Source organism: Heloderma suspectum, chromosome 6 (genome assembly GCF_057233095.1).
Source record: "Heloderma suspectum isolate Gila_16-S chromosome 6, 16-S_ref, whole genome shotgun sequence".
Lineage (NCBI taxonomy): Eukaryota > Metazoa > Chordata > Lepidosauria > Squamata > Helodermatidae > Heloderma > Heloderma suspectum.
Genome location: NC_139463.1, coordinates 29,752,149 through 29,824,237, shown reverse-complemented (window position 1 = coordinate 29,824,237; position 72,089 = coordinate 29,752,149).

Below are 72,089 nucleotides of genomic sequence, written 5' to 3'. Positions count from 1 at the left end.
ACCACAGATCCTGGCTGGCTGAAATGACTAGAATGTATACTCAACCATTGCCCAAGCAGAAAACTCTTTTCTCTTGGGCAGGTTCTTTAAAGTCTTCCAATGCAGGTTTTCAAAGCAACTTTACCCTTAATTAAAGACTCCTGGTTTAGCTGAATAAGTTTTACTAGTATCTTGGGAGGACGCTTAAGATGTCGGAATGCTACCCTTTTAAGAAAATGTATAGAGAACTTAAAATAAAACATCTCTTGTCTTCAGAGAGTGCTGCTGATATACACATCATTTTATCTTTCTCCCTTAAGGAAAACAACAACAACAACAACAACCACAACCACAAGAACTTCAGTTGCTCCATTAATAGATATTCTCAGCTTTCACTATACTACCTCCTGGGCTTCTTAGAGAACTTAACTTTGTAGGTGTGTGAGCATGTGTTCGTCTGCTGCTTTCTATGATCTTGTCTCTCAGAATATTGCATAGCATAGTATATTCAATTTTTTGTTGTTGCTGTTAGATCTTTCTGCTTGTTTCATGTTAATGGCTTTCATGCTACTTGAAATGATTTTTGTCCCATTTAAACCTTAGAATCATAGGGTTGGATCCAGTCGTGCTTAGCGTAGACCTATTGAAATAAATGGGATGTAAGTAAATCATGACTAAATTAATTCTTTTCGACTTCAGTGGGTCTACTCTAATCATGACAAAGTCTGCATCCAACCCATAGACTTCTAGAATCTGAAGGAATCTTGGAGGTCATTTAATCCAGCTCCCTGCTCAGTTCAGGATATACCATGTTCTTGTAAGCTTTTCAAGAACTCCCTTATATATTATAGGGATGGCGGAGAAATCCACCACGGACTCCAGTGAGTCCATGGTGGAACAGACTACCCCCCCGCCACCCCACGGAATCTCCCCCCAGTCAGACCCTACCTGGTTGACGGCCATCCGGTCCATCCTCAGTTGCCTCATCCGCGTCTGCAGATGCAAATGGAAGCTGGTGTAGCAGCTGCCATTTTGTCCCTGCCTTAGGCCGTGATAGGCTACATATGTAAGATAAGTATGATAAGGTAAGTATGGCGGCTGGCATAGCAGGCGCCATTTGCGTCCCTGCTTTTTGCCGTGATAGGCTATGTAAATACTTACGTAGCCTATCATGGCCTAAGGCAGGGATGCAAGTGGCGGCCACTACGCTAGCCACCATTTGCAGCCGCAGCCTAGCAGCAGCCAGAAGTCTGGCTACGGCCAGCCCCAGCCAGTAGCTCCACAGCCTTGCCACAGAGCAGAGCCAGCTGGGGAGGATTCTGGGAGGGGAGGGATGGATCACCTCCCCCTCCAAGCGGACGCCCCCGGTGGATTGGTGAGTGGGGTATGTAAACCCCTAATATATTCTATCTTGAAATAATTTCTATCATCTTTGCAAAATGTGGGAGTAACTTAAGTTTTTCTGCTTTTATTTTCCAAAGTAGTGTGTGTTCAAATAATTATGAAATCCAGAGGTTTACAGCAAGTGTTTTAGAAAGTACATTTGTGAAATCTGGATTTCAATTTACCAAGGACCACTCAGTTGATTAGGCTGAGAGGTTTGGGATCTTATGAGGAGGAGGAGAACACGCACACAACCAATGTAGATGAAAGAAAAAAAGAGATTTATTGAAAATAAAGGAAATAAGCAAAAGTAGAACCTCCCCAGAGAGTTGCACGCTCTCTGAGGCCGAAGAGGTTACACACCTCTCAGGCACAAACTTGATTACAAATAAATCTCAGAGTTTCAGGTTCTCTATCCACAGGTGAAGGGTAAAAACCAGAATATAAAGCACAGAGTCCTTAAATAACTGTACAGTTTCTGCAGACTTCATTATTCCTAGCTAGCATGCTGTCTTGCACTGCTAAACATTCCTTCTCAGTATTCCAAGATTCACCCTGCATCACTAAGTGTCACTCCAATGGTCAGCTCCAAATTACTGCAAGGAAGTTGCACTTCTCATTTCATGCAGAGGGGAAAGCTCCATCAGAGTTTTAGATGGGCTCAAAACTTATTTGGAATGAAAGGCCTTGTGAGAAATCTATAATGAGAAAGCTCTGATAGTTTAATGTGTTTCTGCAAAGCATTATAATTTTCTAGAAAAAATTGATGGGATAATATCACTCTTGAAATCAAGTAGAGGGCAACATGTTCCATGTCTGACTCAATGGCTGTTACTCAGAGGTACACAATTAGAGGCAGATGAGGTTGGAAACTGAAGTTCAAATTCAGTGAGGAGCTTCTGGGCAAAATCCAAAATTCTCAGGGGTTTCCCAACATTGGTATAACTTTACTGCTCATCTATGGCTTTAAGCCAAACTGGTTTTGTTGAAAGACATTTCATTTTCCTCAGCTCAGGAAGAATTCTGGCAAACAAGTGAAGTTCATCACATGGCTACTTCTTTTCATGAATGCTGATGAGAATACTTTTGAGTTTTGAAACAAGACAAGGAAATGGTAAGATCATCCTATCCTGTAAATTAATTCCAGGACGTGTTTTCAGTTACCATTCTCTTTCTGTGTCAAATCACAACATTCCACATGAACAAAGAAACAAACAAAAACACACTGAGAAGACTTCAAAACCATAACCATTTATCTAAACCAAGGGTGGGCAACCTATTTGTCTCTGGGAGCTGAATCCCCCCTCCCACCCTCTGGACCAAGCTGGCAGGTCAGAGTAAGTCATGGGTGTGTGGCCCAACCATGGTAGGGATGTACGAAATTCACTTACCTTTTCGTGGAATTGATTCGCGGTGGGGAGGGAGGTGCTCCGTCCCTCCCCCAGGAATCCTCGATGTGGGGAGATGATCTGGCCCTCCCCCCCGGAATCCTGGCAGCCGGCTCCGCTCCACGGCAGCTCTGCGGAGCAGCCGGCCAGGGCCGTCCGCAGCCAGACTTCTGGCCGCGGACGGGCTGCTGCGGATGCAAATAAATAAATATTTATGTAGGGTAAAATGGCAAAAAAAGAGGAATGCAAATAGTGCCCACTACGCTATTTGCGTTCCCCTTTTTTTCACCATAATAGCCTACGTAAATATTTATGTAGGATAAAATGGCGAAAAATATGGAATGCAAATGGTGGCCGCCATAGCCGCTGCCATCTGCGTACACCATTTTGTTTTTGTTTTGCTTGGCTTGCCATGATAGGCTACATAAATACTTATGTAGCCTATCACAGCAAAGACCAGGATGCAAATGGAGGCTGTGGCAGCCGGTCGAAGGACCAGCTGCCAGAGCCGGAGCCGCTGCCGGAGCTGCCACTGTCCGGAACATCTGCCCCAGGTAAGCTTCGTACCGGGGGGAATCCCCGGGGGGGGGGTGGCAGGCCGTTCCACCATGGATTTTGCCAGTGCATTCGGCCTCACTGAAATCTGTGGCAGAATTCTCTGCCATCCCTAAACCATGGACATCCTTGGACCTCACTAACTTCTTTTTCTTCTGCACCTGTCTCTGCATGAAGAAAGCTACTTGACCACATGGTTCTCATGCCACTCACATCCCAATCAGAGTGTATCATGGGCAGAAGCTCAACTGCAGCTTGCAGAATTGTGTCCTGCAAATCATGGATAGTCAGGTGCCTCCTTCCCACTTGGGGCATGAATGTTGTGTTAAGGGACTTGGCAAGGGTTTCCAGGACCCAGTCCTGCAAGCCTTGGCCAAGTCAGTCTCTTCTCTTGCATGCCACTTGCATCCCAGTTGGGGTGCCAGCAGCACAGGGAAGGACTTGGCCAGGGTTTGCAGCCCTGCAAGCCCCAGCCAAGTGCAGCAGAATCTCTTGCTGTCCTTGAGTTAACCTTGAGTTCAGAGTTAACATGGGAATTCCCCTTCATACCACTTACTTTCCCATTGGGAGGGCACATGGTGCATGGGGAAATCCCCTTGTTATCTCTGATAAGACATCAGAGATAATTTTGGGGTTCCTCTCCCTTGGTCAGGGGATGGGGCTTGGGGAGGGATATGACAGGCATCACCTTCTACAAGCCAGACTGGGCAACCACCCAGGCCAGATTAGGTCTGCAGGCCAAAGGTTGCCCTCCCTGATCTAACCCAACCCTCATTTTGGGTCTGAATTGTTATCTTGTTAGTTCAAAACTATATTTTGGAACACTGTCTCAAGAAGATTAACTATTCCAGTTATTGTCTCCTCTTCAAGGTACGAATGATCATATAATAGAATTGGTTAATTTAAATTACAAGTTACTCAGAAAGGGACATTGTGAATTGGGTAACCCATAGGTAATGGATCCTGAAGGTCAACATAATCAATTGGAACATAGGGACCTGCCTTATACTGAGTCAGATCACTGACTCAGGTCCATCTAGTCCATCAGTGGAATATCTAGTCCAGGTCCATCTAGTCCATCATTCAGGTCTATCTAGTCCATCATGCAGGTCCATCTAGTCCTTTGCATCTAGTTCATCATTCAGGTGCATCTATTCAGGTTCATCTAATCCATCATTGACTCAGGTCCATCTGAGTCAGGTCCATCTAGATCACTGAATCAGGTCCATCTAGCTCAGTATTCTATATATTGGTTGCCAGCAACTTTCCAGGACTGTAGGCAGGCTCCCCCCCCCCAATCCCTATCTAGAGATGCCAGACAATGAACCTGGGACATTTTGAATCCAAAGCATGAACTCTAGCATTGAACTATAGCCTTCCCCTTAGCTTCTTAGTATGGTTTTCTCCATGTCTCAATGATATCTGCAGAATAAGCTTCCCCCAGTTTTGTGCACACTGGCCTTCTCTCACTATTGAGACATCTAGAGCTGGGACTCACCTGTACATAAGATTGGTAGAGCCATGACTGAATCGTTTGTTACTTAGAAAAAAGAATGTAGGGAGCTGCCTTATAATGAACCAAACCATCGCTTCATCTAGCACAGCCAACTATCTAGTGCACAAAAAACTACATTTCAGAACACTGAAATATGCACTGCGATTGTTGTTGTTCACTTGTTAAGTCATGTCCGACTCTTTGCAACCCCATGGAACATAGCACGCCATGCCTTCCTGTCCTCTGCTCTCTCCCAGAGCATGCTCAAGTTCATATTAGGAATGTCAGAGAATTTTGCAACGAATCTCGGGGAGGCCGAATGCCAGTGCATTCGGCCCCCCAAAACCGTTGGCGAAACAGTCTGCTCCCCTGCCCCCTCCGGGATGGGACTCACCTTGGACGAATCCTCCTGGCGGCGGTAGCTTCGGCGGCTTTTCGACGGCGGTGGCTGCGGCAGCTGGTCTTCCGACCAGCTGCCACCACCGCCATTTCCAGTAAAGAAAAAAAAAACGTGGTAGGCTATGTAAAGATTTATGTAGCCTATCACGGCTAGATTTTTAAAAAATACCGTGATAGGCTACGTAAATGTTTACATAGCCTATCACAGCTGAGTAAAACAAAAAACAAAAAATGCACATATGCAAATGGCGGCGCCCATGGGTGCCTCCATTTGCATTCCTTATTTTGGCACGTCTAGTTTACGTAAACATTTAAGTAGACTATGGTGAAAATAAAGGGAACGCAAATAATGTAGCATCTTCGCTATTTGCGTTCCCCTTATTTTCGCCATAGTCTACGTAAATGTTTATGTAGACTAGACATGCCAAAATAAGGAACGCAAATGGCGGTGCCCATGGGCGCTGCCATTTGCGTACGCGCGTTTTTTTGTTTTTGTTTTACTCAGCCGTGATAGGCTATGTAAACATTTACGTAGCCTATAACGTCCGACTGCAGGGACGCAAACGACGGCAGCTACAGCCGCCATTTGCGGACCCAGCCGGCCAGGATTCGGGAGGGGAGGGACGGAGCACCTCCCCCCCACCTTGAATCACATTTCGTTAAAAGGTAAGTGACTTTCGTACATCCCTAGTTCATATTCATTGCATCAGTGATGCTAACTAGCTATCTCATCCTCTGCCATCCCCTTCTCCTTTTGCCTTCCATCTTTCCCAGCATCAGGGTCTTTTCCAGGGAGTTTTCTCTTTGTATTAGGTGGCCAAAATATTTCAGCTTCAGTTTCAGTATCTGTCCTTCCAATAAGCAGTCAGGGTTGATTTCCTTTAGGATGGACTGATTTGACCTCCTTGCAGTCCAGGGGACTCGTAAGAGTCTTCTCCAGCACCACAGTTCGAAAGCATCAAGTATTCGGTGCTCAGCCTTCCTTATAGTCCAGCTCTCACAGCCATACATTACTACTGGGAAAACCATAGCTTTGATTATATGAATCTTTGTCGGCAAGGTGATGTCTCTGCTTCTTACTATGCTGTCTAGGTTGGCCATAGCTTTCCTCCCAAGTAGCAAGCGTCTTTTACTTTCATGGCTACAGTCACCGTTTGCGGTGATCTTGGAACCCAAGAAAATAAAATCTGTCACTGCTTCCATTTCTTCCCCTTCTATATGCCAGGAAGTGATGGGGCCAGATACCATGATCTTCGTTTTTTTTAATGTTGACTTTCAAACCAGCTTTTGCACTCTCCTCTTTCAGCCTCAACAAGAGGCTCTTCAGATCCTCTTCGCTTTCTGCCATTAGGGTGGTATCGTCTGAGGTATCTGAGGTTGTTGATAATTCTCCCGGCAATCTTAATTCCGACCTGTGATTCATCCAACCCGGTGTTTCTCATGATGTACTCTGCATATAAGTTAAATAAGCAGGGCGACAATATTGCAGCCTTGTCATACTCCTTTCCCAATTTTGAACCAATCAGTTGTTCCATGTCTGGTTCTTACTGTTACTTCTTGATCCTTGTACAGGTTTCTCAGGAGACAGGTAAGGTGGTCTGGTACTCCCATCTCTTTAAGAATTTGCCAGAGTTTGTTGTGATCCACACAATCAAAGGCTTTAGTGTAGTCAATGAAGCAGAAATAGACTTTTTCTGGAATTCTCAAAAGTTTCAAAACAAGAAACTTCTTGATTTACAGCAAAGTCAGGCACTCACACTGGCCTGCCATAGAATACAAGTGAAATGTGCAACAAAATCTTGTAGTGTAGAGTGCTTCCTTTACAGGATACTAGCTACTCCATTCCATTCTCCCTCTCTCCTGGCTTTCTCTGCCCCCCCACCTCCCCCACTACACACACTCACACACAACAGGCTGCTTTGTCTCTCCTCTCCCCCCCCGCTCACCTTAGATTTCTACAAACTATGGGTTCCTCCAAGCCTGGTGAATCGTCCTTTCTGGTCATGGACAGTGCTGTTTTGGCTACATAAGCCAAACAACAAAAATAGCCTAAACAACAAAAAAGGGAGGGAATCATAACTATATTCAATGATTAAAAAACAAAACCAAACCTGACAGTTTAAGACCAAAGTTGAGGCTATCTCAATGTTGCCTCAAGCTCCAAAAAGCCAGGAAATTGGAGGATGATGCCTTAACTGGTGTGCCCTGTGATCTGCAGTGAAGTGGCCCATTGTCACAAATGGTGCTTACACAACTTACGCTCCATGCACCCACACTTTCCCTTGGTCTTTCAGGCCCAAAACCAGATGGGGAAGATGGAGTTGGGCAATGTCACAAATGATGCTTACACAACTTATGTTCCATGCATGCACACTTTTTCTTGGTCTTTCAGGCCGAAAACCAGATGGGGAGGATGGACTTCTTGGGTCTGTTAAAGTTTAGGGATGTATGAATCCCTTACCTTGTTCCAGTCCGCGGCGTCCACGGTGGGGGGGAGGCGATCCGTTCCTCCCCCCAGAATCCTCCCTGGCCAGCTCCACTCCACGGCAAGTCCACAGAGCCACCGGCCAGGGCCGCCCGCAGCCGGACCTCCATCTGCTGCCGGGCTGTGGCTGCAAATGGTGGCTGCCATAGCAGCCGCCATTTGCATCCCTGTGTTAGCCATGATAGGCTACGTATATATGTACGTGGCCTATGACGAAAACAGCAGGGACGCAAATGGCGTAGCAGATGCTTTTTTGCGTCCCTGCTCTTTGCCGTGATAGGCTACGTAAATACGTACGTAGCCTATCACGGCTAAAGTAGGGAGGGAAATGGTGGCTGCAGACCAGGGCAGCCATTTGCAGCTGCAGACCAGGGGCAGCAAATGGACTGGATGGCCGACACAAGGTAAGATCCATCCCGGAGAAATTTTGTGGGGTGGCATGGGGAGATTGCTCCATTCCACCACGGAGTCTGGGGGGGCGGGATTCTAAAGAATCCAGCCTCACTTGGAGTCCGTGGTGGAATTCTCTAACATCCCTAGTAAAGGTGCCTCACTTTGCCTGGTCTTGTCTTGCCTTATGAAGCATCTGAGCCTTACTGTATTGCAAGAGGAATCATCCTGTGACTGGACCCATGCCTGTTTGTTGCTTATAACAGGAGGCAAAGGGATATTGCCAGATCTACACTCCTCCAGTTATTCGCAAAGAGTAATCCTGTGTTGGATGTCACTAGTAGGCTGTGGAAGCCACTTGAAGAACCAGACAATGTGAAGGAGAAGCTGAGTGGGAATTTAGAAAATAAAAATAAAATAAAGACCAGCATGATTGTTATTTGTAGGACATGTTACCTCTGTGAGATGTTTTAGAAAATGACTGCAAAAAGGAAAACAAAAAGAATAAAAATTGGGAATATATTGAAGTGATCTATTTAAAGCTAACATGAAAATATAACATGAACACACCAAACCATAGGGAAGAGTAGGCAGGTGAAAATATAGAATGTCTGGTGTGTGTGGGTGGGGGGGGGAGGCAAGGCAGCCATAGGTGAGGTTAATGCATCTTTAGGATTAATGGGGCCATAATGTGATGCTATGAAGCAGGAGTTGGCCATAAATTGCCTCAAGGGAAAAGGATGACAATGGGGAGTCTGGTTGAAGCTCCTGATTTAATAGTATCGGAGCATCTGCCGTGCAATATGGTTTGAACTTTGAAGAGCCCTGCTGTATAATTCACTTGTCAGACAGGTTGAGGAAGAGATGACACATCTGCTGGGAAGGAGGGGGGAGATTTTTTTTTTAATTTATTGTGTGTGTGGTTTTTTTTAATAAGATAGAGTTAAGAAACCAGCTGCTCTTGCTGTGATGCTTTGTTCGCCACTTAGCAATGTATTGTGATTTGATTCAATATGCAAACCTACGCCTGACAGGCACATCCTTATCACGGCAGGGCAAGTCACAGATGATGGAAAGAGAGGGATAGGGATGGCGCAGATACCCAACTGGGTCTGGGGATCTGTTGGGTTCCCCTCACACAAGCACTCCTGGACTGCACCTGCCCAGCCCCTGGCCTCGCTTGCCCCCACTCGCCCCTCCTGGACGCTCCCCACACTCACCTGGACCCATCCGTGAGCACCTGCCATTTTGCGGAGGCCCTTTTTACAAAAAAAGTAGCTAATTAAAAATGTGTGCATTTAAATATGTACACATTCAGGCTGGGAAAGCTTGATCTATGCAATATTAGAGGCATTAAATATGTGCATTTTTAATTAACTCCCTTTTTTGTTAAACAACAACAACTTGGCAAAATGGTGGGCTCTTGCGGTCGGGACCCGGGTGACTGCAGGTGGCTTGCTGAGCTCACAGGGGTTCGAGTACGGGTCCAGGGCATAGGGCTCAAACAGGGGAGGTGCTTTCTTAGCAACCACTGATCCCAGACAGGGGAGAGTTTGCAGATCGCTAGGGAGGGATGCTCCCTTGAACGTAACCCTCCCTCAGGTCTGTCTCTGCTTTGGGACAGGTGTCCTCACTATCCTACAAGCTTCAGCCCCTAAATTCACCAGGTAAAATAGACTCCCAATATGCCTAATTGGTTCCTTTTTTCCAACCAGGAGAAGTACCCAGAAAATATGAACACGATTGGTAGCGCAGAAAGATGAACACGATGTGGGATTGTGTAATTTAAAAACAAATAAATAACAGCTTACTTAATACAGGAGATGTTATTTCTTATAATTAATCACTCTGCCTACTCCACCCCTTCTAACTCGTATTCCCACAACCCCATTTTCTAGATGTAGCTTCATCAAACCTTAAGGCTCTGTCTCCCTTATCTCCAAACCCTATCTAACTGTCTGATCCTGCCCTTTATAAAGTTAGTCTCCTTACACACACACAAACACACACACACCTTACCTTTCACTTCATCTATACCAAACAATTAATCCTAACTTACCTGGCTCCTTAGAGCCTTGTGTGGCACAGAGTGGTAGGCGGCAGTATTGCAACCGAAACTCTCCCCACGACCTGAGTTTGATCCCAGTGGAAGCTGGGTCCCAGGTAGCCGGCTCAGGTCAACTCAGCCTTCCATCCTTCCGAGGTTGGTAAAATGAGTACCCAGCTTGCTGGGGGAAGGGTAGTCATGACTGGGGAAGGCAATGGCAAACCACCCCGCTATCGTCTGCCATGAAAATGCCAGCAAAAGCGGCGTCCCTCTAGGAGTCAGCAATGACTCGGTGCTTGCATAGGAGGAAACTTTCCTTTCCACATGGGAAGCATTTTAATTAGGGATGGCAGAGAATTCCACCACGGATCTCGGTGAGGCCGAATGCCACTGCATTCAGCCCCCTGAACTCTGTGGTGGAATGGCCTGCCACCACCCCGCCCCCTGCAGATCCCCCCCGGGATGAGACTTACGTGGGGCGGATCTTCCGGGCAGCAGTGGCTCCGGCCGCAGCTTCAGCCGCGGCGGTAGCTGGTCTTCCGACAGGCTGCCGCCGCCACCATTTCCAGTCTTGGGGAAAAAAAAAAAAAGACATGATAAGCTACGTAAAGATTTACGTAGCCTATCATGGCTAGGTTTTTTTTTTTTTTTAAAAAAACAAAAAACGACGTGATAGGCTACGTAAATCTTTACGTAGCCAATCACATCTGACTTAAAAAAAACCAAAAATGTGCGTACGCAAATGGTGGTGGCTACGGCCGCCACCATTTACGTTCCTTATTTTGGTCCGTCTTAGTCTACGTAAATATTTATGTAGATTAAGATGGGCCAAAATAAGCAACGCAAATGGTGGTGGCTGTAGCCATCACCATTTGTGTACACGCGTTTTGTTTTTAAAGTCAGACGTGATAGGCTATGTAAAGATTTTTGTAGCCTATCATGGCTGACTACAGGGACGCAAATGGCAGCGGCTATGTCCGCTGCCATTGGCATCCCTGCTAGCCAGCGGCCAGATGTCAGGCTGCTGGTGGAGCCGGCCGGCAGCTCCACAGAATCCCTGTGGAGTGGAGCCAGCCGGCCAGGATTCTGGGGGGGGGGGCGTGGAGCACCTCCCCCCCAGTGAGGATTCCAGGGGGAGGGATGGAGTGCCTCCCCCCCCCAGCAGAACCCGGTGGAGCCAGGTAAGGCCAATTTCGTACATCCCTAATTTTAATTTTGCCACACTCCACTTGGAATGCTGTGAGTCCAGAACATAGGAGACCTCTATTCAGTCCCTCACCTAGCCTTAGAGCTAGTCATTCATTCAGGTATCATGGCTCTCAGTGGGGTGGGGTGGGGTTGTAGAATCCAAAAAATCCAAAGAAGAAGTACCTCCAGGACTTAGGGATGGACGAAAGTCACTTACCTGGTCCCGCAGCTTGCTTTGCGGTGGGGTGGAGGCGCCCCATCCCTCCCCGCCGAAATTCTGGCTGGGGGGGAGCGCCCCGCCTCCCCGGCCACAAAAGTTCTTCTCCTGCCGGAACGCAAATGGCGACGGCCGTACCTGCCGCCGTTTGCGTCCCTGGCCTGCACTCAGCCATGATAGGCTACGTAAATCTTTATGTAGCCTATCATGACAGACTTTGAAAAAAACAACGTGTACGCAAATGGTTGCGCCCATGGGCGCCGCCATTTGCGTTCCTTATTTTGGCCCGGGTAGCCTACGTAAATATTTATTTAATAAGGGCAAAATAAGCCCTTAAATAAGATAATAAATAATATTAGAGATTTGCTATCGACTACGGCGAAAATAAGGGCAACGGAAATGGCGGGGGCCGGAGCCGCTGCCGCCAGGAAGATCCTCCTAAGATAAGTCCCATCCTGGGGGTGGGGGGGGCGGGGGGCCGTTCCGCCACCGATTTCGGGGGTCCAAATGCACTGGCATTCGGCCTCCCCGAGATCCATGGCGGAACTTTTGTATATCCCTACTACATAAGTCTTTACGTAGCCTATTAGAAATTGGGGTGGGGGAAACAGACTGCAAATGGCAGTGGCAGCGGCAGCCGTTCGGAAGACCAGCTGCTGCTGCCGCTGCTGCTGAAGCCACCGAAGCTGCCACTGGAGCTGCCACCGTCCGGAACATCTGCCCCAGGTAAGTCTCGTCCCGTGGGGGGGATCCGCGGGGGGCGGCAGGCCATTCCACCACGGAGTTCACGGGGTCACATGCACTGGCATTCGGCCTCACCGAGATCCATGGCAGAATTCTGACATCCCTATTTATCTCCAATCCACACCGGCCAATATTGCCATACCCCAGGATTTTAAACAATTTTTAAGAACTAAGAACTTAAGAGGCTCTCCCTGGATGGACAAACCTGTTAGTTTAATGCTTTCCCCCACTTTTGTTTTATATATATGAAGCTCTTTCTTTCTCATGTGTGAAGAGATTTGTGAATTTTGGAAAGTTTTTATCAAAAGATAAAGTGGATAATATTCTCATGCATCTCCAGATAAATCACATTCTTGAATGCTTCCATGATCTCAAAAACTTAGGGATGTACGAAAGTCACTTACCTGGTCCCGCAGCTTGCTTCGCAGTGGGGGGGAGGCACTTCGGCTCTCCCCCCGAAGTTCAGGCCAGGGTTCCCGCCTCGCCCGGACGAAATTCAGGCCAGGGAGAAGCGCCCCGTCTCCCCAGCCGCAAAATAAAAAAGTGAATTAAAAAAAAATCACACCCGTGATAGGCTACGTAACGATTTACGTAGCCTATCACGGCTGACTTTGGAAATCTAGCTGTGATAGGCTACATAAATCGTTACGTAGCCTATCACGGGTGTGTGGGTTTTTTTTTAATTCACTTTGTAATGGCAGCAGCAGCAGCTGGTCGGAAGACCGGCCGCCGCCCCCGCTGAACCGCCGCCGAACCGCTGCCGGGACCCGCTGCCAAGAGGGACATTCGAGGGAGGTAAGTCCCATCCCGGTGGGGGGCGGGGGGGCGGAGAATTTTACCGCCAATTTTGGGGGGCTGAATGCATTGGCATTTGGCCTCCCTGAGATTCGTGGAGAAATTATCCGCCATCCCTACAAAAACTCACTGTGTAGGGAAGACTAACTTGTTAAGCAAATTCTAACCTAGACCACTTTTGTGATGTGCTAATTCTCTATATTAACAATGCAATCCTAAGTATAGTCACTCAGAAGTAAGTCACTCTGAGTTCAGTGGGTCAAACTGTCTAGTAACTGAGTTTAAGATTGCAGCCCAAGGGAGCTCGGGGGGAGGGGCATTTCAACAGTCAGAGTACTGAAAAAAATGGAAACATATTTATCCTAAATGTACAGAAGGGAGGTGAACTGTTTCATATACTTGAGTGATGTCAAAAGAGATCTCTTTCTAGGGTTGTGTAAAATAGGGATGCTTGAAGAATTTATTAATTTTGAATTCATTAATTTCGAATTCCAGCAGGAACCTACCTGATCTCACCTTTTGGACTAAGCTTAAAACATGGCCAACCTTCAGATCTCAGACTTCCCCAAATTTTGTGATGAAGTTCTCAGCTCAAACTTTTTACCAATATGTAATGTATATAAAATGCATAATTTGTCATCAAATACTTTGAAAGAAAATAGGTTTAGAAAAGCACACATTGAAAAACATGTAGTTAAATACGAATTTGGAGATGTGCAAATATGGGTTTTGATCACAAACTGAGCAAATGTCTCAATTCAACCCTAACCTTGAGTTCCAGTATGAAATAATAGAAATGGGTATGCACACTAACTTCCATTTAGGGATGGCGGAGAATTTCTCCCCGAAACATCGGAGGGCCGAGCGCCAACGTGTTCGGCCCCCCGAACAAGTTTCGGGGAGAAATCCTCCGCCCCCCCCGCCCCCCCCGGGACGGGACTTACCTTCCCTGAATGTCCCTCCCGGCGGCGGGTCCGGCTGGCGGTTCATCCGGTGTTCGAGCGGGGCGGGAGCGGCAGCCGGTCTTTCGACCGGCTGCCGCCCCTGCCATTGCAATCAAAGAAAAAAACAAACAAACGTCCCCTGATAGGCTACGTGACGATTCACGTAGCCTATCACGGCTAGATTTGCAAAGTCAGCCATGATAGGCTACATGAATCGTCACGTAGCCTATCACGGGTGACTTAAAAAAAAAAAAAAGTGTGTACGGATAATGGCGGCCCCCATAGGGAGCCGCCATTCCCGTTCCTTATTTGGTGGCTGTAGTCTACGTAAATGTTTACGTAGACTACGGCGAAAATAAGGGCAACGCTATTTGCATTGCCCTTACTTTCGCCGTAGTCTACGTAAACATTTACGTAGACTACAGCAACTAAATAAGGAACGCGAATGGTGGCTCCCTATGGGGGCCGCCATTCGTGTACATGCTTTTTTTTTTTAAAGTCACCCGTGATAGGCTACGTGACGATTCACGTAGCCTATTATGGCTGACTTTCCAGATCTAGCCATGATAGGCTACGTGAACCGTCACGTAGCCTATCAGGGGACATTTTTTTTTTTTTTTAACTTTCGTGTTCGCGCCCGGGCGAGGCGGGAAGTATTCTCCCCGGCCTGAATTTCGGCCGGGCAAGGCGGGAAGCCTCCCTCCCGGCCTGAATTTTGGCCGGGCGAGGCGGAAAGCCTCCCCCCCCGGCCTGAACTTCGCGGGGGGAGCAGCGAAGCGCTCCCCCCCACCGCGAACAAGCTGCGAGAAAAGGTAAGTGACTTTCGTCCACCCCTACTTCCATTCTGATAAATCGGAGCTGAACTAGGTGAAGAGTTTAATGCATCTTAGCATTTAATTTCCACATTAAAAATAAAAAATAAAAATGCAAATACCAACCTCTGTGGGAGGCAGGGACTGATAATTGTTGGGATTACAGCAGGTTGGGAAAATAGTTTAACCTTTCCCTTACCTGCTGCAGGTGGAAAACAGTGACAGGAGTCCTGCACCTTTAATAATTGTGCAGAAGATGGAATTTCAGCTAGAGCTGATATTTATCAGCGCACTTTTCTGAGAAAATTTCTGAGATTTTTCTTTTCCACACCCCTTCCCCCAGAAAGAGAAGGCCTCTTTGCAGAAGTTTCTCTGAATATTCTCCACCAATGAGAGCTTTCTTTCCAAAGCAAATAGCAGGGGAGGAGAAAGTTAAACTTCCCCCCTGCCTGATTGCAGTGACCCCATTAATTATCAGCTTCCACAGCTGCCATTCCCCTCCCCGCCAACAATGAGGCTGAATAAGGTTGGATCCAGGGCATTGTGGAGAATACAAAATGGTGGCTTCTAACACTTCCAGTGGCAGCAAAAAAACCCCCTACCTTTTGGGAAAAAGAAAGAATCTGTGCTACTGCCAATGGCAAACCCCACCACTGAGAAACATATGCATCCTCCCCCTAGAGATATTTGGTGAACTGGTTCCCCCAACTTCTCTATGCAAAAATAACACATAGATTTCAGTGAGGCAATCTGCACACAAAGCTAATTGTAGGTGTAGCTTTCATGGCAAGCTACAGCTGCTGAAATTCCCTCTTTTACACAACTACCAAAAATGCAGAAGCCCCTGCCCTCTTTTTAGGGATGGCGGAGAATTTCTCCCCGAATCTTCGGGGGGCCAAGCACCAACGCATTCGGCCCCCCAAAATCGGTGGTGAAATTCTCCGCCCCCCGCCCCCCCCGGGATGGGACTTACCTTTGGCGAATGTCCCTCCTGGCAGCGGGTCCCGGCGGCGGTTCGGCGGCTATTTGCGTTGCCCTTATTTTCGCCATAGTCTACGTAAATCTTTACGTAGACTAGATGTGCTAAAATAAGGAACGCAAATGGCGGCGCCCATAGGCCGCTGCCATTTGCATATGCGCTTTTTTTTTTTTCGAAGTGACCCGTGGTAGGCTACGTGACGATTTACGTAGCCTATCACAGCTGACTTTGGAAATCTATCCATAATAGACTACGTAAATCGTTACGTAGCCTATCACGGGGTCTTTTTTTTTTTTACTTTTTGTTTCGCAGCCGAGGAGACGGGGCGCTTCTCCCCGGCCTCAATTTCAGCCGGGCGAGGCGGGAAGCCTCCCCCCCGGCCTGAATTTCGGCCGGGCGAGGCGGGAAGCCTCCCCCCCGGCCTGAATTTCGGCCGGGCGAGGCGGGAAGCCTTCCCTCCTTCGCCTGAACTTCGGGGGGGAAAGCGAAGTGCCTCCCCCCCACCGCGAAGCCAAGCTGCGAAAAGATAAGTGACTTTCGTACATCCCTACCTCTTTTGCATCTGACCACCCTTTGTGGTCCCAAGGACAATCGCTCCTTTAAAAGGCTCCACCAACAGGAGCTTTCCTTCCAATGCAAATAGTAGGGGAGGGGAGGGTTAAACTCTCTCTCTCTGACTCCAGTGGTCCAATAATTAACAGTTTCCCTCTAGCTGCATTTAAAGAAACTCTGCATGTTAAGTGCAAAGACATGTTATGCACCTTCTCATCATGCAAAGACATACTCTCTCATCAGGTTTGGTCCACAGTCCTCAAAGGGGTGACAGCAGATGGCCCCTGATTATACACTGCTCATGTGAAATACTCCAGTTGCCAAAATATGCCACTTTGGCAAATCTTTTCCACCCTAAGTGCTGAACATCAGCTTACGTCTTTCTTCCCCTTTGCTGCTAGTTTAGCAGACTCTTCTGGTCTTACACTCATGGCTTATGATGGAAAAATACATGGAAAATGTTATCCACTGAACAGATTCCTTCCTTCTAATCAAATACGCTGTCAGAAAATTGAACATTAGTGCACTGTTTAGAATTCCATTTAGTGTTAAATACAGGTAGGGATGGCAGAGAATTCCGACATGGATTTCAGTGAGGTCGAATGCACTGGCATGCAGCCCCCCGAAACCCATGGCGGAATGGCCTCCCACCCCCCACCCCCCACGGAATACCCCCCCGGGACAAAGCTTACCTGGGGCGGATGTTCCGGCGGCAGCAGCTCTGGCGGCCGGTCTTTCAACCGGCTGCTGCGGCCGCCATTTCCGTCTGCTGTTTGCCATGATAGGCTACATAAGTATTTACGCAGCCTATCATGGCAAGCAAAAAACAAAACAAAACCACGTATGCAAATGACAGCGGTTACGGTGGCCGCCATTTGCGTTCCTTTTTTTCGCTGTTTTAGCCTATGTAAATATTTATGTAAGCTATTACAGCGAGAGAGAAAAAAGGGTAATGCAAATAGCATAGTGGGAGCTATTTGCATTCCTTTTTTTTTTCGCCATAATAGCTTACGTAAATATTTACGTAGGATACAACAGCGGAAAAAAAAGGAATGCAGTGCATATTCAAATTCAAAATGGCCTTCCAGCTGAGTTAACTTTTCCCCTCCGAGCAGGAGGTCAAATGAGGATAGAGTCTCAGAAGCAATGCAACCCAAATCCACAAGAAGAGGCACCCAGGACCTTAACAGAGGCATTGCTTGAACCAGTGGCAAAAGGGAAAGACAATTCTATTTGTCACAGACTGCAGTTAAAGTCAGAGCCGGGGGCCCAGTGGTGTATGTGATCTGCATGTGAACAACAGCAGTACAAACACATCAGCAGTAATACAAAGACATCAAACCACCACGACCACACCACCAACAGTGAAGTTCTAGCATGGACATCCATGCTGGTTTGGAACCTAAGAATTAGGGGTGGTGGTGGTCTTAAATCCTGGGAGAAATCTAAGAAACTGCATCATACTGAGTCAGACCATTAACCCTTTTAGCTTAGTCTTGCCTGTTCCAACCAGCAGTTGTTCTGCAGAGTTTCAGAATGGGGATGTAGAAGAATTTTGTTTCAGTTTGAAAATCACTTGAGAATGCCCTATTCGCGATACCAAACATGAATGGGAGCACATTTTCTCCAAACGTGTTCTCAGTTGCCTGAACTTGCCTTCACATTTGCAAAATGTCTACTTGAAAAAATGTGTGACTTTCCCTAAATGTGCAACTTTTAAATAGCCCACATTTTAGTGTGTATAGGAAATTTGCAGAGATGTGGGCATTCTTTGTGCAAATCTCATGTTCAATACATGTTTGCTTTGAGCCATTTTCCCATTCATGCAAAACGGACACTGGTTACAAATCCAAGCACAAATTGAAAAGAGATGAGCAGCGAGCTGATGTTTGGAGAATTGGCTTCTTTCCAATTTCTTGAATTTCTGCAAATTCACACTTGCACAAATTTGCACTTGCGCAAATGTGCACACACACCCCAATGTGCAAATCCCCACAAAATCCCCATTTTTGTGTTTTATCCTATGGGGGAAATGCACATTTTTGGCTGGTGTTGTTTTTTAAAATTATTATTATTTTATGTATTTTTCTATGACTACATTTAGGGATGTACGAAAGTCACTTACCTTTTCGCAGGGGCGCTACGCGGTGGGCGGGAGGCGCTTCGCTTCTCCCCCCGAAGTTCAAGCGAGGGGGGGAGGTGTCCTGCCTCGCCCGGCCGAAATTCAGGCTGGGGGGGGGAGGCGCCCTGCCTCGCCCGGCCGAAATTCAGGCTGGAGAGAAGCGCCCCATCTCCCCGGCCGCGAAACAAAGTGTAAAAAAAAACCCTGTGATAGGCTACGTAACGATTAACGTAGCCTATCACGGCTAGATTTCCAAAGTCAGCCATGATAGGCAACGTAAATCATTACGTAGCCTATCACGGGTGACTTTGAAAAAAAAAAAGCACGTACGCAAATGGCGGCGCCCTATGGGCGCCGCCATTTGCGTTCCTTATTTGGTCCTGGTAGTCTACGTAAAGATTTACGTAGACTATGGCGTCGTCTACGTAAATCTTTACGTAGACTACCAGGACCAAATAAGGAACGCAAATGGCGGCGCCCATAGGGCGCCACCATTTGCGTACGTGCTTTTATTTTTTCTTTCCAAAGTCACCCATGATAGGCTACGTAACGATTAACGTAGCCTATCATGGCTGACTTTGGAAATCTAGCCATGATAGGCTACGTTAATCGTTACGTAGCCTATCATGGGGTGTTTCTTTTTTTTTTACACGTTGTAATGGCGGCAGCGGCAGCCAGTCGGAAGACTGGCTGCCGCCCCTGCCCCCGCCGAAAGGCTGACGAACCACCACCGGGACCCGCCGCCGGGAGGGACATTCGCCAAAGGTAAGTCCCATCCCGGGGGGGTGGCAGGGGGGTGGCAGGAGGTGGCCGAGAATTTCACTGCTGATTTCGGGGGGCCGAATGCGTTGGCGCTCGGCCCTCCAAAGATTCGGGGAGAAATTCTCCGCCATCCCTAACTACATTTGTGTAAAATTCCAGTAAAAAACCCGGCCCACAAGTCCGTGGAATCTGTGTGACTTGGGAAAAGCCAATCCACTGCAGAATCTGAAGGTTGGATTCATAGAAATCCAAACTCATTTGATTCCATTGCAGATTTCGCTGACATCCCTAATCATGATTAGGGGTAGATTCCATTGATTTCAATAGTTCTCCTCTAAGCATGATTGAGTCTGTATCCAACCCATTATTGTCCTTTATTGGGGCTCTTTAATCCAACCTGAAAGTAGGACTACACACACACACACACACACACACACACACACCACAAAGCACATAGTCACAGCTAGCAAGGTTCTTCAAGTCTGCCTAGCTTCTCTCCTGTAGCATAAGAGCAGAACAGACGGATCAGACCAAAGGCACATCTAGACCTGTTTCTCACATTAGCCAACCAGACAACTCCAGGAAGCCCAGAAGCAGGGCAAGCCTCTTGTTGCCCCTAGCAACAGTTATTCAAAGATGTGCCACATCTGGATAGGGAAGATCCATTTAGTCATTATAGCTAAAGGTGGGCAGATGTAAAAGAAGAAGACAGGGCTCTTGGACCTATAATAGTTGTGTAGAAGTTGTGCTACACTTCCTGAAATGTTCTATTCTACATCATAAAGCAGAGATGTTGAACCTTTATCAGTCTGAGGGCCAGATTCCAGTTTGGAGAGGCTCTTGGAGGCCCCCTTCTAGGGATGTCATGGTAATCTGAGAAGTCCACAGAATCTGTGTGACTTGAGAAAAGCTGGTCCGCTGCAGAATCCACAAGTCAAATTCATAGAAATCAGAGCTTATTTGATTCCACTGCAGATTTTTCCAACATCTAATCATGATTAAGGTTATGTTTCATTGACTTCAATATCTACTATAAGCATGACTAAGTCTGTAGCCAACCCATTGTTGTGATTTATTGTCAATTATGTAGAATCCGAGAATCCTCCCAGACCCCGTTCACCAAGCTGCTGCCACTTACCAGATCCACTCGCTGAGTGCCTGCACAATCCGTGAGTGCCCAGCAGCCACTCATCCCCTTAGCAAGCCTCCATTTTGCATAACAATGGTGGCTTGGGATTTTCTGGATAGCTGGTGTTGTGTACGTGGCCCCTTTATCGCTGCCTCTAATGTAATATATCTGGAAAACCTTGACCCACCATTTTTATGCAAAATGGTGACTCGTTAAGAGGATGGATGGCTCCACAGTGCTTGCTGGGCACTCGTTGGACACTCCAGTGACTCACAATGTGAGGCAAACAGGGGTGGGTGGTGGCAGCTCAGCAAGCGCTTGGCAAAACCAGAAGGAGGAGAGTCCATCCATCCCTACCCTGTTCCAGTGGCGGCTGATGAATAAGGCAAAAGGAACATGGCCAAAATGCCAAAAATACCAGCATATTTCGGCTTGAAGTTCTTACTGGTAGTAGTAATTAAGCTTTAGGAAAGGCATTTCATACTTCTAGAATGGGGGGAAATGCACAAAACCCAGGAAACCACCAAACAACTGCTGGTTGAAGGAAAGGGGGGTGGGATGAGTGGAAGGGAGAGTTTGCACCTGTAGAACCCTGGATGGCCAGATTGAGACACCAGGTGGGTCAGATTTGGCCTCCATCCTAAAGTTCCCCATACCTTTATTAAGGATGCAGGAGCACAGTCTTTTTTTGCATCTGCCTACCCTGATAGACATTGGCTAACAATTCATGATTTAGTTCTAGGCAAACAAGCTTGTCAGTCCACACTGCTCAAGGCTCCTTCTAAAACATCAATAACTGCAGGCAAATGTGTGGGTTGATAAAACTGCAGAAGTGGGGTTGTTCATTTATTATTATAATCTATAAAATAGGACTTGTTCCCCTCATTGACCCTCTGAAAGAGGAAAGAAAGTGTTAGCAATGGTTGGCAATTGCAAGCAACACTGCTTAAAAACACCATGGGTTTTCCAACTTTTTTAGTAGCTGATGAGTTTTCAATACATTCTTTTAATTATTCTGTCATGCTATTACTGTGTAGATTGATACAGCACAGTCAACAGAAGTGCTAATTTGAGCACTTTGAGCTGTCTCCTATGGCCTACATATATCCACCCTCCAATGTCTATTTAGTAGGTGTGCAAGCCAAATACAGCATACTCTGGAGTAACTGTTCACCACAATCTAGCCACTCCTAGGGATGTTGGAGAACTCTGCATTGGATTCAAATGAGTTTGGATTTCTATGCATCTGACCTGCTGATTCCTCTGCAGACCAGCTTTTTCTGAGTGACGTGGATTCCACAGATTTGAAAACCAGTAAGTTTTTTTAAAATTTGGGGGAGGTGCACAAATTCACACTTGTGATAATGTGCATTAATGTTAATGTGCATTAACAGTAATGCACACTTGCACTAATGTACATTTGCACAAGTAGAACAAAATTCTCGCACATACCTAAAAAAGGAAAATCAAATTCTGTTAATGAGGGGATGACAGGATGAAAGACATGTGACAAGCTATGAAACATAAACAGAATGGATTTTACAAAATCTGTACATCCCTGGACTCTCCCAAAGTAACATGAAACACTAGGGAAAAGGGAAGATCAAATGAGTTGGACTGCCTGTAGTGTTCTCCATGTGGTTTAGTAATTATGCATTTATTCAGCAATACCTCCAGAGCTGCTCCTTTTGTTGCTGCCATTAAAAGGAATGCAATTTAGTATTTATAGAACACATTTTGCTGTCATTCTTTTCATTGAGCCTCTCAATAGGCTAGTAAAGTTAAAATGAATTCAACAGAAAAAAAAATGGCTTGCTTTCCATGAATGGAAAACCTTCTTCAGTTCACAGACAGGAATGAGATCCAGCAGAGGATTCCACTGGCAGTAGGAGATGAGGCATCTTTTTCCAATTCCCCCTCCTCTGCTGTTCCCTCACACTGTTCCAGAGGGCCCTCCAGACCAGACATTTTTTTCCAAGTTCACGTGAAAACTTCATCTTTGCATTGTTGTGTGCATTTGGCTTTTTAAAGTTAAAACAACAATAACAACAAGTCCATGGACCACCTCATAAACAACTTGAAGTACTACATGCATACCATCTGAAAGTGCTCAAACGTCACGTCATCCTTGGCCACATATAGCAAGGTACAAATCAACTCCCCAACAAGTTCATTTTCTTGAAGCCAAAGCAGTTCACCTGGAGAAGCTGAGAAAGATATGAAGAGGAGAACCTCTGGGGACATGGTAGAGGCCTCTCTTCCCTACATGGTTCAGCAAGAGCTTGAGAACCAAAGATTTTGATTGCTGAAAATCAAGGAATAATTTACAGCAATATCTCTGATAGTTTAAAGGTTATTCATCTCTTATGAGTAATAGCCATTTCTTCCCTATTATCTATTTCCTCCCACCCTGAAAGAGTGGAGAGGTTTCATTAACCAAAGTTAAGACTAGACCTGGAAAATAATTAAACTGGTTAATAGATTCTAGCATTTTCACTTGTACTGCTAGTAATTAATCATTATCCCCTTCCATGGTTTTTAATGATACTAAAGTTCTGATTCACTGTTATTATATTCCCCTTTCGGTCCTTAGTTTGACTTTGTTCTGGCAACAGAGCTTCTTGAGACAACATCAGAAGGTCATACACTGATGCACAGATTAACCCTCATTTGCACAATGTAAGAGCATGTAAGGAAATGTCATCGCCTCCCTGCATAATTACCCATCATTACTCAATGGTAGTTTGTGCATGTTTGTAGCGCTTTAAAGAAAGGCTCCATAAGGATCATGAACTGGTCATTGTTACCAGGCCTAAATATACATGACCATTAATTTTGGATTTCATTTTTTTATCTCTCTCACTTGTCTGCTCTCCCTCACCACAACTTCCTGAGCAATCATGTTGTTGTCGAAGTTCATCATAATTATGTGGTTCAGAATACAAATCTATCTTGCTTGTGATGCTCAGTTGTATTACAAATTGAACATCCTCGCTCCAGAAAGTTATTTTCTGGATTGGAATGTAAAATAAGCTCATAGATCATCAGTGAACTCTCAACTGCCATTGAAAAATTTGTTGCTGCTGTTGTTGTTGTTGTCTGAACTCAAATTAGGGATGTACGAACCCACCCCTGTCTGGGTTCTCCGGGTGCCTGCCCAGCCCCTGCCCCCACCTGCCAGTCCTCAGAACATGCTCAAGCCTCTCCCAAGCTTGGTGAGCAGCCCGCACTCACCCCAGCAGCCCCATTGAGCTCCATGGTTGGCATTTTTTGAAAAATAAAATGGTGATTGCGAAAATGCACATAGTTGTGTATGCACAAATTGGGGGTGCAGGCAGGGGGGGTCCACTGGATTCCCAGATGGAATCAGGCATCCATGCCATCCCTATTCAATGTACTACTAATCCAGAAGTTGAACTATGTAGAAGTTACCAAAGGCTTTCTCCCCTCCCCTTTTTTTTCTTTTTTAAAGATCCAGCAAACTGTGCAAATTAATCCAAGGGGATTTAATCTGTCATTATCCTTGATTATCCATGTGTCAATATGGAACAACTGGAGGCTTTGGGGTGCTTGGGATGATTTTTTGGAATGCAGGCAGAATTTATCAGAGTTCTTCAAAGCTCTGTCCAGCTCTATCTGTCCACTTTTTTCATGGCCACCACGATTTCCCCCACAATGCCCACTGGAATGGGGTATACTGGGAAACCTGAAATGGTGGCTACCAGCCAGCCAGAGCTGTGAAGAGCTCCAGTAATTCTCACCCCCAAGTTCAAACTTGCTCTAACAACTGCTCATACCCCCACAGAGAACCTTAAAGATGGTAATTTCAACTGGAAGAGGAAGCTGTTCTTCTGCCTTGCAGAAACTGGCTTCAGGTTCAAGATCCTTTTCTGCCCCCTTGTTGTCTTCCTCTCTTTTGCTAGTCTGAATGCATGCTCAAAGATACTCCCATCAGACATCATCACAAATTGGTCAGTCAGGCTGCATCAGGCTTACTGATTTGTTAAACTAAGGGGTAATCCAAAAGCAAATCAATAAACAGACAATGGTCAAAAGACACATTTACCAGACAAGAGGGAGAGTTCTAAAAGAGAGGCCTGAAGAGCAATCAAGGTCTAAACACAGATAGGCAGTTAGATACAAGGCACAGTCCAAGAGGCAGAGTCAAGCAGGAGTCCAAGGTCAGTAGCACAAAGGTTACATCACAGAGCAAAGTCACAGAGGTACAACTAGGGGTGGACGAAAGTCACTTACCTTTTCTCGCAGCTTGTTCGCGGTGGGAGGGAGCGCTTCGCTGCTCCCCCCGTGAAGTTCAGGCCGGGGGGGGAGGCTTCCCGCCTCGCCCGGCCGAAATTCAGGCCAGGGGGGAGGCTTCCCGCCTCGCCCGGCCGAAATTCAGGCCGGGGAGGAGGCGCCTCGCCTCGCCCGGCCGCCAACGCGAATGTAAAAAAAAAAAAAAAAATTCCCCTGATAGGCTACATGACGATTCACGTAGCCTATCACGGCTAGATCTGCAAAGTCAGCCGTGATAGGCTACGTGAATTGTCATGTAGCCTATCACAGGTGACTTAAAAAAAAAAAAAAAAGCGCGTACGCGAATGGCGGCCCCCATAGGGAGCCGCCATTCGCGTTCCTTATTTAGTTGCTGTAGTCTACGTAAATGTTTACGTAGACTACGGCGAAAATAAGGGCAACGCAAATAGCGTTGCCCTTATTTTCGCTGTAGTCTACGTAAACATTTACGTAGACTACAGCCACCAAATAAGGAATGGGAATGGTGGCTCCCTATGGGGGCCGCCATTATCCGTACACACTTTTTTTTTTTTTTTAAGTCACCCGTGATAGGCTACATGACAATTCACGTAGCCTATCACGGCTGACTTTGCAAATCTAGCCGTGATAGGCTACGTGAATCGTCACGTAGCCTATCAGGGGACATTTTCTTTTCTTTTATTGCAATGGCGGGGGCGGCAGCCGGTCGAAAGACCGGCTGCTGCTCCCGCCCCGCTCGAACACCCGCCGAACCGCCAGCCGGACCCGCCTCCGGGAGGGACATTCAGGGAAGGTAAGTCCCGTCCCGGGGGGGGGGTGCGGGGGGTGGGGGGTGCGGAGGATTTCTCCCCGAAACTTGTTCGGGGGGCCGAACACGTTGGCGCTCGGCCCCCCGAAGTTTCGGGGAGAAATTCTCCGCCATCCCTAGGTACAACACACTAAAGCTGTAGAAGACATTGTTTCCAGGAATGGCTAGATTGATACTGCAGGCTTATATTGCAAGAGCTTGCTGAGCCCCACCCAAGCCTCAGCTACAGTTCATTACAGGCCTTGATCCCAAGGAATCTCTTTCTTTTGAGGAGTTCTTCTTTCTATTTGAGCACTCCTTCTTAAACAAGCCCCACTGTCCTGCCTCTTGAGGTGGAAAGACTCTCAGAGACTAGGTGGTCACCCAACCTCTGCCTCAGAGGCAGAACTCCCCTTCTCCTGTGGGAATGGAACCATGGTCATCTTCTCTGATGGCCCAGGCTTTCCTAGGTCTCTTGCCATGGGTAGTTCTTTGGTATGGGGCATCTCTTGGAGCTCTCTAGCTCTTCCTCAGAGGAGGATTTCTCTACCAGAGGCATGACACAGATTGGAAATAAAATGGGGTTATGGGCTAAGTGTTGTCAGTAGGACAACATCAGATGAACATCCCTAATTTGTGAAGGATTTAGTCCAGGGGGCAGAATCCCTGGCCTGTGTGCCTAACAAGGCCCACAAGGCTGCTGAATCCATCCCTCAAGCCTCCTGGGATTCCTCCATGAGGCAGGGCTTGGCCTACAAGCCAATCCCTGTAGCAATCCCCCAGAAGGAATGCCTGTTTTATCCCCCTCCCATCTGAGATTGAAGATAACAGCAGGTATGTGGACTGGCAGGATCTTGGCCAGCACTAAAATGTGTCCACAGGGACTCTGGGTACTATGTGAAACAGCCATTCTTCCTGGTGCTGGCTGACTTGCTTCATGCTGTGCTGCCATAGGGATGCCACACATAACATGAAGCCAGGGACTTGGCTGGAACTGGAAGGAGCATCATCTCCTCCCAATGCTGACCAAGTTCCTTCCTCCATGCTGAGAGAAAGGTATGTAGAAAGGCTAAAATTCTGCAGGGTCGGGGGGATGACGTTGGTGGGAGTAGCCATGGAGGAACTAGTGGGAGGTAATCCCCCCATATTGTTTTACACTCCTGGCTTTGTCCAACTCATATGGAAGTCAGGAGCTATACCAGAGTTCTAGGGCATCTCTAGTGGGTTACATCTACGGCTGAGCAAAAATGCCCCTCCACACTTTTGCAGCTCCATTGTGGGGGCAGAGAGTTTTGCCACCCCCCCCAATAATTCCAATGCTACATGTGATTTAGTGTTATTCAAGGGCATTATAGGCAATTGAACCTGGTCAGTAGCAGCAAGGCTGAAGACAGCAAATCTTTTAAATTTACCCCTCAAAATATGCCACGCACCACATACATCCAATATTCAGACTGAATGACTGCAATTGTGAACAGTTGGCCCAACACTAGTTACACCTTTACTGATGTCTCATGTTTCACCTTCCATGTTTTCTGGTTCTTACACATGTTTCCATCTGTAGAATTACAGTTTGTGCATACTGTCGAATCTGATATTAGTTCCTTTCCTTTTCAAACCTTTTGTTTTCCTAATTGATTTAGTGTAGTAAAAGGTTGTTCCTGAGAACATGAGAATCCTAGGGCTGATTTATCTCCATAGTTGAAATGACATGACATGGAAATATACATGGAATGCTGGGGCAGGGGGATGGAGGTGGAGGAAGAATGTATAATTCATTGCAGCTTGACACAACTGTCTGCTGTTTCAACCTCACTTTTTGGCTGGTAGGAGATAATGAAGGATCCAGGAAGCTATTAGAGAGGTGTTTTTGACAGCCCAGAGACTAATTCAATGGATGAGAGGGGGAGAACATGCAAGAGGTTACTGGTAAGCTGGATCTTTTGAGATCATTCCTTGATGCTTCCCACCTTTCAGAGGTGTACTGGATGAAATTCTTACATACTTCACCTCTTTCTCTGATGGAGATAGCCAAAAGAGATTTAACAGATGAGCAGGAAAGAGGAGGCTTGTCTTTGTTCCACAGGCATTCTCTATCTTATCATGAACACAGGATTCTACAGGATAAATTTCTTCTCTTTCCTATGGATCTACCTTCAGAGTTGCCACTGAACTCCAGAATTACTGGTGCAGATGTGAGCAGATGCAGAGATTCCAATGGTTTGTAACATGCAGACTATTTTTTTCTTCTTCTCTCCCAGCTGCCCAGTTTGATACATGACCTCCATCATTTTATCAATGTCAATAGGGATTACAGATGTACAAATATTGTTAAATCCATTCTGTCTGTGTTTTGTGGATTGTTTTGTTTTTTGTCCTGTTGTTCACTCATGGATGGAATCAGATTTTTTGAATGAGAATTCTGTTCCTGTTTGCAAATGTGCATTTGCACAAATCCCCCCAAAAGGTTAAAAAAACCTGGTCCACAAGACTGTGGAATTGGTGTGGTTTGGAAAAAGTTGGTCCACTGCAGAATCTGCAGATCGGGTTCACAGAAATCTGAACTCATTTGAATCTGTTGTGAATTTCTCCAACATTGCTAGTAGGGACACACTTGTAACACCCTTATTCCCACCATATCGAAGATCCCTCCTCTGATCTCTTGGAAGCTGCATTCATTTACTGTGTAATAATAGCCTGCCATCTGCTGATTTAAAGCCAAGAGGATATTTTGGTTAAAGAAATATTAGAAAAAAATGTAATTGTCTGAATGTGCTATCACAGTTCAAGTTATCCGCATCTGCAATGAGTGAGTGGCAGACGGTGCACCGTATGGTGATTTAGCATTCATGCACATGCATTTAGAGGCATGTGCACTACAGACAGGATGCATCCTTTGAGATATAATTTCTAGAGACTCTAAAGAGGAGGGTAAACCCTGGAGAACAACAACTCTAGCAAGATCAATATTTGAAACTGAATAGGCATATACAAAAGGAAAAAAAATAGGGACAATATAGGTCAGAAAATTGCATGCACCATGCATTCCTTGAATTATAGAATTTTAGACGTGACTGGTCCTTGCCGGTCATCTGGTCCAACCCCCTACTCAGTGCAGGAATGTTGCAATGACAGCATCCCTGACAAATGACAATTCAGTTTCTGTTTAAATACCTTCAGACAAGAAAGGCCCACCACCTTCCAAGAAAGTCTATTCCACTTTTGAACAGCTTTTACCATTAAGAAAGTTCTTCCATGTTTAACCAAAATCTGCTATCTTGCAATTTCCACCCATTGGTTCTAGTTCTCCCCTATGGAGAAACAGAAGTGAAGTTCCATCTTTAAACCCAAAGTCTTGACCTAGGGATGGGGGAGAATTTCTCCCCGAAACTTTGGGGGGCCGAGTGCCGACATGTTTGGCCCCCCGAAGTAGTTTCGGGGAGAAATTCTCTGCACCCCCCCCACACCCCGCACCCCGCACCCCCCCCGGGACGGGACTTACCTTTCCCGAATGTCCCTCCCGGCGGTGGGTCCCGGCAGCGGTTCGTCAGGTCTTCGACAGGGGAAGAGGAGGCAGCCGGTCTTTCGACCGGCTGCCGCCGCCGCCATTACAAGAAAAGTAAAAAAAAAAAAAAACGCCCCCGTGATAGGCTACGTGATGATTAACATAGCCTATCACGGCTAGATTTGCAAAGTCAGCTGTGATAGGCTACGTAAATCATCACGTAGCCTATCACGGGTGACTTAAAAAAAAAAAAGCACGTACGGCTAATGGTGGCCCCCATAGGGAGCCGCCATTCACGTTCCTTATTTGGTCGCTGTAGTCTACGTAAAGATTACGTAGACTACGGCGAAAATAAGAGCAACGCTATTTGCGTTGCCCTTATTTTCGCCATAGTCTACGTAAAGATTTACGTAGACTACAGAGACCAAATAAGGAACGTGAATGGCAGCTCCCTATGGGGGCCACCATTAGCCATACGCGCTTTTTTTTTTTTTAAAGTCACCCGTGATAAGCTACGTGACGATTAACGTAGCCTATCACTGCTGACTTTGCAGATCTAGCCGTGACAGGCTACGTTAATCGTCACGTAGCCTATCACGGGGGCATGGTTTTTTTTTAACTTTTTATTTCGCGGCCAGGCGAGGCGAGGCGCCTCCTCCCCGGCCTGAATTTCGGCCAGGCGAGGCAGGAAGCCTCCCCCCCCCAGCCTGAATTTCAGCCAGGCGAGGCAGGAAGCCTCCCCCCCCCGGCCTGAACTTCGGGGGGAGCAGCGAAGCGCCTCCCCCCCACCGCGAAGCAAGCTGCGAGACCAGGTAAGTGGCTTTCGTGCACCCCTACCTTGACCCAAAGCCCTTCAGATATTTGGAGACAGCTATCCTGGACTCCCCTAAAGCTCTTCTCCAGACTAAATATCCCCAACTCTTTCAATCATTCCTCAATTAGGGATGGACGAGCACCCCCCCCATCCAGGTTCTCCAGGTGCCCGGCCAGACCCTGCCCCCGCTAGCTGGCCCTCCAGGCTGCACTTGATCCCCCCTCCATGCTCAATAAGCAGCCCAGAACTTACATGGGCCCATCCGTCTCTGTCCCAATTGCCATGTTTTTAAAAAACACGGCAATTGACAGCCCGTATATCACCCATATACTCTAGATTCACAGCACTATTTTGTGTATAGGTCTATGGGCATGGGCTGCCAATCACCATGTTTTTTAAAAACATTTTTTAAAAACATGGTGATAGGGACAGAAGTGGATGGGCCCAGGTAAGTTCCGGGCTGCTTACTGAATGCAGGAGGGCAGTCAAGGGACCAGCAAGTGAAGGGGAGGGCTCGGTGGGCGCAGCTCAGTAGGGATGTATGAAAGTCACTTACCTTTTCGAAGGGTGACATTCGTGGGGGGGGGAGGCACTCCGTCCCTCCCCCTGAAATTCTCTCTGGCTGGCCCCGCTCTGTGGAGATTCCGCAGAGCCACCGGCTGGGGCCTCCCACAGATGGACATCTGGCTGCTGGGCAGCCTGCAGGGACGCAAATGGCGGCTGCCATAGCCACCACCATTTGCGTCCCTGTATTTTGCTGTGACAGGCTACGTAAATATTTATGTAGCCTATCACAGCCAAAAACACACACACAACAACAGCAGATGCAAATGGAGGCAGCTACGGCGGCCGCCATTTGCGTTCCCTTTCCCCCCCTGTCGTAATAGCCTACGTAAATATCTACATAGGCTATTACTGCAAAAAGAAAAAAGGGAATGCAAATGGCAGCCACCATAGCTGCTGCCGTTTGCATCCGTTGTTGTTTTTGTTGTTGTTGTTGTTTTTGCCATGATAGGCTATGTAAATACTTACGTAGCCTATCACGGCCTCCGCAGGGATGCAAATGGCATCCCCACATTAGCTGTGATAGGCTATGTAATTATTTACATAGCCTATCACAGCTATAATGAGGAAGCGAATGGCGGCCACAGACGCGGCCACCATTCGCAAGTCAGTGCGGACGGCAGCAGGTAAGTGTTCCATTTTGCGCGCCTTTCTTTGGGTGGGGGGGCGGGGGGCTTCGTTCCACCATGGATTTCGGGGGGCCGAATGCACTAGCATTAGGCCTCACCGAGATCCGTGGCGAAATTCTCTGACATCCCTACAGCTCAGGGTGCACGGGCACCAACAGTCCAACAGATTTGCTGACCGAAACGGGTGCCCATGCCATCCCTATCCTCAATAGAAGTTGGAGTTTACTGTAACCAGGTTCACCTACAACTTCCCTCCTACAACTAGGGTCCTATGGATTTTGTTACATCCATTCCATCTGTGTTTCATAGATCGTGCATCTTTCATTGCGTCATCCAGGCATTGATAGAATCAGATTTTCTTCATCAAATTCCATTCTACTTGTGCTAATCTGCATTAGTTAATGCAAGTTAGCCCTAATGTGAATTAGCACAAATCCCCCTCCAAGTGAAAAACTGCTCTGCATGTTTATGGAATCCATGTATCTTGGGCTAGATCTACCCTAGTGCTTTTATATAGGTACTGAAGTGCACTGATAAGTGGTGGGGCACGTTATGCATTCCCTATACCATTTTTCTAGCATTATTTCCTGCTTTTTATTCTGTATTATCCAAAATACTGGAACAGATGTCATTTTATGTGCTACGTAGGGGTGGCATGGGTGCCCGATTCAGTCCGGGAATCCAGTGGACCTGCTCCTGCCTGCACCCCCAAGCTCCACTCACCGAGCCCCTGCTCCTGCTCACCCCCTGCCCGCACTCGGCAAATAGCCTAGACTCACCCTAGCAGCATTATCGAGCTTCACGGTTGCCATTTTCTGAGAAATAAAACGGTGATCGCAAAAATTAGCATTTTACGGAAAATGCACATTTTCATACACACAGTAATGTGTGCCTTCACAAAAATGCACATTTCACACATGAGAATATGTGCATTTGCAATGATGCACATTTTCATGCATCCAAAACATGCGTGTTTTTGTGACCGCCATTTTTTTCTTTTTAGAAATGGTGACTGTGGAGCTCGACGAGGCCACTAGGGAGAATATGGGCTGTTCGCCCAGAATGGGAGGGGCTCGAGCACAGTCCGGCGACCGATGAGTGGGGGCAAAGGCTGGGCAGGAGTCCGGAGAACCAAGATGGGGGTCAATTCACACATCCCTAGTGCTATGAAGTATAAATGTGCAACAGAGATATAGCATCACCAAGATGGGATTGTATCGATGATTCGATATGATACAAGTTTAGGGATGTTGCAGGCATCTGGTTAGGGTTTGAGGCTAGGCAATTTCTTGCCAGCTCAGCCCCCGGATGCCAGTCCGCATAACCCCACACTTGCCTGACTTGGTGCATGCTGAGTTGGGCAAGCGCAGCAGTCCCTGCTGCTCTGCTGAGCCTCCATTTTGCAGAAATGGTGGCTCATCCTTTTTATGCAATGGGCCTTTTTGCACAAATGGCAGCCACAAATATGCCTATGTTTGCAAAATTACAGTCGTAAATGGTCTAAATAGGCCTGTAACTGTGTAAATGGGCCTATTTATGGCTGCCATTTTCACAAAAGGGCCCTTTATATAAAAGGACAAGCTGCCATTTTCCACAAAATGGTGGCTTGGCAGAACAGAGGGATGCTGTGCACTGCCTGCTGGGTACCTGCAGACCACATGGCAGCAAATTACATATAGTGAACACGGTTGGTCAGCCAGCAGGGGTCTGGTGTGCAGCACATGGTGAGTTCGGCTATCCCTACACAAGGTGTAAATTGGGCTTTGGAAAAAGCCAGTCTACTGCAGAATCCACAGATTGGATTAATTGAAATCCAAACTCATTTGAATCTGTTTCAGATTTCTCTGGCATCTGACATCCCTACCTACAACTACCATCATGCAAAACATGGATGTGGGCACACACAGCCAATCACACAGCAGGCAGACTGATATTACGTAAGATGATGATGACGATGATGATGATGTCACTTCAGGATACAAGGCTAAGATGGTTATATATATATATATATATATATATATGAATGATATGCATTTTCTAAAGCAACCATACGTGATGGGCAAACTCTTCTCAGCTCATCTGGGAAATGGTTTGGTAATCATGAGGATTTTTTTCCTTTCTTCCTGCAAGCATTTGGAAAATAAATGCTGATTTGTTTTATCCCAGGTCTTAACATTGGCACATCCATGCTGATGGTATTGCATATATATGCTTTAGCATACTCATTTCTAGAGATTGTTCTAGCTACAGACACCAATCACACTTGGAATTGGAATAGAGACACTTGGAAATTCATCCCCACCACCACTCCACACTCACACCCACACACAAACACAAGAGAAGGTTCTTGATCTGGATGGGGGATGCAAACTATTCAATCCCTCCCCTTCCCCCATTACTTCTGGTGCTCAAATTGTGTTTCGGAAGGCTCATTAGTAGGGATGTACGAAAGTCACTTACTTTTTTGAAGGCTGACATTCGCGGTGGGGGGGAGGTGCTCCGTCCCTCCCCCCGAAATTCTCTCCGGCCAGTTCCACTCTGCGGAGATTCCACGGAGCCGCTGACCAGGGCCACCCGCAGCTGGACATCCGGCTGCTGGGCAGCCTGCAGGGACGCAAATGGTGGCTGCCGTAGCTGCCGCCATTTGTGTCCCTGTATTTTTCCATGATAGGCTACGTAAATCTTTATGTAGCCTATCACGGCAAAAAAACAAAACAAACAGCGAACACAAATGGTGGTGGCTACAGTGGCTGCCATTTGTGCTCCCTTTTTTTTTGGCCGTGATAGGCTACGTAAATATTTACGTAGCCTATAACAGCAAAAGAGATGGGCGCAAATGGCGGCCACTATGCCATTTGCGCCCCTCTCTTTTGCCGTAATAGCCTACATAAATATTTACGTAGGCTATCACGCCCCAAAAAATAAAGGAACGCAAATGGCAGCCACTGTAGCCACCGCCATTTGCGTTCCCTTAGTTTTGCCGTGATAAGGCTACGTAAATACTTACGCAGCCTACCAAGGCTTCTGCAGGGATGCAAATGGCGTCCCTGCGTTAGCCATGATAGGCTATGTAAGTATTTACGTAACCTATCACAGCTATAGTGAAGAAGCGAATGGTGGCCGTGGCCACCATTTGCAAAGCAGCGCAAACAGCAGCAAGTAGGTGTCCCGTTTTGCGCGCCTTTTGTGGGGCGGGGGGGCAGGGGGTCTTCATTCTGCCACAGATTTCGGGGGGCTGAATGCACTGGCATTCGGCCTCACTGAGATCCATGGCAGAATTCTCTGACATCCCTACTCATTAGCACAAAGTTTGACAGTCCATATTTGAACATATAACTGAACCAACACACCCAGCTTTGTAAACCTCGGGTTTTAAATGCTGTGAAAGCTCACTCACATGCTAAATCTCCATGCCATGCATCATGCAACAAATCCAAATGCAATCTTCTAGCCAATACAAAAGTCTTTCCAGAGAAGAATGTTAGACAGAGCATTGCGCCGATTTTTCAAAGCTTTCTGAGCAACAATAACAAAACGCTCTTCATGATATTTGACTTGGCATTTCCCCTCAATCCAAGAAACTGCATGTTACTTCACAGGAAATATACCAGTGAGATAGGAATGGTGCATTTGTTAGAATTAATAATAATAAATATCCCCCTAAATCCCGCTTTAGACTTGGCATGAAGACATTATCTTGTGCAAAGAAATCACAGATTAATACCCTAACCCCGGCGCCAGCTTGTCTGGCAAAAGGGGGGGGACATTGCGGGTGGGTGGGGTGAGAAGAGGTGGCTGCTGCCTATTGGGTGCCCCCCCATGGCACCACCAAGCAGGGGAGGAGTCGGCAGAGCCCTCTTAAGCTCTGCGCCCCCTCCAAACCAGCTCCCTCGCTCTCACGGCTCCCTCCCACCCTCCCTTAAGCAGTGTGGGTTTATGCCGGTTGCCCTTTTGGGAGCCATGTAGGAATTTTTGGCTCACAGTTAAAATTGGCCTTTTACTGTGTGTCTTTTTGCCTACTTCACACTGTTATTGGGGCTAGGGTGTGTCCAGTAGGTGAATACAGTCTAATCTCTCATAGGTCACATTTTAGTGGCGGCTAGGACGGGCAAAAACAGAAAGGGATTAGGGATGGTGTGCATGCAGAGGCACTTTATGGTGACAGGTGACGCCTGAGGCCCCCCGAACGGGTTGTGTGGCTCGGCGGGGGGATAAGGGTTGCCTGGGAGACCAACCCTACTCACTCACCCAGGTGTTGTGCGGCACCGGGTTAGGGGTGACACCGGAAGGTCTACCTCCCCCAGAAGGGGCAGTCCGGAGGGGCGGCGAGATCGACGCCACCCCTCAGGCTGGGTGTGCTTTTGCCCGAGAAGTGCCAGCTAGTCGCTGGCACAGTCAGATGCCCGTCCTAGGTTCCCCTTTGCAGCTATTTCAATAAATGTGGCCCAATTTTCAACCCAAGCCTCATTGTCTGACTCTTCTTTGACCCATCTCCGCTCGCAATACCTGCTCTTTAAAACCAGTGTTCTCTATTCTTTGTTGATACTGAGGCTGGGATTTGAACTAGTGATGGGTGACCTCCTCTGCAATGGATTTGGAATAGGTTCCACTGAAATGAGTTAATTTCGGGCTTAATTCAAATAGGGCTCAATATAACCCATTTAAGCTGAGCCCCAATTAGAGATGCCAGTGAAGTTCTTCTGAATGAGTGTCAGAAAAGAACTTTGGGGGCTCTTTTAAACCCCACCTGAAAGGAAAGGTGAGCAAGAGAGAGAGAGAGAGAGAGAGAGAGAGAGAGAAGCTCAGTTCCTCAACCTCTCAATTTCCACCTACTTAATGCAACATAACTCCATTATATTCAATAAGGGGAAATTAAGACACTTCAGGGAAAAAACAAACAAAAACAAACCTATGTCCTGAAAGGAAGCTCCTTTCTGCAGAGAACACATGGGGGTAGGAAGACTCATACGCACATAGATTTTGCCTTTGAGGGGCTCCTTCATGGGAGGTGATCTTCCCTTTATTACATTTTGCCCCCTACAGCATATTTTTCCCACCCCCATTCCCACTAATGGAGCAGAGCCATTAGTTTACAGCTGGGTAGAATGAGACACCAGCTTCCTCATATTTGGGGGTAATGTTTCTAAGCTTTTGGGGGTGGGGGAATACCTGAGTTCTTCTGAGAGGAAGCTTTGGAAAGTTCTCTCTATGCTCACTCAGTGTCCACTCAATGAACCTGATGCCTCCACTGCCATCAGCTAGCATGGGCCAAGTGGAGCCACCCCCCACCCCCACCCCATGTGGTCAGGTTCCAGGTCCACAGGGGGCTGGTTGTCTGTGAAGGTCAAGAGCCAAGTATAAATGCTTCCAGCATGGGTTGGGAAGTTGCTTGGGAACAATTGTACTCATTGGCACTTGCCTGGGAGTGTCTTGTGGGCCAGCTCCGACAGACACCACAAAATGATATAACAAGTGCTGTCCATTGAAGAATGGTTGTTGCTGTTGTTGTTGCTGTTGCTGTTGCTGTCACTCTTGTTGTTGCTGCTGCTGCTGCTGTTTTACATGGAGAACACATTGGGCTCCTTTCAATAAACCCTTCCCCATCAATCCCAATAAATAAGTCCTCATTATGTGCCTTTTACTGCTGCATTTTTTTAAAGTTACTTGTGAAGTTAAGGTCAGCCCGGATGGGATTAACATCCCGTTGAGATAAGAGCATTAGGAATGTATGATGTGTGCACTGAAATAGTTATAGGGGTACCCTAAAGTGCAGCCAATGCTAGATGCAAAGTAACACAGGAAGCTGCATTATACTGAGTCAGACCACCGGGCTGTCCAGCCCAGTAATGTGCTCTGTCACTGAGCCACAGTCCTTCCCAGATATTCTCACCAGGTCTGAGGCCCTATGAAGTAGCCCTCACATGTAGAGCAAATCCATGGAGCATGGAGCAGTGCCAAGCCTCCTGGCTCCACCCCACTGTCCCTTGCCACACCGGTCCCAATCCTGACATTTGTGGGTTGGCCACACATGTCTGCCATGGGAACCCATATATGTGTATAACTCTACATGTATAGAATTCCACTTTGCCGACACCTGTGTTGGGGGAGGGGAGGGTGTGCAACATGAGTCGAGGAGGTGTGGCCCTGGCCAGTCTTCCATATGTTCAACTTATGTGTGGCTGAATGTCTGTGTTGGGCAAGTACCAAGGCTGCACATTCCCTCAACTGTAAGGGCTGGTTCACACAACATCACCCTGCATGTGCTTGCATCAGGACAATGTGGTGCTGTTCACAGCTGATATGCTGACTGTGTACACCAGCATCTTGGCCCCCATTCAGGAGCTGAGTACAGAAGTGCTGCAATTCCTATAAGCATTGAGGACCAGGGCCAACTGGTGTTGGCACCTCCCACTGCCCCCCCTGTGTTTGGGAGCTCAGTCTGGGAAGCTAGCATTTTAAAGTTCCCGTAATACCATACAATGACTGTGAAGGTTTGAGGCCTACAGAGGCAAGGGAGGGGGGGAAGGTCAGGTTTAGAGGCCTGGTGTTTTCTGGTGGGGTGGGGTGGGGGTAACGCTGAGAAGAGTAGTTTCATTTCTTGGGTGAAGTTTCTGTTTCAATTCCCCAGTTGTTTCATTTCTTCAAGGTTGAAACAGTACTTTCAGTTTTGAGGGAGGAGGGTATATATAAAGAGAATGAGAGAACCAGTCAGAGAGACAGCCAGAGGCTGAGCCTGAAGTGAAAGCAGAGTCTGAAGAGTGAGCAGGAAGAAGCAACCTAGAATAGTCTAAGGACAGGGTGTTTGTGTTTTGCAAGTTTTCTTTTCTGTTAATGCCTTTTGTATCACTAAGTTCGATTGTGTATATACCTTAACTTGTGATTTGCTAGTTTTAAATTTACCAGGGAATTGTTGTGGTTGCATCCTGTATCTAGAGTGTAAGTCACCCACGTCTACAGCCTAAACCCCACAGTACTGGGAAGGGTAAGTTTAAAAGAAGGAAGGTGGGACTCTTAAGGATGCAATAGATCCTTAAGGAATTGCTCAGGGGTTTCAGGTCATAAGGGGAACCTTGACAGTGACAGTATAGTGGGTGCTCTGGGGTATTTTGGGTAGGGATGGACAAACTTGCTTGTACCTGCTGAGTGTGGGCACTCACATAGTCCCTGCTGCCATCTGCCCCCACGAGCGCTCAGCGAGCAGTCCAGGAATGTCCCACAGCTAGGAATGCTGCAGAAATTTGAGATGGATTAAAATGAGCTCGGATCTCCAAGAATCCGACCTGCGGAATCCACTGCAGAGCCCCCCCTCCCCCCCAGGCCATGCAGAGTCCATGGACTTTTGGATTTTTTTATTTTTTTTTTTACTTTTCTGAAATGTATGCATATAAATCCGTAGAAAATTACTTAAGTTTCTGCTGAGGAAACATTGAATGGAATGGGGGACAATACACTAAATGTTACTTACTGCAGTGAATTATGTAAATACTTATGTAAATATTTACGCAATTATTTCCATGTTTTTCTTCATGATGAAAAAAATATCCACATCCATCTGTGGGTGGATGATGTCACCTGACAATCCGCAGAAAACAGACGGAGCGGATTTTACACAGTCCATGCGTTCCTACCCACAGCTCCCACTCCTTGATGCAAACTGCAAGATGGTGGCCCGCATCAAGGCATGGGCAGCTGCAGGGGTGTCCTGCTTCCACCACTGTAGCAGTGGGGGGAGGGGAGGATAGCTGCTCCCTTCTTCTCCCCCCACCCCTGCCACAGCAGTAGCAGTGGCGGTGAGGGACAGGCTGGTCATTTCATGTAAGTGTAAGAGACTTATGTAAAACAACCAGCCTGTCCCTCGCTGCTGCCTCCACCATCATCACTGTAGCAGGGGTAGGGGGAGAAGAGGATAGGCGCCTCTTTCTTCTCTCACCCCCAACCTGCTACAGTGGTGGCAGCGAGAGACAGGCTGGTTGTTTTATGTAAGTCTCTTACACTTACATAAAATGGCCACCCTGTCCCTCTCCACTGCTGATGCTGCTGTAGCAGAGACAAGAAGGGAAGAAGGCAACACCTCTCACCCCCCCCCACTACAACAGCAGCAGCGAGGGACAGGCTGGTTGTTTTATGTGAGTGTAAGAGACATACATAAAATGAACAGTCTTGTCCCATGCCACTGCTGCTGTAGAGGAGAGGTGCTCCTTCCTTTCCCTCTCAGCAACAGGTGGCTCCCTGAGGGACCAGGCACCCAAATGCTTGCCAAACTCAGCACACAGTGAGTCAGGCAGGAGCTTGGGTCCATGAACTGGTGTCTGGGGGGCTGAATCTGTGATTTCTTGCCAGGCTTCAAGCCCCAACTGGATGCCCGCACCATCCCCAATTGTAGGAAATATAAAATACTAGCTCCACAGTTGCCGCCAAGTAAGACAGGCTGGGGCACTCATGTAGGAGATCTACAAATCTGTCAAATTCATTTCAGCTCAGTTCCTCATTTTTTCAACATTAATTTGTTCTGTTCCATTCCCCCATATATTTGTGATCCTTTCAAAGTCTACGTTTTTATTCACATTTATACGCATTTCCCTAATATATACATTGGGGGGGGGATCCAATGGGGTGCTTACACAGATTCCTTTCCACCACACTGATTCCATTCTGTAAACAGTGGATCCTGCCAACTGCTTAGCGCAAGTGGGACCCACCATTTATGCAATGGAGATTTAGCACTTCTTAGGGGAAGACCCCAAACAAGCAGAAATGCTCGTTTCTGGAAGGAGGCAGGTCAGCAGAGCTCCCATATGGGACCTCTGCTGACCTGCCTCCTTCCAGAAATGAGAAATTCTGCTCATTTGGGGTTGCCATGGAAAAATTAAATCACCGTTGTACAAGTGGTGGAGGCTGCTTGTGCAATGGAATTGGTTGGGTGTAAGAGAATCAGTGGAGGCATAAGCACCCCCTTGGATTCTGCCCTTTGTATTTACATTTGTATGCACTTTTCCTAATATAGAAAAAAAATGTAAGCCAGTTCCCCAAATATAATGACTTTGTGTGTGCAAGCTTCCCTAATATACACATCTTTATGCACACAGTTCCCTAATATACACATCTTTCTGCACACAATTCCCTATTATACACATTTTGTGTGCATTTTTATTTGCGATCTGCATCACAAAAAAATGGAAAATGCAGATATCACCTCATAACTACGTTCTGGTTCATGTTCGTATTCAGAATGTGTAAATTTGGTAAGTTTGCAAATTTGGTAATGTGCAAACTGAATACTTACGATTCACTTAGTCTTACGAGTCCCCTGGACTGCAAGGAGGTCAAATCAGTCAGTCCTAAAGGAAATCAACCCTGAGTGCTCATTGGAAGGACAGATACTGAAGCTGAAGCTGAAATATTTTGGCCACCTAATGCGAAGAGAAAACTCTCTGGAAAAGACCCTGATGCTGGGAAAGACTGAAGGCAAAAGGAGAAGGGGACGGCAGAGGATGAGATGGCTAGATAGCATCACCAATGCAATGAATATGAACTTGAGCACGCTCCGGGAGAGAGCGCAGGACAGGAAGGCCTGGCGTGCTATGGTCCATGGGGTCACGAAGAGTCGGACACGACTGAATGACTGAACAACAACAACAACAAACTGAATACATTTCTCACCCCTCTGAAGAGCACACACCACTTTTACCCAAGCCCCTGTTAATCCTAGTGATTAGGGATGGTGGAGAATTCCACCATGGACTCCAGTGAGGCCGAATTCCAGGGAATTCGGCCTCCGGAGTCTGTGGCGGAATGTTCCCACTCATCTCTGCCTCCCGTTGGATCATCGCAGAGCCAAATCCTTCTCGCTGGCAGTTCCATTCTGCAAGCGATATGGCCGTCATTGCTGTCCGTATCGCTGCGGATGAGAAACAGGAAGTGATCCAGACGCAAATGGCATCCGCCATGCCATTTGCGTCCCTGTTTCTTCTTGCAATAGGCTACATGTCTGTATTTATGTAGGGATGTACAAATTGTGTACCTTCCATGCCACTTGACTCCCGCAGTTTGCGGCCAGTGCTCCATACCATCGTTTGCAAGCCCCCGGAATTCTCCTTTTTTTTCTGCTCCAAGAATTACGAAGATAAATCCATACCGACAGCCGTAATTGTGCATAACTTCCATAAGAAAGGCTATTTTTTGTAGATACTTACGAATATTTTCCCCTGCCCTGAGACATGCAGTAATTACTTTCAGCCAAAACACTTCCTCCTCCTAGGGGCTTCCCAAAACAAGGCTGCCCTAAGTGTGCCTGAGCGATGCACTCTTTGTTTAAAGCAACGCTGTTTGAAAGAAACAAAAAACCTTTTAAAATGACCATGCCGGTCTGGAGCCCTGCACAAGGAATTATCCCCCCTGTTAGGCTTTCTATTTCCACATCCAGCCTTCTTGGTGACGTTGCGAGGCTAAAATGGAGAGGAGAACCAACTCTGTGCATGTCTACTCAGAAGTAAGTCTTACTGAGTTCAATGCAACTTACTCCTACACATGTCAGCACCCCACTTGCCCCCAGCTCAGCTTTGTATTTCTACTAGGGGTGTCAGAGAATTTCTCGCTGAAAATTCGGGGGGCCGAGTGCCAACGTATTCGGCCCCCCAAAGTAGTTTCAGGGAGAAATTCTCCCCCCCGCCCCCCCCAGGATGGGACTTACTTTTCCCGAATGTCGCTCCCGGTGGCGGGTCGCAGCAGCGGTTCGGCAGGGCTTCGACAGGGGCAGGGGCAGCAGCCAGTCATTCGACCGGCTGCTGCCGCCGCCATTCCAATAAAAGTAAAAAAAAAAAAAAAACGCCCCCGTGATAGGCTACGTGACGATTAACGTAGCCTATCACGGCTAGATTTGCAAAGTCAGCCGTGATAGGCTACGTCAATCGTCACATAGCCTATCACGGGTGACTTTAAAAAAAAAGAAAAAAAATCGCATACGGCTAATGGCGGCCCCCATAGGGAGCCACCATTCGCGTTCCTTATTTGGTCACTGTAGTCTACGTAAAGATTACGTAGACTACAGCGAAAATAAGGGCAACGCTATTTGCGTTGCCCTTATTTTCGCCGTAGTCTACGTAAATCTTTATGTAGACTACAGCGACCAAATACGGAACGCGAATGGCAGCTCCCTATGGGGGCCGCCATTTGCGTACGCGCTTTTTTTTTTTTAAGTCACCCGTGATAGGCTACATGACGATTAACGTAGCCTATCACGGCTGACTTTGCAGATCTAGCCATGATAGGCGACATAAATCGTTACGTAGCCTATCACGGGGCGTTTTTTTGTTTTTTTTACTTTTCTACTGAAGTTTGCAGCCGGGGAGACAGGGCGCTTCTCCCCGGCCTGAATTTCAGCCGGGTGAGGCAGGAAGACACCCCCCGCTCGCATGAACTTCGGGGGGAGAAGCGAAGCGCCTCCCCCCCACCGCGAAAAAAGCTGCGGGACAAGCTAAGTCCCTTTCGTACATCCCTAATTTCTACATCCAGCTCATTAGCAAACCTGTTAGTTATCTCACTGGGTGACTTTGGGCTGGACTCTAACCACTACATCATACGTCTGTTATATGAAACTCCTGAAGAAAAAGAGACAGTATAATGGAAAGTTCTTTCTGAAGCAGTCACACTTCACTTGTACAAATGCAGCATGAAGGGAAAGATCAGCAACCTTCTCTTTGTTTGAATAAAAAGCACGCTCTGCACATGCTCAGGGAATGGACAAAATGAGGAATAAACATACCAGGGAATATGAAGAACTAAATTCTTCCATTATGTGTGTGTGTGTGTGTGTGTGTGTGTGTGTGTGTGTGTAATCTCCCTCCATCCAGCTGTTCCCTGGAAAACACCACCCCCATTCACCCAAGGGCCTTCTGAGATAACTAACAGGAGGTTTGATAATGAACTGGATGTGGAAATACAAAGCTGAGCTGGGTTAAGTGGGGTGCTGACATGTGTAGGAGTAAGTTGCATTGAACTCAGTAAGACTTACTTCTGAGTTGACATGCACAGAGTTGGTTCTCCTCTCTGCTCAGCTTTGTATTTCCACATCCAGTTCATTATCAGACCTCCTGTTAGTTATCTCAGAAGACCCATAGGTGAATGGGTTTTTTTTTTCCCAGGGAACAGCTGGATTGAGGGAGATTCCCCCACACACACATGCACATAATGGAAGAATATAGTTCTTCATATTCCCTGGTATGTTTATTCCTCATTTTGTCCATTCCCTGAGCATGTGCAGAGTGTGCTTTTTATTCAAACAAAGAGAAGGTTGCTGATCTTTCCCTTCATGCTGCATTTGTACAAGTGAAGTGTGACTGCTACAGAAAGAACTTTCCATTATACTGTCTCTTTTTCTTCAAGAGTTTCATATAACAGAAGTTTGATGTAGTGGTTAGAGTCCAGCCCAAAGTCACCCAGTGAGATAACTAACAGGTTTGCTAATGAGCTGGATGTGGAAATACAAAGCTGAGCTGGGGGCAAGTGGGGTGCTGACATGTGTAGGAGTAAATTGCATTGAACTCAGTAAGACTTACTTCTGAGTAGACATGCACAGAGTTGGTTCTCCTCTCCATTTTAGCCTCACAACGTCACCAACAAGGCTGGATGTGGAAATAGAAAGCCTAGCAGGGGGAATAATACCTCGTGCAGGGCTCCAGACCGGCATGGTCATTTTAAAAGGTTTTTTGTTTCTTTCAGACAGCGTTGCTTTAAACAAAGAGTGCATCGCTCAGGCACACCTAGGGCAGCCTTGTTTTGGGAAGCCCTGAGGAGGAAGAAGTGTTTTGGCTGAAAGTAAACAGAGATGGAGGATTTCAATTGAAAAAGAACACCCACAAACAAGGCAGTGAGCACAATTCATTTTTTTTTTAAACATACATATTTATTATGGAAATATACTACCTTGTGTTTTTATTTATGAAAATTTTGCGACTCTGTGTGGATGACAAAAACAAAGCCGCATGACTGCTGGCTCCGCAGGACCTCATGGTGCCGTTCCGCAGAGGATTCCATTGCACAGATTGAAGGGAATTCGATCCCATTTCAGTCCGTGGCAGAATTCTCTGACATCTCTATATTTATGTAGCTATTTATATAGCCTATTGCGTGAAAAAACAGGGATATTTTTTCACTCGATAAGCTACGTAAATAGCTATGTAAATACAGATGCATAGCCTATCTCAACAAGAAACAGGGATGCAAATGTTGTAGCGAATGCCATTTGCATCTGGATCACTTCCTGTTTCTTGTCCGCAGCAATACGGCATGGCAATGATGGCCGTATTGCTTGCAGAGCAGAGCCAGCCAGCGAGGATTCCGAGGGGGAGGAACGGATCACCTCCCCTGACCCATGGAGCCCCTTGCATAGGGATGGCGGAGAATTCCGCCACAGATTTCAGTAAGGCTGAATGAACTGGTATTCGGCCCCCCAAAACCTGTGGTGGAACGGCCTCCCACCCCCCACCCCCTGCGGATTCCCCCCCGTGACGAACCTTACCTGGGGAGGATGTTCCGCCGGCGGCGGCTCCGGCAGCAGCTGGTCTTTCAACCGGCTGCCGTGGCCGCCATTTGCGTCTGCTGTTTAACATGATAAGCTATGTAAGTATTTAAGTAGCCTATCATGGCAAGCAACCCCCCCCCCCAAAAAAAAACCCAGCATACGCAAATGGCGGTGGCTATGGTGGCTGCCATTTGCATTCCCTTTCCCCCCATTTTAGCCTGCGTAAATATTTACATAAGCTATTACAGCGAAAAAAAAGGGGAACGCGAATAGAGTAGTGGGCACTATTTGCGTTCCCTTTTTTTCGCCGTAATAGCCTACGTAAATATTTACGTAGGATAAAACGGCGAAAAATAGGGAACGCCAATGGTAGCCGCTGTAGCCACCGCCATTTGCGTATGCTGTTTTTTTGCGGGGGAGGCCTGCCGTGATAGGCTATGTAAATACTTACGTAGCCTATCATGGCAGCCTGGCTGGATGGAAATGGCGGCTGCTACGGCAGCTGCCATTTGTGTCTGCAGCAGCCCGTCCACAGCTGGAACTTCAGCTGCAGACAGCCCTGGCTGGCTGCTCTGCGGAGCCGCCGCGGAGCGGAGCCAGCCAGGCAGGATTCTGGGGGGGAGGACCAGATAGCCTCGCCCCCCGTCAAGGATTCCGGGGGGAGGGACAGGGTGCCTTCCTTCCCACCACAAATCACATCCATGAAAAGGTAAGTTACTTTCGTATATCCCTACCCCTGCAGAGCTCAGGTAAGGGGAATTGTACATCCTTACTAGTGATGATCATCAGTGGGAAATCTGGTTCTTTCTGGCGTTGATTGAGTGTATGACGCAGTTGATTGAGTGTACACTGCCCTTTGTGTCTGCAAGCCAAGTTGTGGGCAATTCCTCCAAATCTGGGAAGTCTTTTATCTTGGGGGTGGGGAGGTTCCACAATTTGCACAAAATTCTGAGCAACTTGTTCAAAATGCAGCAGGATTTGCAGAAAGTATGGCAAATTTGATCAAATAACTGCTCAATTTTGGCCGTAATATGCACAAAATTGGCCATAATTTGCATAAATTGTTCAGAAATTTGTGCAAATTGCAGAACCTCCCTTGCCATAAGGCACAAAATTCCTGAAAAATCAGCGAACTAACCTAACTCGTTGGAGATCAAGTTGGGTGCTGCAGTGGGAACTGAAACGAAGTCCAGAGTGGGAGGGGGGTGAATTTAAGAAAACAACTTGAATGCCACTCCTCAGATGGATTTCTCTGACATCCCTACTTATCCCTGAAGCTGGCTGTGCAGTGATGGGAACTTGAGAAATACAATGTGCCAGTTATCACAGACTAAGATAAGCAGCTTTGTTAGAAAAAATACAAATAAAATCTAATGAAATCTTATATTTCAGGAAAGCTGATTATTGCAAAAGGTTAGAAACGACTTGTTCCTGTGTGAAGCTCTGCACAACTGATTGAGTTTTATTGTGAAGGAGGTTTAGGTTGTCCTCTGGCTTAATGGGATGGTTGGATTCAGGATCACGGTGCTTGTTTGTTGGGCCAAGCTTCTGATCAAACCTAGCAAATCCTGTGATTTTGACCATATAATTCCTCCCTTCTTTGCCCTCTAGGAAATGATGCCTGAGATGTCAAAATACTGGTTGCTACTCAGCATGAGAACCAAATGCAAAGTGAAAAGACATCAAAACACTGCTAGGCAAAGCAAACAGTGATGAAAGGTGCTGCGTGTAACATTGGCTTTATTTCCTCTACCGCTTTATGAATTGTGAGCATTGTGACCTTCCCTTCACAATGTCACAACTGAAGAGCATGGTGCCACAAGTCACAAACAGGGCCAAGGAAACAAATGGGCAAAGGCCCTTAGAAAGAGCAATCCAAGCACAGGAAATATGGCAGCATAAAACAATGCAATTAAATACCATATTAAATAAAAGAAATGGGTGCGAGCAGCCATCTTCTAGGTCAGGATGGACACCACATGGCCTGTGGAGCCCATGCAGCCCCCTCTGGCTTTAAGTCCCCTCCTACTGCCACTTGCTGAATTTGCTGCTACAGCAGTGGCAAAACACTTGGTGGCTTGTTGCCAAAGTTTGGTGGCAAACTGCAATGGTGGCCTACAAAGGCCAAAGCTAGTATTAAAGATTAAGTGGGCAACTTTGGGACGTCTGGAGGTCATTTCCCCCCTGGACCCCTCCCCCCACAGAGCCAAAAAACCCCAAACAATTGAAAAAGGCACATGGAGAAGTGGAGGGATGCAGAAAGGTTCAAAATTAGCTTGTTTGCATACAAGTGTTGCATGTTCCATAGTGGTTAGAAGGCTCAAAATTACTTGCAAACAAGCTAATTTTGACCCTTTGGGCACTCCATAACCATGCACAGGTGACCAAGGCAGTTTCCATTTCAAAGCTAGCCCTGAGGCATGATTGAAATGGATCCAGATAATCAGTGTCCTTCAAGATTGTCTGGACTTGCAACCACCCACTTGAGCACCTTGCCCAGAAGGGGGATGTTAGTAACCAATCCTTAGCTGTTAACATCTTCCAGTTCCAGGTTGGGCTTCTTGAGGATTGGCCTAATTACTGCCTCCTTTAAATAGGCCAGTACCACCCCCTCACTCAGCAAGGAATTTACAACCTCCTGGACCCAGCTGGACAACCCCTCCTTTTGGATGTAAAAAGCCATAAAGGGCAAGTGTCAAGCACATGGATGGTTGACCAGACTTGGCCAAGCACCTTTTACACTAGGGATGTTGGAGGAATCTGGTTTGGGGCTCAAGCTCAGTGAGTTGTCACCAGCTCAGCCACCCAGATGCAAGCTCAGGGACCCCTGAGCTTGCCCAACTCAGTACGTGCTGAGATGGGCAACCTTGTGGTTCCCCGCTTGTTGGTGAGCCACCATTTTATGCAAAATTGTGGGTAAGCCTTTTATGGAAATCATGATTTGGGGTAAAATGGCACAAAATAGTGATTTCTGTAAAAGGCTTACCTGAGATTTTCCGTAAAATGGTGGCTCATGGACAAGCAGGACGCTGCATGCCTCATGTTCACGGACCATCCAGTGCTTTGTCCCATGCCCACACCAGGGTCGGGCAAGTGGTGGGGGTTCAGCAAGTGGCACATGAGGTGGGCATGGGGGAGTCTACCCATCCCTGTTGTCCACATCCTCAGGTCTCAAAAATGGAAACTCATCCAATAAAACTAAATGATACAATATCTTGGGATCTCTACTAATTGGACTATATTAATTGTGGTGTCCAAGTCATGATGAATCTGAGCAACTTTCTCTCCACAGTGTCATGAAAACTCCACACAGCATGGTGCCAAGGATTCCAGCCTCTCTCTCCCTGGCCCAGATTGCAATAGGCCATGAATCACTTGGAAAAATTCCACTGGATGACACTGAGAAGGTGGTGGTGTAAATGTACTCCCTATGTAAAAAAAGAAAAGAAAAGGATGTAAAATTATAGTTAAAAGGCAAAACCAAGCTACTCCAAACCTCCTATCCTAGGTGCAATGAGCTGGCAGGGCATAGGAAACATTGGAAGTTATGCTATGGATTTTCCCTTCTGCCCAATGCAGGATTGTGCTGCCTATCCAATGAATGTGAATTAACTAGGGATGTTGGAGAAATCCGCCATGGATTCTGGTGAGGCTGGATTCTTTGGAATTTGGCCCCCAGGAGTCTGTGGTGGAACAGACTACCCCCCCCGAAATCCCCCCGGGACAGACCCTACCTGGCAGTGAATGCTCCAGGTTGGGTTGTACTCCTTCCACAGCTGGCCTGTGGAATGAAATGGCGGCCATCATAGCGGCTGCCATTTGCATCCCTGCCCGTGGCCGTAATTGGCTATGTAAATATTTATGTAGCCTATCACAGCAAAGAGCAGGGATGCAAATGGCACCCGTTACACCATTTGCATCCCTGCTCTTTGCCGTCATAGGCTATGTAAATACTTACATAGCCTATCACGGCCTAAGGCAGGGACGCAAATGGCGGCCGGCGTAGCGGCCTCCATTTGAGTCTGCAGCGTAGCAGCAGTGTCCAGAACTCCAGCTGTGGCCAGCCCCAGCTGGTGGCTCTGCGGCTTTGCCACAGAGTGGAGCCAGCTGGGGAGGATTCTGGGGGGGAGGGATGGATCACCTCCCCCCCCACCGATGCCCTGACCAGAACTAGGTAAGGGATTCGTACATCCCTAGAATTAACCCCAAACATCCTAATTTGCAAATGTTCAAGCAGTTGAAAAGCGGTTGAGTTATGTGGACTTATTTTTTCTTTTTACTAGAGATGTCAGAGAATTCTGCCATGGATCTCGGTGAGGCCGAATGCCAGTGCATTCAGCCCCCCGAACTCCGTGGTGGAACGGCCTGCCCCCCCACCCCCCCGGACCCCCCCCCCCGGGACAAGACTCACCTGGGGCAGATCTTCAGGGCGGCGGCGGCGGCTCTGACAGTGGCTCCGGTCGCGGCTTTGGAGGCGGTGGTGGCGGTGGCCGGTCTTCCGACCGGCTGCCGCTATTTCCACTCTAGTAAAAAAAAGAAAAAGAAAAAGAAAGACATGATAGGCTACATAAAGATTTACATAGTCTATCATGACTAGGTTTGAAAAAAAAAACACAACCTGATAGGCTACGTAAATCTTTACGTAGCCTATCATGGCTGGGTGGGTTAAAAAAACAACAACTGCGTACGCAAATGGCGGCGGCTACGGCCGCTGCCATTTGTGTTCCTTATTTTTGCCCTCTTAATCTACGTAAATATTTACGTAGACTATGACGGCGAAAATCAAGGGGAACGCAAATAGTGTAGCGGGCGCTATTTGCGTCCCTTTTTGATTCCCCGTTTTAGCCTACGTAAATATTTTTGTGGCCATAGCCGCCACCATTTGCATACATGGTTTTTAGTTTTGTTTTTTACCCAGAGCCCTCCGTGGCCAGAAATCCGGCTGCTGACGGCCCTGGCCTGGCCGGGCCTGGCCGGCTGCTCCATGGAGCTGCCGCGGAGCACAGCCGGCCTTGGAGGATTCTGGGGGGGAGGAACGGAGCGCCCCCCTTGGCGAGGATTCTGGGGGGAGGGACGGAGTGCCCCCCCACCATCAACATAATCCGCGAACAGGTAAGCGACTTTCGTACATCCCTACTTTTTACTAAATTTGAAAACAACAACAACCATAATTAGAAGAGATTAATGGCTTCCAGTCTCCCCAATTTTGTTTTGTTTGTAAAAAATGAAAATCCACCCCCCCACACCATTACAAAGCAAAAGATGTCTCTACAGCTTTCTATTTCTGTCACTTCTAGACAGTTGCTTGCAAACTCTTCTAAGGAGAATACAGAGAGGATTTGACAGAACCAGGCTGATATTTTAAGAAAACTGATAAAACATCCAAAAATATGCTGGAAGAAAATGGTACATGGGAGATGGTGGTAACTGGCATATAACAGCTAAGATTTTTACATTTTAGAATTCCCCTGCCCTGAACTCTGAATTCTTTAATGTAGCAAAACATGAAGTTAAGTGATGGAAAAGCTACAAATGCTCTCTGTTTCAGGTGGGGAATTGAAATATGTGTGGATAGTTTTCAATAAGCAGTATATGTGTTTCACACTTCACCCGTCAACGTAAGTGGGACTATTTTATGTAGGGATGTCAGAGAAATCCGCTGTGGATTCAAATGAGGCCAGATTCTTTGGAATCCGGCCTCAGGAATTCACAGTGGATCGGGACCACTTACCTCTGCTCCAGGAAGACTGGAGGCAGAATGGCACTCAGCTGCTTCTTGCCAGCCAGAGCCGTTCGCCTCCTCCCTGTCCCTGCCGATTGCCATGTCTTTTCTTAAAAAATAAAAAATAAAAATTGGTGATCGGCAGGATGTGCCCATAGACTTAGATGCAAATAGAGTCATTAATCTTGCATCTATGTCTATGTGTCCATAGGCTTATATGCAAGATTTGCGGCTCTGTTTTGTGTATAAGTCTATGAGCACATACTGCCAATAGTCATTTTTATTTTTTTTAAGAAAAGACGTGGCAATTGGCAGGGACAGGGAGGAGGTGAATAGTTCTGGCTGGCAGGAGGGAAGGTAAGTGGCCTGGTTTCCCCCCTCACCGGAATCCGAGGATTTCTGGGGGGGGAACGGATTGGCTCCCCCCCACCCATGGATTCTCCACTGTAACAGACGGTGGGGAATCCATACACCCCTAATTGTATGTAGAACTTGTAGGGGGAAAGTAGTGATAACTCACTGGTGAGTGAAATGGCATTTTTGTGTCTCTTCTGGTGGTTTAAATAAATAGGAATAATCCAGAAACACTTTAGAAATAGTCAGTGGTGGCTGGTGGCTCCAATGCCAGTGGGGCTGTGAAGTCACTCTAGGTTTCAGTCACAGCCAGTCAGAACTCTAAAGGAGCTATCCACAGTGCTGAACCCAATACCCAAAATAGGTTTGGCACCTTGAATAGCTCCTTTAGAGCTCTGACTGAAACCCAGAGCGGATACACAGTCCCACTGACATTGGAGCCACCAGCCTCCACTGCAAATACTTCCCCTATCATCCTACAGAAGTATGTGCTGATACTAGGCAGGACCCAATACTGCCCCTGTGCTAGCAGGACCTATCACTAGTGCACTGGGAGCCTAGCCGTTCCTGAGGCGTGTCCAGAAACGAGAGGAAATACCCATGTCCAGAATGGCACTGGTCCAGGCATCTCACAGAAGGGAGCTCCGCTCACCTGTCCTGTTCTGGAAACAAGTGTTTCTGCTTGTTTCCTGGGTTCCTTTAGGAAGGGCTAGTTCCTGTTGCACTCACAGTGGGTTCCACGAGTGCAACAGAACTAGCAGAGGTGCGATAGCAGTACTGGACACTGCCCACTCTTCTTATCTTTGCCATACGGTGATAAGAAGCAACTGTTGCCTTTTTCTTATGCCATTTTTATTGAGTATAGCCAACACTGTTAGAGGGGCTGCTAAATGAAAGCTCCTTTGCTCTCAATTTTAGTGCTTCACAAAGAGCTCCCTCCCTGAACTGAGAGCGCACCCAAGTGTCATTTTTTTCTCATGCATCCGGCTCAGCCTTGACTATGCCCTCCCTCCTGGGTCACCACAGTTGAATGTACCATTTTTACAGCATATCGAGTGATGCATGAATTCCCCCATTTGGACTGTGCACTCATTAAAAATGAATGAATGAATGAATGAATGAATGAATGAATGTATGAATCTGATTTGGGCTCCATTTGGATTTGGTCGCAGTTAATGCATTTTGACGGCTCCCCCATTCTGAGCAATATCAAGCTCCTGATGAGGTTGTCACGCAAATGATGGATCATGTCTGCTACAGATTTTGGAAGACCCTATTGGGCAAGGTGCCCTAAGTGGGTGTCACTCTCTGAGTGGACTGATCTTTTTCTTGCCTTGCCCTTGCTGTCCTTTCACTTGGGCTCTTGCTGTGGCCCTAACTACCCAAAGGAAAATGGAGGCTACTTCTCTCTGTCTTCCCTTTTGTCACTGCTTGCATGCTCAGGGAAGGTGAGCAACAACAGTGGGGAGGAGGAGGAGGAGACAGAAAAACCCAGGGTTTTGTAGTTGGGCCCTGGCAGGGCTATGGCCCTTGGCAGGTGTCTGATGATGATGATGCCCCTGATGTTGCACTGATGAGGACACCTGGAAATCATCCCACTTCCAATCTCCCTTGTGAATCATCCTGATCCCTACCCCTTTCCCTAAACCAGAGGTGCATGACCTCAGGCATGGGGGCTAAATCCTGGGGGTCCTATATGACTCTGAGGTTCCAAAGATGGCCACTCCACCATCCCTCGGTCCCAACTAGGGATATTAGAGAAATTTGAGATGGACTAAAATGATCTCAGATTTCTAAGAATCTGACCTGCGGAATCCACTGCAGAGTGACCTCTTTAGGCTGTGCAGAGTCAGTGGGCTTTTGGATGATTTTTTTTACTTACGAGTCATCAGCATGGCACACCCTCCAAATGCTCTAGGCTTCTCCTGCTGAGAAGGACAAGGCTAGATCACTTGGGCACCTGCCCCCACCACTTGTCAAGGGCTTCCTTGACAGCCATCAGAGGCAGGACAAGTCCTCATCACCTCTCCCAGCCAGTCTTGAGCTCCGAGTGGAGAGTTCAAGGAGAGTGTGAGGGGTTGGTGGGTGGTGGAAAATTGGGAGCCCCCAACTGGACTCTGCTGCCATCCCTCTTCAGTACCCCTGCCATAAACTCTCAGTACCCCTGCCATAAACTCTCCAGCAGCAGTATAAGGAGAGTGAAGTTGGGATCTCATGGGATCTTCATCTAACTCCATGGGCTGATTATCAGCAGTGAAAAGATCTTGCAGAATGCAATTTTTTGAAAGAGCTCCCTCAAAAACTTTTACATGTTGTGCTTATTGGTATAGGAACCCCACAACTTCTGGTATGGGGTGTGTGTCTATGGTGGGGAAATCCAGGCTGGATTTCCCAGGAGACTTGCTGCGTCTGTCTGATTTCACGGGCGGCTCTGCTCCTGGCCACACCGCAGCCTTTGTTCTCCATGTCAGCTATTAAGGAAACCCAGCTGGTGCAGAGAACAAGGGCCTCAGCTTGAGAGGAAGCTAGGGTGAGAGCATTGTGGGCTGGCCATGCTGAGGCCCTTGTTCTCCACCCCGGCTGGGTTTCCTTGACAGCCAGTGCAGAGAACAAAGCCCTCGGCGTGGCACCCCAGCACTCTCTCCCTGGCTTCCTTAAGAGGAAGCTAGGTTGAGAGTGTTGGGGACTGACTATGCTGAGGCCCTCATTGTCAGGAGCGCCCTTGCTGCCTTCTGAAATCCTCAAGTAGCCAGAATCAACACGCAGACAAAAGGGCTCTTTTCCAAGGCTTTATTACCATTCATCCTAATGACTCTTACAGATGCTAATTGCCTGAGACTAAGCGGAAAACTCAAAGGAGCAACCTACCAGGGATTCTAAGCGTAAGGAAGTCAGTTGGTCCCCATTTGGAGAAAAATGCGGCAACTCTCTGAACTTAAGGAGTAGGAGGGGAGACTCCCCTCCTTTCCCATGGGGAATCGGGGCACAGCTGTTGTCTTCGCACCAAGTGGGCTGAGTGCCTCCTCTTGGCGCCTGCAACCTCTCACTTGTTTCTGAGCCTGTGCCTTGCATCTAGGAGCTCAAGCTGTCCCTCCCTCTCCCTGCCAGGGTCACTGTCACTCCCAGGAATGTGAGCGGGGGGCCGCTCTCCCTCCAGCTGCGCCTCTGAGAAACGCGCAGGTTCCTCTCCCATGGATTGTATCTCTTCCTCAGAATCTGAGCTGCTTTGGGACTCTATGGGCTCAGATCCAACCCTGACACTTGTTCTCTGTGCCAGCTGTTAAGGAAGCCCTTGACAGCTGGCACTTTCAGTGCCAGTGGCACAAACAGCTGTGAGAAAACAGCTCCATGGGAAATCCGGAGGAGGTAGAGTCGAGCAGGGCCAGTCCACTGAGGACTCTGCAGGTCAGATTCTTGAGAATCCAGCCTGATTTGAGTCCACAGCGGATTTCTCTGCTATCCCTTGTTATGCTTACGTGCAAAATTATGCCAATATCACATATGCACATAGGGAAACAGAAGGCTATGCTGATATTTGTGGGAAGATGGCAGGTATTTATAGCTTATTGGAAAGGGGGGGAAATCTGATGTAGTATGTCTGCAAATATTATCAATGTTGTGATATATTTGAACTAAAAAAAGAGAGCTTTGCGTTGAAGGGAGGACTATTTTGTTAAGAGTCTTATCATTCTGTTTTGCAATTGAAGTGTTAATTGGATGTATATATTTTTCAAAAATTATTTCATAATTGTTTTTTTCCCCCTGTATGTATAAAATAAACTTTAAAAATAGCAGCTCAGTTCTGCTTGTTGAAAATCCTGAATGCTCCCTTGGCTACAAGCAGAGCCATCTGGAGGAGGACTCAGTCACACCTGCATGGAAGGAAGAATGTCTGGCTGCTTTTCTCCTTTTCCAGGGCAATTAAGAATTCCTAATGCATCAGTTCCACTTTGGAAACAAGACCAGGCAATTCTGATCTCCCTACTCCAAATTCTGATGGGGTGAAATTCTGATGAAAATGTCAGAAGTATCCCTAACCTTAAAGTATGCATGTCTCAGACTACTTAGACCTTTAAAAACAATAACCAGTGAATTAAATTAGCCCCAAACTGAATAGGTGGTCAACACAGGGGGCTGCTTTAAAGATGTTGTTAATATGTTTTAGGATGCTCAGCTTTGTTAATAGGTGGGTTGTGCAATTCTGCAGCAGCAGAAGCTTTCCATACCATCTTTAGGGGCAGTTCCATGCAGAGCATGTTGCAGTAGTCCAACTGAGAGGTTTTCAGTGCATGGATGGTCACTACCAGAACTTTATCAGGGGGTAGAACTGGCATCTCAGCCAAAGCTTTTGAAAAACCATTCCTGATCACTGCTATCACCTTGGATTTCAGGATCTCCCCTGACATCCCTAGTGCAAAGAGGTCTTAGTCATTTGGGCATGTGTGGGTGGAAGTGATAATAAGACATACCTTTATGCACCCCCCCCCCCACACACACACACACATTTATGAGAGTGTTATGTGTAGCTTGGCATGTGAGCATCCATAATGGCATTGAGTCATCAGCTGTTATGTAACAGAATCTCATTTGTTGCGTGGTATCTGGCTGCCTGTGAAAACTAACAATTTTAAGGAAAGAAGCAAATTACTTACAGAAGCCAGTAATCAATAGCTCAGCCCAACTAAATATAGACTTGTCAGCACATTACTTTTAGGTATGGTTGATGAGTTTTGTGCTTGCTCCAAAAATCAACTGCACCCCTCAAGCGTTAAGGTCAAATGCTAGGAAACCTCAAGGGGATTCCCAGGCATTCAGCTTTACTGAGCTGAAATGACTTCATTGCCAACTCCTCTGCCTCCTTCCTTCTTCCTCCCCCAAAACAAAAATACTTACTTCGAGAAAGAGGGAGTAGGTAGCAGACAATATGGAGGGCAGGGGGAGTTCAAGAGAAAATGGGAAAGGCCTGGGAAATGATGCTCTGGGTATCTTTTCTGCAGCAGATGATGGGGCTACAAGAGAGAAATTAGCTCAGTTTGCACTTTATTATCAATTTACCAAACCTGGCACTTACAAACTACTAAATTCAGTCATCCTTCAAAATTCACACTTTTCCAGATTTTGCAATGGAGTTTTCCAATCAAACATGCCTTCAAAACTCTGTATGTTCAAAAATGCATTATGTTAGGGAAATTGTTTGCGCAAACTGCCTATACTGGGTCAAAATGCATGCAAAAATGCATGCATTAGGAGAAATGTGTGCAAAAATGTTTATGCATTTTCAGGTGAACTTTAAACCTCAAGGGGATTCCCAGGCATTCAGCTTTACTGAGCTGAAATGACTTCATTGCCAACTCCTCTGCCTCCTTCCTTCTTCCTCCCCCAAAACAAAAATACTTACTTCGAGGAAGAGGGAGTAGGTAGCAGACAATATGGAGGGCAGGGGGAGTTCAAGAGAAAATGGGAAAGGCCTGGGAAATGATGCTCTGGGTATCTTTTCTGCAGCAGATGATGGGGCTACAAGAGAGAAATTAGCTCAGTTTGCACTTTATTATCAATTTACCAAACCTGGCACTTACAAACTACTAAATTCAGTCATCCTTCAAAATTCACACTTTTCCAGATTTTGCAATGGAGTTTTCCAATCAAACATGCCTTCAAAACTCTGTATGTTCAAAAATGCATTATGTTAGGGAAATTGTTTGCGCAAACTGCCTATACTGGGTCAAAATGCATGCAAAAATGCATGCATTAGGAGAAATGTGTGCAAAAATGTTTATGCATTTTCAGGTGAACTTTAAAAGAAAAAAAAGTTCAGTGTTCAGGATAAACAGAACTCAAGATCCAAACAATGGGAGAAATGGAAATGGGCTGATTTGTCTATCCTAACTACAAGCCCCATTATCCCTGGTGGAAGAATATGTTCAGAGGGTCATTTCACACCAGGGATGATGGAGACTTTAGTCTAGCCATATAGCTATTGTCAGGATGCCTGTCAGAGGAGAGGAATATTCAAACCTCTTTCTCCTTGTGGTGCCCCATTCCCCTTCCCCAGTGAGGAGGTTGTTGTTGTTGTTGTTGTTGTTGTTGTTGTTGTGAGACAGTAAAGTGATAACACGTGGCAGGAGCAGGGGCAGAGGGTGAAGTTTGACTCAAGGTGGAGGGCATTCTCCATTCTGTTCACATCCATTTGATTCAGGGGCACTCAGATAACCAAGGACCACTGCATCAAACATTCTAGCACACTGCTACATAGAGATGTATGAGAGTTTTGTTTCAGTTTGCAAATCACTTGAAAATGTCCTGTTTGCAGCCCTGAACACCAACACGAATTGGGAGCATAAGTTCTCAAAATTGTTCACAAATTCCTGAACATGGTTCTATGTTCACAAAATGTGTTTTTGTTTTTTTTTAAAAAAGTGCACTTTTAAAAATGCACAACTTTAAAAATGCACAACTTTTGAAAAGTGCAGACCTTATGAAAAAATGTACACTCCCCCCACCCCACCCCATTTGAACAAACTGAAAAATGGGTCACAAACAAGGATGGGAGCAAGCCAAACTGAGCTTTGAAGTCAAGTTCTGAACATGTCTGCGAACTCAAGCATCCCTGTTTCTCCCATCCCTAATATAGCATCAGATATTCAACTGGTCCTTAATTACATTGTCCAAGTGCTCAGGAAACAACATAGGACTTTGTTTTCTAAGCATTATGCCCTCACCTGCCTCCTTTTCTTGGGACTTAGAAGCACAGAGTTAATAAATTACTCTTCCCAGTTCCATGAACAGCTGCAGTATAAAAATAGCTTTAACACAATGGGTCTTCAAATGCAATATTCACTTGGGCTTGTTCAATACTAACCTAGTTTTCTGAAAGTATACTGCTCTCTATAACTTGTGCTTATTAAGTAAAGAGAATACAACAGCGTTTTACAAACTTAGCTTTCTAGCACTCTCCATCCATCTCTTTAATTTATCTCTTCTCAAATTTCAAGGACAATTTAGCATAGTGCATCTCCCAGCTAATTTGAAATTAGAAATGAATCTCCTATGAGAGGTGATGGCAGGTAACAGATGGCAGGTTTTCCTGTCTAGAGCGTGGAGGGGTCTCAGCTAACTTCCTGTCACCTTGTCAAATTTCAAAGCTTTCTGGGTGGAGATCAGGGCTATTTCCTTCCCTCTTCTGACTGTCTGGAGACAAGGAGATGGACAACATCTCATTATACTTAGGCCAGTGAAGGGATGAGACTCAAAGTGTTGGTTAAAACTAGAGCTGTGCACAAATGGCCTCTCAAAATTCTCCAGCCTATTTTTGAGTACAGATAATTAGGGGGATAGTTTCACCGATTTTTTTCCTAGGGGAGGACAAATTCTCCAACGGTTTCTCACAGATAGGGCTCACTATTGGCAGGGGTTGTAGCACAGCTTCTTTCTTTTTCCCTAAGGGTTTTCCCTGTATTGCCCTGCTCCTGCAAGTGACAACAGCATCAACTGTGTTGAGGCTTCCATTTTCCTGAGGCAGAATTTTGAATTTCTTTGGGTGGTATTTTTGAGCTTACCTCATCACTGCGAGGTGGCCGAGGGTGCTGTGTGTGTTTTCTCTCTGTATTACACATCTTTCCATTGCTCTGCAGCCTCCCAGGCCACCTGGACTTCCTGAACTGAAAAAGCCCCATGGGAGGAATTGCCTCATCTTCCTCATAATGGCTTTCACTGAAGTGCGAGAAGCCGAGGAGGCTACAGGCTGCCACAGAGATTATTGTATGATGACAAGACACGACACCCATGCATACTTCTCAGCCACCTCACAAGTAAGGTAAGCCCAAGAACCTCATGAAAATTTCTCCAAAATTTCTTCTCATTTGAATTTCTTTTTGAAAGCAATTTCTTTTCTTTTTTTTATCAAATTGAACGAGAAGGGTCAAAACAAAACGGGAGAAATTTTCGGCATGGCACTAGTTAAAACCAGGGTTACAACTATCTTTGATAACAAAGGATCTGCAGCAGGTTGACAACTGTTTAACTGTTCAATAAACATGGCAGTAGAAGGACCAAAACCTGGGGTGCATTACTTAAGGACCAGGGTCCCAATCCATTCTTCCTGGAGTCTCAGTCCAGCCCTCTGGGGTTCCCCAGAAGGCTGTGCCCCCTTCCCCTGGCCCATTTCCTCCAGCCACCAATATTTTGGTAGTTCTGAGTTCTGTGTAGTTTTTTCCCCATTTTAAAAATTTGGAATGCCTCTCTGAATGCCTGGTTACTAGTGGTAAGAGCCAGAAGATAAAATGTACTAGCATTTGCTTGCCGTTTGCCCCCACCTCTTTTGCCACTGCCCTGACCCCGTTTTGCCTTTGGCTCCACCCACCACTGGAAGGCAGCCCCCACAAGCTTTTCCAAAATAGAATTCAAAATAGAATATGGAGTTGTCCTGACTGGCTCCTCAAAGGCACACATGAAAAATGTGCCCAGGGAGGCCCTGCAGGACTTACCACCCCCTGAGCCAATTTGTCTTGGGTGGATGAGTTTAGGGATGGATGGACCCATCTCTTTTCAGGGTGGGGGGAGATCTATGAGCTGTCCCCCAGCTTGTGTGGCCCAAACCTCCCTGCTTGCCCCGCCCACCTGCCAAGCCATGTGAGATACCCCTCCTCTCTGCCCCAAGGACTCCATCAAGGCCTTGTGCTTTATGCACACAAGGGCTTGACTGCTGTGCCAAGTCCTCAGCTTGGCCAGCCCCCAGTGCTCTCACCCTGGCCTCTTCTCAAGGAGGCCAGGGTGAGAGCGCTGGGGTGCGACTGAGGCCCTTGCTCCCTGTGCCAGCTTCAAGGGCTTTCTTAACAGCCGGCACATGAAGGATGGGTCCTGGTGAGGCCAGCCCCCGGCACTCTCACCCTGGCCTCCTCCCGAGGAGTGCTGCAGTGCTGCAGTGCTGGCAGCTACTCTCCATACTCCGGGTGGTCAGCAGCCATGTCTGTCAGCACCAAAGGGCTTGGTGAGCAAGGTCCAGGAGACCTGGGCGGGGGGAGCCTGTTGGACTCCACCCCCTTTTTGGACTCCCATGCCATCCCTAGATGAGATATTCAGGCCCAGGGGCATTTCTAAATTCTCTTCTGACTCAACTCCCACGAACTGGATAACCCTGAAGTCTATGGGGAGGTCTATGGGAAAAAAAATCGTTCACTAACCAGTGATGACTTGGGGTGTTCACCAACTTACAAAAGCAAATGTATTCTTTAAAATGCAGCATTTGCTGATTTTTATCCTCCTCTGAACTTTCCTCATAAAAAGGCTGAGTAGGCCCTTGGACCCTGTTTTCTTCCTTTCTCAGCTTTACAGACATTTACATTTTAATTTTTTATTCTTTTTTATTTATTTTCTCTCCAAGAGATAAACTGTCTAGCTTGCTAAACAAGGAGGTGTGTGTGTGTGTGTGTGTGTGTGTGTAATAGTTGTTTAACACAAAAGCTGATGACCCACTTTATAATTGCATCATTGGCAGTTGTGGGTGGAAATGTACTTTAATTACCAACATCTCCAGGGATGATTTTTAAAACTTGTTGAGAGGGTTCTAATGTGACAGCAGCTTTGAGTGTTTAAAAAGAAAAGTGGGGGTGATGGAGGAGGGAAATGAATGGAGGATCGCTTGCTGCATTTACAGGTCCTTCAGGGACCATTTGGAACAGCTGCTTGAAGCTGCCCTCAAACAAGCATCCCTCTGTGAACTTCACTCTGCAGCTGATTTACCAAATGCAGAGGTTTTCATATCTGACTGAGGATCCTTCGCATTGTCATATTATTTCATTTCATGTTTTGGTTTCCTTATTTAATAGATGCTCTGGGGAACAATGATCCCAGAATATGACAACTTCCTATGCCACTTATTCCATGAGGCTGCAATCCTTTACCCACTTACCTACAGCTACACGTAAATCTCATTAGACTCAATGGGACATACTTCTGAGTAGATATGTTTAGGGCTTCACTGTAAATTAGAGAGACATTTATCCACATCAGTGATGCTCAGTATTATTGGGGAATTTTGATTATGCCCATCTTGAAGATGTCAAGACTGTGGCTTGTCATGTTAGAACACAAGAACATAAGAAGAGCCATGCTGGATCAGACCAAGGCTCCATCTAGTCCAGCACTCTGTTCCCAAAATCCATTGGAAAGTGAGATTAATTGAGCCAAAACGTGGCAAGTCATAATCTTGACTGAGGTTAGAACATTCAGAAGATCAGTTCAACACAGAGACAACCCTTGAAAAGTCAACTCATGGTGATCTCCTCCCAAGGTAATTGGCAGCCTATGAAAAGCAAATAAAGTCAGGCAAGATTGTTGCTCAGGCAATCCATATACTTTATTCAATTTCTTTGGTAGTATTTGGGGATGAGGATATGGTCAGTGCCCAGTTGTGTCACTGGATATCATGATCAGAATATGGCACAGGATTGTCACTTCTTGTATTCTATGAAAGCTGTTTGGTCAGTGTGAGCCTTGATACTGACTTAGTGTTCATTGTTTTCTGGCTTCATGCTTACATTTTGTAGAGCTGAACAAAGGTGGGAGGTGTTTTTATGAACATGTATATCGACCTCTTCTTTTGGTGATTTTTGTAAGGCCTTTAAAATCTTTATTTTATTATTTCTTGTTTTTAACCTGCTTTTGCCTGACCTCACTTTTCAGCTCACCCATGTGGGCAGTCAAGGAGGCATTGCCCTCAGTCTATGTTACCTTTATTAGCCCTCAGTAAGATCAGCACATAGCCAAATCTGTTTAGCTATGTAACGTCATGATATCAATTAGGGATCTACGAAAGTTACTTACCTTTCCGTGGATTATGTTGATGGTGGGGGGGGAGGTGTTCCGTCCCTCCCCCTGGAATCCTCGATGGGGGGGAGGCGATCCGTTCCTCCCCCCCGGAATCGTCCATGGCCAGCTGTGCTCCGTGGCAGCTCCGCGGAGCAGCTGGCCAGGCCCAGCCAGGCCAGAGCCGTCTGCAGCTGGATTTCCAGCCACGGAGGGCTCTAGGGGGGAAAAAAATAATGCGTACGCAAATGGCGGCGGCTATAGCTGCCTTCATTTGCATTTCTTATTTTTGGCCGTCGTAATCTATGTAAATATTTACGTAGACTATGATGGCGAAAATAAAGGGGAAAGCAAATAGAGTAGCGGGCACTATTTGCGTCCCTTTTTGATTCACCGTTTTAGCCTACGTAAATATTGACGTAGGCTAAAACAGAGAATCAAAAAGGGATGCAAATAGCACCCACTATGCTATTTGCGTTCCCCTTTATTTTTGCCATGATAGTCTATGTAAATATTACGTAGATTAAGATGGCCAAAATTAAGGAATGCAAATGGCGGCGGCCGTTGCCGCCACCATTTGCGTACGTGGTTTTTTTTTTTACCCAGCCATGATAGGCTACGTAAATCTTTATGTAGCCTATCACGTCGTTTCTTTTTTTTTTTTTTTACAAGACTGCAAATGGCGGCAGCGGCAGCTGGTCGGAAGTAGGGATGGCGGAGAATTTCTCCACGAATCTCCAGGAGGCCGAATGCCAACGCATTCGGCCCCCCAAATTTGGTGGTGAAATTCTCCGCCACCCCCCCCACCCCCCGGGATGGGACTTACCTCCTTCGAATGTCCCTCTTGGCGGTGGGTCCTGGCGGCGTTTCGGCGGTGTTTTGGCAGTGGCAGGGGCGGCGGCCGGTCTTCCGACCGGCTGCCGCCACCACCATTACAAAGTAAAGTTAAAAAAAAAAAACGTGATAGGCTACGTAACGATTTACGTAGCCTATCACGGCTAGATTTTCAAAGTCAGCCATGATAGGCTACATAAATCGTTATGTAGCCTACCACAGGTGACTTTTGAAAAAAAAAAAAGCACATACGCAAATGTCGGTACCCATGGGCGCTGCCATTTGCGTTCCTTATTTGGGCACGGGTAGTCTATGTAAAGATTTACATAGACTACGGTGAAAATAAGGGCAATGCTATTTGCCTTCCCCTTATTTTTGCCGTAGTCTACGTAAACCTTTACATAGACTACCCGTGCCTAAATAAGGAACGCAAATGGCGGCGCCCATGGGCGCCGCCATTTGCGTACGCACTTTTTTTTCCCCAAAGGCTCCACTTTCACCCTGAAAGCCGAAATGACTAAACATGTGATGCAATCTTTTCCCTACGTTGCAATCAAAGTATTAAATTGGTGCTGCTATACTCCTTGTTGCTGGAGACTTGGTGCTGGAGAAGACTCTTATGAGTCCCCTGGACTGCAAGGAGGTCAAATCAGTCAATCCTAAAGGAAATCAACCCTGACTGTTCATTGGAAGGACAGATACTGAAGCTGAAGCTCAAATTTGGCCACCTAATGTGAAGAGATAACTCCCTGGAAAAGACCCTGATGCTGGGAAAGACTGAAGGCAAAAGGAGAAGGGGACGGCAGAGGATGAGATGGCTAGATGGCATCACCGATGCAATGAATATGAACCTGAGCATACTCTGGGAGAGAGCGGAGGACAGGAAGGCCTGGTGTGCTATGGTCCATGGGGTCACGAAGAGTCGGACACGACTTAACGACTGAACAACAACAACATACTCCTTGTTCCTAGAGGACATAATGGGATTAATATTAATATTCCCCTTTACTGCAGCTGCTATGCCCCCTTTGTCCACCTTTCATGTTCTGCAAGGCCTTCTACAGGCTACACCATACTGCACCTGGATACATACCACATGGTTCATATTGCACAGTGCACCATGTAATCAGGCCCTCTGAAACCCACAGTTGTTCTTTCCCCTCTTAAATTTTGCATGGAAGTGTTACACACTGAAAAATTAGCCTTGGGGGAAAAGTCTGCATTCAGCAACCTCAGATCTATTAGGACAATTAATCACAGACATATTTTGTGAGCTCTCTCTTGTTCTCTTATGTTTTATGATTGTGTCATTATTTCATCAACACAATAAGAGGAATTAATCTTCATTGCAGGGGAAATTGTTTCCAGAGCTGAAGGTAGGTACCTGAGATTCATCTTTAGATTCAAATTAATCTCTGGGATTCAAATGTATTCCTTCTTTTTCTTTTCTTTTCTTTTTTTAAAGCTGGGATGCCTCCATTAAATCCCAGCAAGAGCATTTTACTGTATTATTAGATTGTGTGGGATTATTATAGAGGAAAAAAAGACCCTCCAATAATTATCCTCCAAATGCTCCTAAGAAAAAAACCAAAGATACACACACACATCATATATATATATATATATATATATATATATATATATATATATATGGTAAAGGTGTCCCCAGCCAGTCGTGTCTGACTCTAGGGTGTGGTGCTCATCTCCATTTCTAAGCCGAAGAGCGCTGTCCGAAGACGCTTCCATGGTCATGTGGCCGGCATGACTGAACACCGAGGTGCACGGAACGCTGTTACCTTTCCTGCCGAGGCGGTACCTATTTATCTACTTGCTATTTCTTGCTTTCCAACTGCTAGGTTGGCAGAAGCTGGGACTGAAGACGGGAGCTCACTCCGTCACACAGCACTCAGGTCTCGAACTGCTGACCTGCCGACCTTCCAGTCTGCAGTAGTAGTAGGTCTATGCATGGCATTGCTAGGAACAATTAGAGAGAGCATAGCCACAAGAATATACCCTCCCATGAGTTTCCCATTCCTATGGACACTGTAGTACATTTCTTAAACTGCATTTTCCTGCCACTGCTACCATGACTGTCTTCAGGTCACTGAACTTGATAGCTAGAGCCACCCCAAGGTTATTTTTTCAAGGATTGTAATCATGTGGGCTGACCTAATTGGGGTTGGGTGGAGAGATGATATTTTATTTTAAAAAGTTGCCCTTGACAAACATTCATTAAATTTATTCAATGGGCTACGTCCTTCCTGTTGTGGTGATAAACTGTGTGTCGGAAAAAAATAGTGTATGCCATTCCAAACTTCTTGGAAGAAGGGTGGGATAAAGACATCATGAACAATGCTTGCATCCCCCAACTGAGTTTACAGTGAGTGGATTGGTGGTGGTGTGCAAGTCTGATGACCCATTCGCTACAGGCTAGAAGCCATACAAATTTGCCATAAACAGCTTGGTTAAATCCAATGGCTTTGAGATCATATTGACTATTAGTATTAGGAGTTATCTCATTCATGAGCACATATCATAGCAGGCAGGACAGTACTCCAAGTGACTTAGGATAGGGGTGGACGAAAGTCACTTACCTGTCCTCGAAGGACGTTCGCGGTGGGGGGGAGGTGCTTCGCTGCTCCCCCCACGAAGTTCTGGCCAGGGGGGGAGGCTTCCCGCCTCGGCCCGGCTGAAATTCAGGCCAGGGAGGAGGCTTCCCGCCTCGCCCGGCCGCGAACGCGAAAGTTAAAAAAACCAAAAAAACGCCCCCTGATAGGCTACGTGACGATTCACGTAGCCTATTACGGCTAGATCTGCAAAGTCAGCCGTGATAGGCTACGTCAACGGTCACATAGCCTATCACGGGTGACTTAAAAAAAAAAAAAAGCACGTACGCAAATGGCAGCCCCCATAGGGAGCCGCCATTCGCGTTCCTTATTTGGTCGCTGTAGTCTACGTAAATGTTTATGTAGACTACGGCGAAAATAAGGGCAATGCAAATAGCGTTGCCCTTATTTTCGCCGTAGTCTACGTAAACATTTATGTAGACTACAGCGACCAAATAAGGAACGGGAATGGCAGCTCCCTATGGGGGCCGCCATTATCCGTACACACTTTTTTTTTTTAAGTCACCCATGATAGGCTACGTGACGATTGACGTAGCCTATCACGGCTGACTTTGCAAATCTAGCCGTGATAGGCTACGTGAATTGTCACGTAGCCTATCGGGGGCGTTTTTTTTTTTTTTAACTTTCGCATTCGCAGCCGGGCGAGGCGGGAAGCCTCCTCCCTGGCCTGAATTTCGGCCGGGCCGAGGTGGGAAGCCTCCCCCCCAGCCTGAATTTCAGCCGGGCCGAGGCGGGAAGCCTCCCCCCCTGGCCGGAACTTCGCGGGGGGAGCAGCGAAGCGCCTCCCCCCCGCTGCAAACGTCCTTCGAGGATAGGTAAGTGACTTTTGTCCACCCCTAGTTTCATTATTGCCTTTGCTCTCATTCTTTCAGGGTTCAAGCTAATCACTTCTTCATTGCTGGCCAATTATTGATTAGCTACTTGACCTTGGTTGGGCAGTCTAGATTTACCATCTATATGGAATTTCCCTCTGTGTGCCACTGCTAAAAATATCCTGCACAGTTTTCAAGACCGTTGTTGTTGATGTTGTTGTTACCACCAAGTGGATCTTAAAATTATTTTCATCAGGCCTGTAAATAATTGCTTTCAGTTTAATGTTCTTGTAGTCAAAGGGAGCCCTAATGAGGGTCCCTTGCTTAGGGATGTACAAAAGTCACTTACCTTTCCGCGGATTATGTTCATGGTGGGGGGGAAGGCGTTCCATCCCTCCCCCCGGAATCCTCGACAGGGGGGGAGGCGATCCGGTCCTCCCCCCCGGAATCCTCGATGGCCGGCTGTGCTCTGCGGCGGCTCTGCAGAGCAGCCGGCCAGGCCCAGGCCAGGGCCATCCGCAGCTGGATTTTTGGCCGCGGAGGGCTTTGGGTAAAAAACAAACAAACAAAAAGCATACGCAAATGGTGGCGGCTACGGCCACCGCCATTTGCGTTCCTTATTTTTCACCGTCTTACTCTACGTCAATATTTACGTAGACTATTATGGCGAAAATAAAGGGGAATGCAAATAGCGTAGTGGGCGCTATTTGCGTCTCTTTTTGATTCACCGTTTACGTAGGCTATGTAAAAATATTTACGTAAGCTAAAATGGCAAATCAAAAAGGAACGCAAATAGCGCCCACTATGCTATTTGCATTCCCCTTTATTTTCGCAGTAATAGTCGATGTAAATATTGATATAGATTAAGACAGCGAAAACTAAGGAACGCAACTGCATATATGATTTTTTTTTAAAAAAAACTGGGATGTGATAGGCTATGTAAGTCTTTACGTAGCCTATCACGTCTCTGAAAAAAAACAAAAAACCCCCAACAAGACTGGAAATGGCGGTCGGAATACAAGCCGCCTCCACCACCGAAGCCACCGCCGGAGCCGCGGCTGCCTGGAACATCCGCCCCAGGTAAGTCTCATTCTGGGGGGATCCGCAGGGGGGCAGGCCGTTCTGCCACAGATTTCGGGTGGCCTTTACGTAGCCTATCCCGGCGGCAGCTCCTGCGCCGGCGCCAGTGCCGGCTTCGGCAGTGGCGGCGGCTTGTCTTCCGACCGGCTGCTGCCGCTGCCATTTGCAGTCTTGTCATTTTGTTGTTTTTTTTTTTACAGAGACGTGATAGGCTATGTAAAGACTTACATAGCCTATCACATCCTGGATTAAAAAAAAAAAATGCATACGCATTTCCAAGATCCGTGGCGGAATTCTCTGACATCCCTACACCTTGCTGAGGAACTACAGCGCTAGGGATGGACAAAAGTCCCTTACCTGTTCTCGAAGCTTGCTTCACAGTGTGGGGGAGGCGCTTCAGTTCTCCCCCCGAAGTTCAGGCGAGGAGGGGGGAGGTGCCCCGCCTTGTCCGGCCGAAATTCAGGCCGGGGGGGAGGCGCCCCATCCCTCGCCGGCGAAATTCAGGCCGGGCAGAAGCGCCACGTCTACCCGGCCATGAAAAAAAAGTAAAAACACACACACACACCCGTGATAAATCATTACACAGCTATCACAGCCTATCACAGCTAGATTTCCAAAGTCAGCCATGATAGGCTATGTAAATCGTCACATAGCCTATCACAGGTGACTTTGGAAAAAAAAAAGAAAGTGCGTACGCAAATGGCGGCGGCCCATAGGCGCCGCCATTTGCGTTCCTTATTTTGGCACGTCTAGTCTACGTAAAGATTTATGTAGACTATGGCGAAAATAAGGGAACGCTATTTGCGTTGCCCTTATTTTCACTGTAGTCTACGTAAATCTTTATGTAGACTAGACGTGCCAAAATAAGGAACACAAATGGTGGTGCCCATGGGCCGCCGCCATTTGCGTACGCGCTTTTTTTCCCCCCAAAGTCACCCGTGATAGGCTACATGATGATTTACATAGCCTACCATGGCTGACTTTGGAAATCTAGCCGTGATAGGCTACGTAAATCGTTACGTAGCCTATCACGGGTGTGGTTTTTTTTTTTTTACTTTACTTTTTTTTTTGCAATGGCGGCGGCAGCAGCCAGTCGGGAGACCGGCCGCCACCCCTGCCCCCGCCAAACCGCCACCGAACCGCCGCCGGTACCCGCCGCAGGGAGGGACATTCGCTGGAGGTAAGTCCCATCCCGGGGGGGCGGGGGGCCAGCAGAGAATTTCACCGCCAATTTCGGGGAGCCGAATGCGTTGGCATTCGTCCTCCCAAAGATTCGGGGAGAAATTCTCCGCCATCCCTATAGAGCTGCCCCTAATCTTCCTTTCATGAACACTAATACAATCTCTCTGTTACTGGAGATGGTTTAAAGCAGGGGTGGACAGGCATCAGGCTTGTGGGACTGACTTTGTTTATTTTTTACTAGAACACTAGGGATGGACGAAAGTCCCTTACCTGATCCTGAAGCTTGCTTCGTGGTGGGGGGGGGAGGTGCTCCGTCCCTCCCCCTGAAATTCTGGCCAGGGGGGAGGCGCCCCATCCTTCCAGCCGCAAAACCTCATCTCCTGCCGGGACACAAATGATACGCTATTTGCGTTCCCCTTATTTTCACCGTAGTCTACGTAAATGTTTACATAGACTACACATGCCAAAATAAGGAACGCAAATGGCGGCGCCCATGGGCGCCGCCATTTGCGTACGTGCTTTTTTTCGCCCACAGTCAGCCGTGATAGGCTACGTAAACATTTACGTAGGCCATCACATTTTTTAAAAATCTAGCCGTGATAGGCTACATAAATCTTTACGTAGCCTATCATGTTTGTTTTTGTTTTTGTTTTTTTTACTGGAAATGGCAGTGGTGGCAGCCGGTTGGAAGACCAGCCACCGCCGCTGCAGAACCACCACGGAACCGCTGTGGAATGGCCGCCGGAGCCGCCGACACCAGGGACATTCGAACAAGGTAAGTCCCATCCGGGGGGCGGGCGCAGGGGCAGACCGTTTCTCCTCCAATTTCAGCGGGCTGAATGTGCTGGCATTCGGCCTCCCTGAGATTCATGGATAAATTCTCTGACATCCCTATGAACACCCAAATCGTGCAACTGGAGCCTTGTGCAAGCAACAACAACAACTTAAAATTAAAGATTCTGAGCCCAGGAATTTGTTTAGAGTTAGAGAAATGAATGACGGTCACAGTCCTTCCACACCGAAATCCGCTTCAGATTATCATTATATTTCTTCATTTCAGCAATATAATTTAAAAGGGGGAACCCAACAATTGGAAGACAGAAATCCTTGCTGATCTATTGCAAAGCACCCAGAGATCTCCCAGGAGATTCAGATTTACCTTCTGCCACCTCATTTTTCAAAGAATCATAGAAAAGTAAGATTGGAAGGCGCCTGTGAGACCATCAAGTTCAACTCCCTGCTCAATGCAGGAATTCAAGTCAGAGCATCCATGACAGATGGCTGTCCAGCTTCATCCTGAATGCCTCCAGTGAGGGAGAGCCCACCACCTCCCTAAGTAATTGGTTCCATTCTTGTATTGCTCTAACAGCCAGGACATTTTTCCTGATGTTCAGCCAGAATCTGGCTTCCTGTAACTTGAGCCCATTATTATATGTCCTGCACTCTGGGATGATTGAGAAGAGATCCCAGCTTTCCTTTCTGTGACAACCTTTCAAGTACATGAAGAGTAGTATCATATCTCCACTCAGTCTCCTTTTCTCAAGGCTAAATATACCCAGTTCTTTCAATGTCTCCTCATAGGGCTTTGTTTCCAGTCCCCTGATCATCTCTGGTCACTTTCTCATGGTCACTTTCCTCCAGAGTTCCCGTAACCGCTACTTTATCTGCTAAGTCATCTCTGTTAGTTAGGATAGGGATGGACGAAAGTACCTTACCTGTTCTCAAAGCTTGCTTCACGGTGGGGGGGAGGCGCTTCGGTTCTCCCCCCGAAGTTCAGGTGAGGGGGGGGAGGCGCCCCGCCTCACCCGGCCGAAATTCAGGCCGTGGGGGAGGCGCCCCATCCCTCGCTGGTGAAATTGAGGCCGGGTAGGAGCGCCCCATCTACCCACACCCGTGATAGGCTACGTAACGATTTATGTAGCCTATCACGGCTAGATTTCCAAAGTCAGCCGTGATAGGCTATGTAAATCATCACGTAGCCTATCACTGGTGACTTTGAAAAAAAAAAAGCGCGTACACGAATGGCGGCTCCCATGGGGACTGCCATTTGTGTTCCTTATTTTGACACGTCAAGCCTACGTAAAGATTTACGTAGACTACGGCGACAATAAGGGCAACGCAAATAGCATTCCCTTATTTTTGCCGTAGTCTACGTAAATTTTTACGTAGACTAGACATGCCAAAATAAGGAACGCAAATGGCGGCGCCCATGGGCCGCCGCCATTTGCGTACGCGCTTTTTTTTTCCCCCAAAGTCACCCATGATAGGCTACATGACGATTTACGTAGCCTATCATGGCTGACTTTGGAAATCTAGCCGTGATAGGCTACGTAAATCATCACGTAGCCTATCACGGGTGTGTGTTGTTGTTTTTTTACTTTACTTATTTTTTTTGCAATGGCGGCGGTGGCGGCCGACAAAATGCCGCCGAAACGCCGCCGGGACCCGCCTCCGAGAGGGACATTCGGCCACGGTAATTCCCATCCCGGGGGAGGGGCGGGGGGAAATAGACATTTTTCTGGGATTCTCTTGCTTTCTCCATGATCCAGCGAATGTTGGCGATTTGATCTCTAGTTCCTCTGACTCTTCGAAACCCAGCTTGTACTTCCGGTAGTTCTCGGTTGACATACTGCTGAAGCCTAGCTTGTAGGATTTGGAGCATATAGGGATGTACGCAAGTTCCACCACGGATCTCAGGGAGGCCAAATGCCAGCGCATTCGGACCCCTGAAATCGGTGGCAGAACGGCCCGCCCCCCCCCCGGGACGGGACTTACCTGGTGCAGATCTTCCTGGCGGCGGCGGCTCTGATGGTGGCTCCGACGGTGGTTCGGCGGCAGCGGCTGCGCCGGCCGGTCTTCCGACCAGCTGCCGCTGCCGCCATTTCCAGGTTTAAAAAACAAACAAACAAAAAAAGTGATAGGTTACGTAAAGATTTACGTAGCCTATCACGGCTAGATTTTAAAAAAACACCGTGATAGGCTACGTAAATCTTTACGTAGCCTATCATGCTGATTAAAAACAAAACAAAACGCGTGTACGCAAATGGCGGCGCCCATGGTTGCCGCCATTTGCGTTCCTTATTTTGGCACGTCTTAGTCTATGTAAATATTTACGTAGATTAAGACGGCAAAAATAAGGGGAACGCAAATAGTGTAGGAAAAAAAGCCGCCATTTGCGTCCCTGCTAGCTGGCGGCAGGATGTCCGGCTGCTGGCGGAGCCAGCTGGCAGCTCCACAGAATCGCCACGGAGCACAGCCGGCTGGCCAAGATTCCAGGGGAGGGGAGGAACGGAGCGCCTCCCCCCGCACCATCAGCATAATCCCCAAAAGGTAAGTACCTTTCGTACATCCCTAGGAGCATAACCTTGCTGGCATGTGAAATGAGTGCAATTGTACGGTAGTTTGAAAACTCTTTGGCATTGCCCTTCTTTGGAACTGGAATATAAACTGACCTTTTCCAGTCTTGTGGCCACTGTTGAGTGTTTCAAATTTGTTGGCATATTGAATGCAGCACTTTAACAGCATCATCTTTTAGGATTTTACATAACTCAGCTGGAATACTGTCATCTTTACTAGCTTTGTTGTTAGTAATGCTTCCTTAGGCCCACTTGGGTTCACTCAAGGATCCTGGATCACATGAACAACAGCCTACACATTTTGGGGTATACACAAGACCCAGACAAATTGTACACTGAACACACAGAATTTAGGGATGGGCCAGCAGTTTTGTCCCCTTCCACAAAGTCATTTGTACCCAAGTCAGTGTGTGAATTTATTTATTTATTTATTTATTTATTTATTTCTATACCACCCAATAGCCGAAGCTCTCTGGGTGGTTCACAAAAATTAAAACCAAACAACACACAATAAAACAATTTAAAATATATAGAACATTAAAACCACAATATAACAATACAACCACAATAAAACCTAGCAGCAGTGCAGGACTTAAAATACAGATTTAAAACAGCAAAGATAAAAATTTAGAAAGCTAAAATGCTAAAATGCCTGGGAAAATAAAAAGGTCTTCACATGGCGCCGAAAGGAATACAATATAGGTGCCAGGCGAACCTCACTAGGGAGCTCATTCCAGAGCCGGGGAGCCACAACAGAAAAAGCCCTCCTCCTAGTAGCCACCCGCCTCATTTCCTTTGGCGGGGGCTCACGGAGAAGGGCCGCTGATGATGATCTTAAGGTCCGGGCAGGCACATATGGGAGGA